The following is a 63123-nucleotide window of genomic DNA, read 5'->3' as shown; positions in this document are numbered from 1 at the left end:
CAAGTCAGTTGAAGAAGCTTCTCACCTCCTAGATCTGCCCGGTCCCTGTAAGTGCCGGTTTTGTAAAAGTAGAAGCATCTAGGGTAGGAGAGCCTATCCATAACTGGTAGACCACACAAACCCATAGAGCCGGTGCTACGCCTACTGTACTTTCTATTACAATACTCCCAGTGTCAGCACAAGAACAGAAGCTTCATGGAATGAGTTTGCACGGTGCAGCCGACCTCCTCATGCCACACGTCTGCTGGCGCGGTGTAAAGCGCGTCGTCTCTGACATGGAGAATCATCCCTGTGCGGTAGTGGATAGTGAACATATCAGGGTTTGGTTGATGACTGGAGAACTCTACCTCCCAGAACGTAGCGCCTGCTGTAACATGTGGAGAGGAGAATATAATGCTCGGGCCCCTTATGTCCACTGAAGGGCAATGTCATTTTTTTTTACACAATTGTTGCTGCCGATTTATGGGAACAGTTTGGGGAAGGCGCCTTCCTGTTTCATCACAGCTGCGCCCCCTCCTCTCTGTCTATTTACTGTTTTACACTAGATGGATTTGGTTTTCTTGGGTGAATGGGTCGGAGGAGTTTTGAACATTTGCAGCAGCCGTGCAGGCCAGGAAAGGCGAGGAAGGAGTCTCCATCTCCTAATAACAAGCAGGATCTTTTTCAGGTTTTGGGCCCCGACGTTACTTAAAGATCTTCTTTTAAAACATTTTATTTTGGTAAAAAGATACATACAAAACCAAAATTCACACTGGTTATACAAAATAAGTCACCATCCAGCACATAATAATGGTTTACCTGTGAAATGAGCGGTCGCTGTGCCTCGCTAGCGCCCCCTTCCTGTCACGTGTCCATACATAGGGTATGGGAGGGCTAGACGACACTTCACTTGTTGTAAAAGAGGGAGATCATATCCTCGATCCAGGCAGCATACGGCTGTGGTGAGGAAACGTAGGCGGTATACTTTTTTTGGTGTGAGGGGGGACCAAAAAAAAAAAAAAAGGCAAAAACAAAATGCTTCCGGATGGGTGATTAACGACAACGGATGATGAATTTGCGGTGTTCTGGCTCTCACATTATTGTGCGGCCAAGCAGCGGACACGCTGGACATATCGGAAACTGTACAAGGTTACAGAGGTACAAATGTCCTATTTACACAGGGGCAGGGAGAAGTCCACTGACCTGGAAGGGTGGAAACATAGCACAATCCACTACATATATACATAAGACATATCTACAGGACACGTGGGGCTACCCAACCCACCGCTGAGGAGACCATTACCGTTTACATATCATGCATTCGCATCAGGAACTGAGGTCAAGTCATTTTCATTTGCTTCTCCTAAACTTACTGCATGCCCTATACTCCAGTTGCATCCAGAGCAGCATGCACAACTCCAGCTGCTTTTGCATGAAGACTGAGAGACTTGCCTGTCGAGCTGCATGCTCTGCAGCTACTGAACCAGCAAGAGGTGATGTCCTGCAGCTAAGATGTGAGAGCAGCTCTGGATGTGACTGGAGAATAACATGTGATATAACTTAAATAGGACCTTTCATCACTTTTTACTCACCAAAATGACTACCTCACGCAGTAGCCTAAGATTAGATGTCATTGCGTTTTTTTTTACTGATCCGCTCCTCTGTTGTGGTTCAGTTTTGGCGCCCCGTAAGCTAATCAATAGCATCGGTATAGGGAGGAGACGGCAGCTTTTCTCAGAGGTCCACTGCAACGGGACAGCTCACAGCCAGGAAAAAGGAGACGCCCCTGAGAAAAGCTGCCGTCTCCTACTCCCTGTACTGATGAGCTATAGATTAGTATACAGGGTGCAAAATGGAGGGCACAGCGCACAATGGAGGAGCGGATCAGTGAAAAGTATTTTTTTAAAAGAGCAATGACATCTCCTAATCTCGGGCTACTGCGTGAGGTAGTTATTTTAGGAAGTAAAAAACTGATGAAAGGTCCTCTTTAAGATCAGTTCAAGATGCATTATATATGCAGATTTACACTCTGCATTACTGCTTGCTGTCAGTGAACGCGAACATTCTGGTTTATATCCAAAAAGGCACCAAACCCCTTTTCCATGACTGATTTGTTGTGGATTTCCCCCATTGCAGAGGGTGAAATCCTCAGAGAAAATCAATGGCTTTTCGCCCAACAAAATAAGAATGCTCGATTTCGCAAAAAAAGATAAACCAAAACAAACATTTCCACCACGTGTGGACCCCAACTAACTCATATTACAGCAAACTATCTAGATGAGATTTGTGCTCTTGATCAGAGGACTGGGTATAATTATAATATCCAGTCTGCTGTGGTACGTGTTGTTCACTGACAGCAAGCAGGGATCTTTAAAGTGGAAAGAACCTGAGCCTTATAGTCTATTAGAAAGTTTCCTTTAACGAGGATTCATCTCTATTAATGTGTAAGTCACCAGCCATTCGGTGAGGGACGTTGCACCAAAATCTGCTGTAAAACACAGATTTTCGCTGATTTCACAGCAGTTGCTTATGTCGTCACGTTCCTTAAATCCACCACGGATTCTGATTACATCTAGGTGTACACTGCACGGCTTCTCAGTCAAGCCCATGGATTGGGTACACAGGCGGCATCCGTCTCATACACTTCTCTATGTAGCCCCTTAGAGATCGCCTGGTTCTACATGGAGGACTTGAGGTCTTCGGGACGAATAATGAATACGGAGTCGTGCTATTCCTCATACGACAACAAATAATTTAGTTTTAGAAAAATAGAACAATAAAAAGGAAGATGCTGGCCTAAGGGTCTCCGGCGCATTACTGTGGCATCAGGTGCCGAACGTTGTATTTGGAAGTGTCTTGATACTGTGTCATTGGTTTGTCCGCGATGCCGCACGTGCCGACCCCAACCTTGCCGGTGACGCTTTCCGGTGAGGCAAAAATGCTTCTCTTCACCTAGAATAAAGCAGAAAACAAAGATGACATTAAAGTCAGTCCTTAGCCAGCCTCAAGGACATTATAACCTCCGCCCTTTTGACTAAACCCCACCAATTTAGCTTAAAGAGGACCTTTCACGGGTCCGGAGCTTATAGCAGAGGAGAGCGTCACAGCCAAGGAGATTAGCTTTTGGTTTTTCCCCGGCTGTGACGCTCTCCGCTGCGAATGGCCGTCTCCTCCTCCCTTGTACTGATTGTATGGACTCACATACCAGGCGGGAAACCAATACGGGGGGAGGTCACAGTGGGCAACTAGAGCAGCGCATATAGAAAATAGTAAGCGCTGTCACCTTCCCCTCCACAATCCGCTAGTTATATGATAATGTCCGGACTCGTGAAAGGTCCTCTTCTTTATTTTTTCTTTTATATCAATGTGATTTTGATAAATATGGAAACATTTCTTGCCTTTTTTTAACCCCTTACGGACTGCCGTTAACTATATACGTCCAGGTGGTCGGGATATATCTCTGCACAAATGTTTTAAAACTAATGGTGAGCAGGGAGAATGCTGTCAGTGACAGCTGGGCTCTCCATATTGAAAACGCCTTTTTTTTACCATCCCTACCTTCCCCACCGCTCTTTATCGACACTGAACGAGCGATGTCGATAGAGTTTAGGAAGTGGTGCGCCAGCTGGGAGTCTGGGGCTACTAGTTCTTATACGAGCACAAAAGTGCAAAAATAAAAAATAAAGTATTTTTTATTTATTTTTTTTAAAGCCACCACATGCGGTGGAGGGCTTTTATCATTAATATAGAGTTGTGTTATTACCCAAAAATAAAAATTTAAAAACAGACTTTACATTTTTTTTTTTATTTAAATTAAAAATGAAAAAATAAAGCTCCATGTGTACTAAAAAACAAAATCGGGAACAAAAAACTAAACAAAACCGTGCCTGTTCAGGAACTGGTTTAATAAATATTTGGCTTATAGTTCATATAATATATATAAAAAAAAAAGGGGGGGGGGGTCTCTGCAGTTAGTACGGACTCTGCATTGTAGAGATGGGGGCCGCAGCGAACAGTGCACGGCAGAGGCACACATCGCTGCTCCAGCCTGTGCCCACTGAGCTTGGTTAAAGGTTGGCACTGCACATGGGAGCCATGTAACAATGGGCTATACCAGGGTTAGCTGAGCAGAGCGGGCTCCTGCCTGTGCCCGCTTCACTCAGCTTTTGGCTGGAATTGCACTCTTTTTCCAATTCCATTAATATTTTTTTCCAGCTTCCCAGTACACTGTATGGTGCAATTATAAAGTACAACTTGTCCCTCAAAAACAAGACCTCATTCGGCTCGGACTGCTAGGTGAACTGACAGTAAAAAAGTTATGGCTCCCGGAAGGCAGGAAGGAAAAAACAAACATGAAACCTGTTTATGGTGCTAAGAGTTGCTTATGGGTTGCTAGATGGCCTCTAGCACATCTGCAATACTTAGTCCCCATAGCTCTGTGTGCTTTTATTGTGTAAAAAAAAATAATAATAAACATTGATACATATGCAAATTAACCTGAGATGAGCCCAGCACCGCCCCGCATCCTCCGAATCTCCTCCTTGCTCTCAGACGTCAGAAAACTAGAGCGCCGTAATCTTGCCATGCACATGCTAGCGCATGCGCAGTTCGTTACCTGAGGCTGATGCCAGCACAGGGAAGGAACACTGACGACACAGCGTCCTCTTCGGAGGAGATTGAGGATGCGGGGCGGTGCTGGACTCGTCTCACGTACAGGACACATCTCAGGGTAATTTGCATATGGATCAAATCGTTTTTTTTTTTTTACAAAATAAAAGCACACAGAGCTATGGGGACTGGGTATTGCGGATGTGCTAGCAACCAATGTCCTCAGCTCTATACACAAAATCTCGGTAACAGGTTCCCTTTAAAAGCGATGGACCCTAAATGTGAAGGATACTACAAAAACTGCATCATTGTACTGTGTTCCATAGTTTCCTCAGACTTACAGCTGATATCTGGGGATAAAAAAGGAAAAAAGTCATTAAAAACGTGTGAGAATCCACCCTTCTAGCTCTGCTTACTCTTGCTGTCAGCTGCAAACAATGGAATGTAATCCATAAGCAGGGCACAAATGGCCAGTGCACACTGAGGGATTCATGCCTACACTGCCAGGACGTTCTGTACACAGCTATTACAGTACATACGGGCTGGAAAAAGAACCCGTATCATCGCTTAGGGCATGGTGTTCCAATAAAAAGTAGCTGCTCTACAAACAGATGGCTATGCCACACAGCCGATATGATAAAGGGGTGCCATATTAGTAGATGTTCTGGATTATTGAAAGTAAATAGTAATGAAAGTCTTTTATTAGCCACCACCCTACTAAAACCAAGTGCTTGGATCATGTCTGGGAAAGTTAGGTTCCGTGCGAGTTGCCACCACACTTTCCCAGGCATCTGAATGTCAATTCTCCCTTTAAAGTAGTGTTACTTAGGATAAATGCGTTTCAGATCAGTACCTTTACCTGGCCTTTCTTGTTCTTAGAATACGCCTTGTTATTGAATTGCTGCCATTTATCTTTCTGATCCTCACGTTCCTGCTCCAATTCCTTTATCCTTTGTGCTTTTTTCAAAGCCTTCTTCTTTTTATATTCTCTCTGCTGGGCGATCATTTCTTTCCTTGAGGGAGAGGAAGAAGAAAGTAGGGTCAGAGGATCGAGGGCCCCCAGGAATTCTCACACATGGAGATACAAGACAACACTGAAGGGGTCAGGGATGTGGAGAGGTATCCTAACATATAGATGTAATAGACAAGGCTGATGGGGTCAAGGGCATGGAGTCGTATCCTCACATATGGACGTACTAGACAACACTGAAGGGGGTCAGGGATGTGGAGAGGTATCCTAACATATACATGTAATAGACAAGGCTGATGGGGTCAGGGGCATGGAGTCGTATCCTCACTTATGGACGTACTAGACAACACTGAAGGGGGTCAGGGATGTGGAGAGGTATCCTAACATATACATGTAATAGACAAGGCTGATGGGGTCAGGGGCATGGAGTCGTATTCTCACATATGGACGTACTAGACAACACTGAAGGGGGTCAGGGGCATGGAGTCGTATCCTCACATATGGACGTACTAAACAACACTGAAGGGGGTCAGGGATGTGGAGAGGTATCCTAACATATAGATGTAATGGACAAGGCTGATGGGGTCAGGGGCATGGAGTCGTATCCTCACATATGGAGGGGTCAGAGATGTGGACAGGTACCCACTTGGACATAGGGAGGCTGCCGCTGTCTTCCTTCGCTTTCCTGCCCTCCTCCAATTGTTTCAGGTTTAGCAGAGAGGTCACTTCTGCATTTCCATAACCAAGGAAAGTAATGGCCGCTGTGCCGTTCTCTTCGTCTATCTCCTCAATCTCGGCCTCGTACCACCTGTAAAGAGATCATGGCTGTAAGCTTGTGAGTAATGGTTTGGATCACAGAGTGATGCTAACATCATACAGTGCAATCAGTCTGCTGGTGCATTAGGCCAACATACTACTAGCACATCAGTCTTAGAAATTACAATCTGCAGAGGAACACGGCTGCTAACATCGGTACAAATCCGCAGCATAGCTTCTGTTCCCAATCTGTTTCAGATTTCACGCGTTTTAATATACAAACCCAAGTGGATTTGATCATCTTTTCTACATGAACACATGACCTTGTGCCCCCCCCCCCCCCCCAGAAGGCTCTGTTCACATCACATCCAGGGGCTACATAAAGCAAATTGGAAAGGAAACACTTAAAGGGGTATTCCCATCTTCGATAATGGGGGCATATCCTAGCGATATGCCCCCATTGTCTGATAGGTGCAGGTCCCACCACTGGGACCCGCACCTATATCGAGAACGGAGCGGGGAGCGCTGTGGCTGGAGGACCTCAGATTTCCCGGGGTCCGTCCACCACCAAGCGCTATTCCCCACCTCTCCCCATAGAAGTGAAGGAGAGAGCACTGCGCATGCGTGGCTCATGCTCCCATTCATTTCTATGGGGCAGACAGCAATAGCCGAGCAAGTGCTCGGCTATTTTTGGCGGCCCCACAGAAATGATTGGAGGGCGGCTGCGCATGCTCACAGCGCTCTCCTTCGCTTTCGGGGCTCCGTTCTCAATATAGTTGCGGGTCCCAACACTGCATCCCCATCCATCAGCTAATTGAAGAGGCCACTGTGCTCACTGGATCTCTTGTGAGCGCTGCGTTCTCTTCACAGCACCGTACAACATATAGCGCCTGTGCTTGGTATGCACCTCAGCCCCATTCACCTAAATGGCACCTAGGTCACGTGACCGATGTACAGTGACATCACTGGCCGAGAACGAAGCTCAAGTGCTCTTCGAGCAGCTGATCAGCAGGGGGTCCCAGGAGTCAGACTTCCTGCCGATCTGATAATGATGACCTATCCTGATGATAGTAAGTATATAAGCATATATACTGGGTAGTATACAGGAAGAACTTTCCCATATAGAAAAATGGCATATAAATGTAGAATTTACAGGCAGAAGCCAAAAAGACACGCACAGCATCTGTTTGGTTTATAGACATCTCAGTGCATGCATACATTGAGCGCGCACACGGTGCGAACAGAGCCTAAAGGTATATAACATTATTAAAATAATAAACAACCAGAATGGGAAGACCTCCCCTTATACGCGTTTCTGGTCTGAATACACCTTGCAGCAGCAGAGCAGCCATCTTTGTGGAGGACGAACAGCGACACCTGCTCTGGGATAATACTGAAAACCTTGCACATGTCACACAGTCCCTGGCTCCGTCCCTTCTTACCAGCTCACTGAATAGCCTCATAGTAAACGTAAACAATGTCTTGTTTACCACTTACTGTCCGTCCTCGGTCCATACAGACATACATCTGTCCCCAACCTTCCACGAAAGGCTGCCACTGGTTGATGTGAGATCGTCCGCATTTTCCGGGGCTTCGGATGGTTGGGATGAAAGGAGATCTTTAGTCAATTCGATGACTTCCTAAAAATGAAGAACAAAGGCGATGTGTGCACGTCCGCAGATTCACATAGAAATGCACACAACAAGAGAACCTACAAGATTACAGCATAACGCCTGGACCACGGTACAATGCAGGTGAGGAGACCACCACAAAGGAGAGGGCTTGGCTGCAAAATGCACTTACACATGAGACTCTGGCCGTTCATCAGCATCCTTCGTGCAATGTTTAAGGTGCAGTCAGTTTACAGTTTGGATACCTGTGTGGTGGACATACGCAGCACCTAAACCATTTACAGCATATACTCCTAACCTGTGTCCTGCCTATAAGGCTCAATGGACGACGCTGCTGGCTGCAGTCCCATCAAAACCCAGAAATCTCTAGTTTGCTATAGCCTTATTCACAACCCACATTCCCAGAAACAGTGGTTCTGACCATTCTAATCCCCAGCAGTTAACGTCAGGGGAAGCTCTGTGGACTCTGTCTAACTGCTGAAGGGGAACAGTAGTACAAAGAAAAAATATGGGAGATTCAGCCCGCACAACCCCTAGCAGGTGCAGATTGCTATGGCGAAATACAGATACAAACGTAAAAATACAAAATGCAATCGCACACTGCAACCAGCACTCTGCCCTGCCTTTATGCTGGATGTTGAATAAGGCATTGGTGTACATTTTGGCCAAAGCGTAATAAGCCACTCACCACGTCAAGGTCGCCTTAATGAGTGGTCCCTAACACTAGTTCCTACATTTTATTACGTGGTGCCTTGAGTCCACACGTGCTGCTCTTTGTGGACTTTGTGCTCTGGAGGAGTCATGAGTGGGAAACATTTTATTACATATGGAAGTAGTCATACAAAACACAGGATGTCCAGATGGAGCAACCCATAATGTGTATGGGGAGATCTCTACACTCCCCAGACGGATCATGTTGGGGTAGACAAAAGGTCAGACATGTTGAATTTCAGAGCCTGATCCTTTTGTTCTGCTGGGAGATAAAAGCTTCCTCCTTCTGAAAACACCGACACGATCTGCTGAACCAAGTGTATCAACAGATGTTGAAGGTGTATAAGAACCTCAAGACTGCACTGCCGCTCCTCGGGGAACCTCAAGACTGCACTGCAGCTCCTCGGGGAACCTCAAGACTGCACTGCAGCTCCTCGGGGAACCTCAAGACTGTACTGCAGCTCCTCAAAGCCATGGCCCTTGGGGTCCATTCACACGTCCGTTTTTTCTTTCCTGATCTGTTCCGTTTTTTGCGGAACAGATCAGGACCAGATCTGGACCCATTCATTTTCAATGGGTCCTGGAAAAAAAAAAAAAATCGGACAGCACAATGTGTGCTGTCCGTTTCCGTTGTTCCGTTCCGCATGTCCGTTTAAATATAAAACATGTCCTATTCTTTTCCGCAAAATTCGGATCCTGGTACAATACAAAGTCAATGGATCCGCAAAAAACGGAAGACATTCGGATGTCATTCCGTATGTCATCCGTTTTATGCGGAATCCGTTCCTGGAAACACATAACAAATGTTGTTGTTTTTTGGGGGGTTTTTTTTCAAAGAAATCCAAACAACTTTATTTGATTATTGAAATTTATACATGTTTCCGTTTTTTGCGGATCCGCAAAAAACGGATGACATACGGAAACATTTTCAGGAACAACGGATCCGCCAAAAACGGACCGAAAATCGGGATATAGGAAAATACTGACGTGTGAATGTAGCCTTGGGCTGTAAATCCCTGATCTTCAACACACCCATGGTTCATGATGGACTTGTCAGTACAGAAGTAAGTCCCACTATATGTACACAACCCCTTTCTTCCAGTTTGCTTTGATTGAGCATCTCACCTGTAAATCCTTTTTCAGCTTCAGTAAATCCTCATTTTCTCCATTGGCAGATAATGCCGTCTCCACCTGCAGCAATTGGGCTTTGTAGCCTGCAAGCTGCTTTGCCAGTTCTTCTGCCATCTGCAAAAAAATAAAAATAAATCAGGAGTCAGACACGAGGATCGGGCAGTGTAATGCAGAACTCCCCACCCAGTGGCTCTCCAGGTGTTGGGAAGCCACCACACCCTGCCTGCCCAGACAGCCGAAGCCTTTTTCTTTCTTTTAATATTTCTGACATGTACAGTACAGACCAAAAGTTTGGACACACCTTCTCATTCAAAGAGTTGTCTTTATTTCCATGACTATGAAAATTGTAGATTCACACTGAATGAATCAAAATTATGAATTAACACATGTGGAATTATATACATAACAAAAAAGTGTGAAACAACTGAAAATGTGTCATATTCTAGGTTCTTCAAAGTAGCCACCTTTTGCTTTGATTGCTGCTTTGCACACTCTTGGCATTCTCTTGATGAGCTTCAAGAGGAAGTCACCTGAAATGGTCTTCCAACAGTCTTGAAGGAGTTCCCAGAGATGCTTAGCACTTGTTGGCCCTTTTGCCCTGACTCTGCGGTCCAGCTCACCCCAAACCATCTCGATTGGGTTCAGTCCGGTGACTGTGGAGGCCAGGTCATCTGGCGCAGCACCCCATCACTCTCCTTCATGGTCAAATAGCCCTTACACAGCCTGGAGGTGTGTTTGGGGTCATTGTCCTGTCATGGTCCAACTAAACGCAAACCGGATGCAGTAGCATGCCGCTGCAAGATGCTGTGGTAGCCATGCTGGTTCAGTATGCCTTCAATTTTGAATAAATCCCCAACAGTGTCACCAGCAAAGCACCCCCACACCATCACACCTCCTCCTCCATGCTTCACGGTGGGAACCAGGCATGTAGAGTCCATCCGTTCACCTTTTCTGCGTCGCACAAAGACACGGTGGATGGAACCAAAGATCTCAAATTTGTACTCATCAGACCAAAGCACAGATTTCCACTGGTCTAATGTCCATTCCTTGTGTTCTTTAGCCCAAACAAGTCTCTTCTGCTTGTTGCCTGTCCTTAGCAGAGGTTTCCTAGCAGATATTCTACCATGAAGGCCTGATTCACACAGTCTCCTCTTAGCAGTTGTTCTAGAGATGTGTCTGCTGCTAGAACTCTGTGTGGCATTGACCTGGTCTCTAATCTGAGCTGCTGGTAACCTGCGATTTCTGAGGCTGGTGACTCGGATGAACTTATCCTCCGCAGCAGAGGTGACTCTTGGTCTTCCTTTCCTGGGGCGGTCCGCATGTGAGCCAGTTTCTTTGTAGCGCTTGATGGTTTTTGTGACTGTACTTGGGGACACTTTCAAAGTTTTCCCAATTTTTCGGACTGACTGACCTTCATTTCTTAAAGTAATGATGGCCACTCGTTTTTCTTTACTTAGCTGCTTTTTTCTTGCCATAATACAAATTCTAACAGTCTATTCAGTAGGACTATCAGCTGTGTATCCACCTGACTTCTCCACAACGCAACTGATGGTCCCAACCCCATTTATAAGGCAAGAAATCCCACTTATTACACCTGACAGGGCACACCTGTGAAGTGAAGACCATTTCAGGTGACTACCTCTTGAAGCTCATCAAGAGAATGCCAAGAGTGTGCAAAGCAGTAATCAAAGCAAAAGGTGGCTACTTTGAAGAACCTAGAATATGACATATTTTCAGTTGTTTCACACTTTTTTGTTATGTATATAATTCCACATGTGTTAATTCATAGTTTTGATGCCTTCAGTGCGAATCTACAATTTCTATAGTCATGAAAATAAAGAAAACTCTTTGAATGAGAAGGTGTTTCCAAACTTTTGGTCTGTACTGTATATCTGACACGAGGAAAAATGAGACTTGGACCGAGTCTAGATGCGCGACACTTCAAGATGCGTAACGTCACTTTAAGGCCTTTCACACAAGCGATGCAGAACAAAAACCTGACTAATACTGAGGGGTAGATATTGGGGGGGGGGGGGGGGGAGCAGAGACTAATACTGAGGGGTAGATATGGGGGGGGAGCAGAGACTAATACTGAGGGGTAGATATGGGGGGGGGGGAGCAGAGACTAATACTGAGGGGTATATATGGGGGGGGGCAGAGACTAATACTGAGGGGTAGATATGGGGGGGCAGAGACTAATACTGAGGGGTAGATATGGGGGGGGCAGAGACTAATACTGAGGGGTAGATAGGGGGGGGCAGAGACTAATACTGAGGGGTAGGTATGGGGGGCAGAGACTAATACTGAGGGGTAGATATGGGGGGGGGGCAGAGACTAATACTGAGGGGTAGATATGGGGGGGCAGAGACTAATACTGAGGGGTAGATATAGGGGGGGGGCAGAGACTAATACTGAGGGGTAGATATAGGGGGGGGCAGAGACTAATACTGAGGGGTAGATATGGGGGGGCAGAGACTAATACTGAGGGGTAGATATGGGGGGGGGCAGAGACTAATACTGAGGGGTAGATATGGGGGGGGGGCAGAGACTAATACTGAGGGGTAGATATGGGGGAGGGCAGAGACTAATACTGAGGGGTAGATATGGGGGAGGGGAGCAGAGACTAATACTGAGGGGTAGATATGGGGGGGCAGAGACTAATACTGAGGGGTAAATATGGGGGAGGGGAGCAGAGACTAATACTGAGGGGGTAGATACGGGGGAGGGGAGCAGAGACTAAGGGTCCATTCACACGTCCGTTTTTTCTTTCCTGATCTGTTCCGTTTTTTGCGGAACAGATCAGGACCAGTTCTGGACCCATTCATTTTCAATGGGTCCTGGAAAAAAAATCGGACAGCACAAAGGAACAAAGTATCCGCAAAAAACGGACCGAAATTCGGATTATAGAAAAATACTGACGTGTGAATGTAGCCTAATACTGAGGGGTAGATATGGGGGAGGGGGTAGAGACTAATACTGAGGGGGAGAGACTAATACTGAGGGGGAGAGACTAATACTGAGGGGGAGAGACTAATACTGAGGGGGAGAGACTAATACTGAGGGGGAGAGACTAATACTGAGGGGGAGAGACTAAGGCTACTTTCACACTTGCGCTTGATCGGATCCGTCTGCATTAATAACTTAGAAAAATTTTCAGCTGTCCGCCTGTCCGTGCGGAGGCGAGCGGAGCGGAGGCTGAACGCCGCCAGACTGATGCAGTCTGAGCGGATCCGCGTCCATTCAGACTGCATCAGGGCTGGACGGAGGCGTTTGGGTCCGCTCGTGAGCTCCTTCAAACGGAGCTCACGAACGGACCCATGAACGCTAGTGTGAAAGTAGCCTAATACTGAGGGGGAGAGACTAATACTGAGGGGGAGAGACTAATACTGAGGGGGAGAGACTAATACTGAGGGGGAGAGACTAATACTGAGGGGTAGATATATGGGGGGGGGCAGAGACTAATACTGAGGGGTAGATATGGGGGAGGGGGCATAGACTAATACTGAGGGTAGATATGGGGGGGGGGAGCAGAGACTAATACTGAGGGGTAGATATGGGGGGGGCAGAGACTAATACTGAGGGGTAGATATGGGGGAGGGGAGCAGAGACTAATACTGAGGGGTAGATATGGGGGAGGGGAGCAGAGACTAATACTGGGGGGTAGATATGGGGGAGGGGAGCAGAGACTAATACTGAGGGGTAGATATGGGGGAGGGGGCAGAGACTAATACTGAGGGTAGATATGGGGGGGGAGCAGAGACTAATACTGAGGGGTAGATATGGGGGGGGGCAGAGACTAATACTGAGGGTAGATATGGGGGAGGGGAGCAGAGACTAATACTGAGGGGTAGATATGGGAGAGGGGCAGAGACTAATACTGAGGGGTAAATATGGGGGGGAGCAGAGACTAATACTGAGGGTAGATATGGGGGGGGGAGCAGAGACTAATACTGAGGGGTAGATATGGGGGGGCAGAGACTAATACTGAGGGGTAGATATGGGGGGGGGGCAGAGACTGATACAGAGAGGGGTAGATATGGGGGGGGCAGAGACTAATACTGAGGGGTAGATATGGGGGGGCTGTGGCCATAATGGGGTGATATTATACATATTCCGGGGCCGTCGGTCAGTAGCGAGTCTGTATTCGCTGCTTCTACTGGAGGATTATAATGGCGGCCCTCAGGCCTACACCGAGCGCGCCGGACGGAAGCAGGACAGGGCAGCCTCCTCGGCGTCCGGTAGACCCAGGGCCGCTGCTCCCAGCCCGGCACCTCTGCCTGTGGCCCTCACTCTTCCCTTTAGCGGCTCCCAATGAAAAATCCCCGAGATATCTAGGCCCGCGCCTCACTCACCGTCTCCGCTCCTTTCACCGCAGCTTCTTCTCGCGAGACTATGTGATCTCGCGAGAACCCGGGACGTGAAGTCCCGGCTTGTGAGTCACGTGGTGTGGTTGATGCTCGTTGTCATGGTGATGGGATGAGGCCTCAGCAGGTGGCGCGGCTCTTTCTGTGGTAGAGGCCGGGGCCGTACACCGAGCCTTGTGCCGCCGCCCACAGTCACCGGCGGAGGGTTATCTGTTTCTCTCTTGACCTCCGTCATATGCTGGAATGAAGAGTGTTATAAATGTCAGGGTATGAGGCAGGTTTATCCCCAATTCTCCATGAAAAGTGCCTCCTCTGTAACTGTAGGCATTTCTGGTACCTCCCAGGCACCGCCCCCACTGTGCTGCCCCTGCCCCCAATGTGCTGACTCCGCCCCAGCGGTTCCTGGGAGTGAGAAGGACGGCAAGCGGAGCAGATCTACCTCTATCCTGGGGTCTGTAGGAATGGAGGCTCCGGTCTGGGGACTGTATTTAGGGGAAGTCTGGCCTAGGGTCTTTATTAACTCTTAGAGGACCTTGCAATTTTACATTTTTGCGTCTTTCACTCCGCACTATTCTAGTGCCATAACTTTTTTATATTTCCATTCATATTGCTGTATGAGGGCTTATTTTTAGCGGCAAAACTTGTACTTTCTAATGCCACCAATAATTATGACATACAATGTAGTGGGAATCAGTAAAAAAAATTCCAAAGGGGGTGGAATTGGGGAAAAAACGCAATTACTCGACCGTTTTACGAGTCTTGTTCCCACGGCGTTTTTTTTTGCTGCAAAACTGACCCATGCCCTTTATTCTCTGGGTCAGTACGATTACAAGGATACAAAACCTACACATATGGGGTATGTCTAAATTGTGTAAAAATAAATTTAAACTGGTAAAAAAACATAATTTAGTCTTACCGGTAAATACCTTTCCAGGAGTCCGACATGACAGCTCCCATGGAGGATGTCCGTTATACTTCTAAAGGGACAGGTTAAAAGCCCCTCCGTCCCCTCCAATGCCAGTGTCCTAAATCATCACACCGGTCAAGTAACAGAATACATGTAAGAAACCGATACTCAAGTAAACAATATATACAAATCTACAATAAGGCCTCTTTCAGACGGGCGTTGCGGGAAAAGGTGCGTTGCAGGAACATGCGCGATTTTTCTGTGCGAGTGCAAATCATTGTAATGCGTTTTGCACGCGCGTGAGAAAAATCGCGCATGTTTGGTACCCAAACCCGAACTTCTTCACAGAAGTTCAGGTTTGGGTTAGTTGTAGTGTAGACTGTATTATTTCCCCTTATAACATGGTTATAAGGGAAAATAATAGCATTCTGAATACAGAATGCATAGTACAATAGGGCTGAAGGGGTTAAAAAATAAAATAATTAAACTCACCTTAATCCACTTGATCGCGCAGCCGGCATCTCTTCTGTCTTCTTTTTTGCTGTGTGCAGGAAAAGGACCTGTGGTGACGTCACTCCGGTCATCACATGATCCATCTCCATGGTTAAAGATCATGTGACGGACCATGTGATGACTGGAGTGACGTCACCACAGGTCCTTTTCCTGCACACAGCAAAAAAGAAGACAGAAGAGATGCCGGCTGCGCGATCAAGTGGATTAAGGTGAGTTTAATTATTTTATTTTTTTAACCCCTCCAGCGCTATTGTACTATGCATTCTGTATTCAGAATGCTATTATTTTCCCTTATAACCATGTTATAAGGGAAAATAATAATGATCGAGTCCCCATCCCGATCGTCTCCTAGCAACCGTGCGTGAAAATCGCACCGCAACTGCACTTGCTTGCGGATGCTTGCGATTTTCACGCAACCCCATTCACTTCTATGGGGCCTGCGTTGCGTGAAAATATAGAACATGCTGCGATTTTCACGCAACGCACAAGTGATGCGTGAAAATCACAGCTCGTGTGCACAGCCCCATAGAAATGAATGGGTCGGGATTCAGTGCGGGTGCAATGCGTTCAACTCACGCATCGCATCCGCGCGGAATACTCGCCCGTCTGAAAGGGGCCTAAGGGGGGGGGGGGGGATAAGGGTGCTGTCATGTCAGACTCCTGGAAAGGTATTTACAGGTAAGACTAAATTATGTTTTCCAGGACGTCCTCCATGACAGCACACATGGAGCAATACCAGATAACTATTTTAGGGAGGGACTACTGCCTGTAAGACTTTACGTCCACAGGGAAGGTCTGTATTAGAAGAGAGGTCTAATCTATAATGCCTACAGAAGGTTTGAACACTAGACCAGGTAGCTGCCCTGCAAATCTGTTCCACCGAAGCGTTCGCTCTTTCTGCCCAAGAAGCCAACACTGATCGGGTAGAATGGGCTGTGACCCTGAATGGGCAAGATCTGTTCTGGGAAGTCTATGCTGATGAATTGTTGATTTAATCCACCTTGCAATAGTGGACTTTGAAGCTTGTTTCCCTTTGTTCTTCTCCGCAAATTGTACAAATAGGGCTGAATCCTCCCTGAAGGGGCGAGTGGCTTCTAGATATCGTATTACCTCCCGACGAAGGTCCAGAGTATGAAAAAGCCGTTCTTTCACATTCCTTGGGTCAGTACAAAAAGAGGGTAGAACAATTTCCTGGTGATGGTGAAAGGTAGAGACGACCTTTGGCATAAAAGCCGGGTCCAACTTTAAGATAATTCTGTCGTCCAGGATTCTCATATGTGGTTCCCTTGAAGAAAAGGCTTGAGTTTCGCCCACTCTTCTTGCTGTTGTTATGGCCACAAGAAATACAGTTTTAAAAGAGAGCATTTTAATGTGACAGCTGTCTAATGGTTCAAATGGAGATTTACATAGTTCTTCTAAGACAAGCGACAAGTCCCAAAGAGGGACTGACTTTATAACCGGAGGCCGGATCCTTGAGATAGCACGAGTAAAGGTTTTTATCCAATTGTGCTCTGCAAGAGGAAAGTCAAGAAACCAACTTAAGGCCGATATTTGAACTTTTATCGTACAGTACTGGGTTGAAGACCCATATCAAAACCTTCTTTCAGAAACTCTAGAATGTCCTGTATGGAAGGTGAGTCCGAAGCCTTCTGCAAGCAGATACCAGGAATGAAATTTTTTCCATATCTTCCCATAGATGGCTGAAGTGACTCTTTTGTGGCTCTGAAGCATAGTAGATATCACTTTTTCCGACAAGCCTCTGGATCTCAGCATCTGCTTTTCAGAATCCAGGCTTTCGGTTTCTAGTTGTGCACTTGTGGATGGTATAGAGGCCCTTGAGACAATAGGTCTTCTTCTGGGGAAAATAAAAACGGTACCTCCAATGCTAAGTTTTCTAGAACTGGAAACCAGAGCAGTTTTTTCTGATCTCAGTTTTTTTTAAGGCCAACCCAATCAGAGTAAACGGGGAAAGGGCATAAGCCAGATCCATGTCCCATTTTTGAGACAAGGCATCCACTGGCCAGTGGTCTGTCCCACGGGTTTAGTGAGAAGAAACAGGGAAGATGGGAATTCTTCCGTGTTGCAAAAAGATCCACTTGCGGCTTCCCCCATCTTCTGCAAAGTAGGTGAAAAGTTTCCTTCTTGAGACACCACTCCCCTGGTTGTTTGGAGTGTCTGCTTAAAAAGTCTGCGGTAACATTTTGTTCCCCTTTCAGGTGGACTGCTGATATTGACAGAACATTTGTCTCTGCCCAGCTGATGTCCGAGAGAACTCAAACATGATAACCGTGTAGTAGATCTTCTGATTTTAGGCTAGTTTAACACTAGCGGCAGGGGAGTCCGGCAGGCTGTTCCCGCGTGTGAACAGCCTGTCGGATCCGTCCTGCCGCTAATCCACGTGTGCCCCCGGACTGCCTCTCCATCTCCATTGACTATAATGGGGGCGACGGTGGAGTTCCGGTGGCAGCGCACGGCGAGAGGCAGCCGGACTAAAAGTACTGCATGTCGGAGTTTCAGTCCGGCTGCCTCTCGCCGTGCGCTACCTCCGGAACTCCGCCCCCATTATAGTCAATGGGGATGGAGCGGCCTACAAAAGGTGTATTCCAAGATGACAATGCCAGGATTCATCGGGCTCAAATTGTGAAAGAGTGGTTCAGGGAGCATGAGACATCATTGTCACACATGGATTGGCCACCACAGAGTCCAGACCTTAACCCCATTGAGAATCTTTGTGCTGGAGAAGGCTTTGCGCAGCAGTCAGACTCTACCATCATCAATGCAAGATGGAAATAAATCTTGTGACATTGCAGAAGCTTATCGGAACAATGCCACAGCGAAAGCATGCCGTAATCAAAGCAAAAGGCTTTTTTTTTTGGTGGCAACTTTTTTTTTTGTGACAGGCAGTGTATATATAAATAACTTACATGCCCCTGGGCAGAGGATTCTGAACTCGGCAAGGACCAACCAGACACAGGACCTTCCATGGAGAGAGATACACAACACTGATCTCCCGATTTTATAGTCCTGCCTCCTGCCACCGTTAATCTGTGCCTTCCTAGCGTGCCCCCGGCAATCCCGGGATGGATCCATTGCTTGCTTACCCAGGCCTGTCCATCCTGTCACCGAATCTCGCGAGAGGACTTCACCGGCGCGCTCCTACGCTGGAATGCAAGCCGGGGCCCACCTCCAACATGGCAACGCACATACACATAGAGCAACGAAAGGAAGAAGGGAGGAAGCGCTGCGCGAAGCTGAAAGCCTCCAATGTAGGAGGAAGCGGACATTGTAACTAGACCCGGCGCCCTTCATGGGTACTGGTAAGGCCAGGGGACCCCACCTTGAGGGGTGCTAGCCGGCCCAAGGATAGAAAGGAAGGAGAGGCAGGACCCCCTGATCCAATCTGGGCCTTTAAAAAAGATATAACTTTTTCTCATATAACAGAGAACCTCTCTGTTACCCCCAACCTAAGGGGACAGGAAGAACACTGGCATTGGAGGGGGAGGGGTGTTTAACCTCTCTGTGCTTCCTGTCCCTTTAAAGGTATAAAGGACATCCTCCTGTGCTGTCATGGAGGGCTTCCTGGAAAAAATGTTTTTTACATCACCATATTCTGACCCCCATAACTTTTTATACTTATGTCTACTGAGCTGTTTAGGGGCTCATTTTTTGCGGGACAATCTGTAGTTTTTATTGATAACATTTTGGAGTGTTTGTGACTTTTTAATCATCTTTTATTACATTTTAAGAGCATTTTTTTTAAAATATTTTAATAGTACGGGCGTTTTCGGTCGTGGTGATACCCATGATGTTTTCTATTTATTGTTATTTAGGTATTTATTTTTGTATTATACGGAAAGGGGGGGGGGGGATTTAAACTTTTATATATTTTTTATCATTTTCTTTACATTTTTTGTAATGATCTTGAAGCTCATATATGAGCCTATAAATTCAGATTTTTTATTTTGTACAATCAGGGATTTTTTAAATGAGTTTATGATTGTCAATTGCTCATTTCTTATGTTGTCTATCTGGTGGCCAATATAAGAAGGGCAGCTTGAATACTATCAGCCTCGTCAGCCTAGTCTGCTCTGGGGTCTGTATACAAGGATAGTCTGGTCTGGGGCCACCCAATTATTACCGGACAGAAATAAATCACGAAAAAATAGACTCACAAATGGAGCCACAAATATCACCAAAAAATTGAACCACAATCTTCACAAAGTGAAAATAAAAAAACTTTATTGACAATGTATAATAAATACATACATAATAATAAAAGGCAGCACAAAAAGGTGGAACACAAGGATGAGGAACAGGACCCGAGAGGGGGCCGAGAGGTCAGCACACCAAAAAATAGGTTACTGGTGAAACGGCGTTGGGTCAGGAGGCGGCTGAGAGATCGACACACCATCCAGGGTATGCTTATTCTTTTCCAATCACCAAGTTTTTTTGCCCTCATATTTGCCTCTATTGCAGCATTGTCTGGGGCTTATTGTCTAGAGGTGTCTTGGTGTTTTTTCATCTTGTATTCTTTTCCCTGTTTTTTGGTGTGCTGACCTCTCGGCCCCCTCTCGGGTCCTGTTCCTCATCCTTGTGTTCCACCTTTTTGTGCTGCCTTTTATTAATATGTATGTATTTATTATACATTATCAATAAAGTTTTTTGATTTTCACTTTGTGAAGATTGTGGTTCAATTTTTTTGGTGATATAGTCTGGTCTGGGGTCTATATATTAGTATAGTCTAGTCTGGCGTCTGTATATAATAATAGTCTGGTCTGGGGTCTGTATATAAGGATAGTCTGGTCTGTGGTCTATATATTAGGATAGTCAAGTCTGGGGTCTGTATGTAATAATAGTCTGGTCTGGGGTCTGTATATAAGGATAGACTGGTCTGGGGTCTATATATAAGGATAGTCTGGTCTGGGATCTGTATGTAAGGATAGTCTGGTCTGAGGTCTGTATATAAGGATAGTCTTGTCTCGGGTCTGTATGTAAGGATAGTCTGGTCTGGGGTCAGTATATAAGGATAGTTTGGTCTGGGGTCTCTATATAAGGATAGTCGGGTCTGAGGTCTGTATATAAGAATAGTCTGTTCTGGGGTCTGTATATAAGGATAGTATGGTCTGGGGTCTGTATATAAGAATAGTCTGGTCTGAGGTCTGTATATAAGGATAGTTTGGTCTGGGGTATGTATGTAAGGATAGTCTGGGGTCTGTATATAAGGATAGTCTGGTCTGGGGTCTTTATGTAAGGATAGCCTGGTCTGTGTTCTGTATGTAAGGATAGTCTGGTCTGGGGTCTGTATGTAAGGATAGTCTAGTCTGGGGTCTGTATATAAGGATAGTTTTGTCTGGGGTCTGTATATAAGGATAGTCTGGTCTGGGGTCTATATATAAGGATAGTCTGGTCTGGGGTCTGTATATAAGGATAGTTTGGTCTGGGGTCTGTATATAAGGATAGTTTGGTCTGGGGTCTGTATATAAGGATAGTCTGGTCTGGGGTCTGTATATAAAAATAGTTTGGTCTGGGGTCTGTATATAAGGATAGTCTGGTCTGGGATCTGTATATAAGGATAGTTTGGTCTGGTATCTGTATATAAGAATAGTCTGGTCTGGTATCTGTATATAAGAATAGTCTGGTCTGGGATCTGTATATAAGGATAGTTTGGTCTGGTATCTGTATATAAGAATAGTCTGGTCTGGTATCTGTATATAAGAATAGTCTGGTCTGGGGTCTGTATATAAGGATAGTTTGGTCTGGGGTCTGTATATAAGGATAGTCTGGTCTGGGGTCTGTATATAAGGATAGTTTGGTCTGGGGTCTGTATATAAGGATAGTTTGGTCTGGGGTCTGTATATAAGGATAGTTTGGTCTGGGGTCTGTATATAAGGATAGTCTGGTCTGGGGTCTGTATATAAAAATAGTTTGGTCTGGGGTCTGTATATAAGGATAGTCTGGTCTGGGATCTGTATATAAGGATAGTTTGGTCTGGTATCTGTATATAAGAATAGTCTGGTCTGGTATCTGTATATAAGAATAGTCTGGTCTGGGGTCTGTATATAAGGATAGTCTGGTCTGGGGTCTGTATATAAGGATAGTCTGGTCTGGGGTCTGTATATAAGGATAGTCTGGTCTGGGGTCTGTATATAAGGATAGTCTGGTGTGGGGTCTGTATATAAGGATAGTCTGGTCTGGGGTCTGTATATAAGGATAGTTTGGTCTGGGGTCTGTATATAAGGATAGTCTGGTGTGGGGTCTGTATATAAGGATAGTCTGGTCTGGGGTCTGTATATAAGGATAGTTTGGTCTGGGGTCTGTATATAAGGATAGTCTGGTGTGGGGTCTGTATATAAGGATAGTCTGGTCTGGGGTCTGTATATAAGGATAGTTTGGTCTGGGGTCTGTATATAAGGATAGTTTGGTCTGGGGTCTGTATATAAGGATAGTCTGGTCTGGGGTCTGTATATAAGGATAGTCTGGTCTGGGGTCTGTATATAAGGATGGTCGGGTCTGTATATAAGGATAGTATGGTCTGGGGTCTGTATATAAGGATAGTCTGGTCTGAGGTCTGTATATAAGGATAGTTTGGTCTGGGGTCTGTATGTAAGGATAGTCTGGGGTCTGTATATAAGGATAGTCTGGTCTGGGGTCTGTATATAAGGATAGTTTGGTCTGGGGTCTGTATGTAAGGATAGTCTGGGGTCTGTATATAAGGATAGTTTGGTCTGGGGTCTGTATGTAAGGATAGTCTGGGGTCTGTATATAAGGACAGTTTGGTCTGGTATCTGTATATAAGGATAGTCTGGTCTGGGGTCTGTATATAAGGATAGTTTGGTCTGGTATCTGTATATAAGGATAGTCTGGTCTGGGGTCTGTATATAAGGATAGTCTGGTCTGGTATCTGTATATAAGGATAGTCTGGTGTGGGGTCTGTATATAAGGATGGTCGGGTCTGTATATAAGGATAGTATGGTCTGGGGTCTGTATATAAGGATGGTCGGGTCTGTATATAATGATAGTTTGGTCTGGGGTCTGTATGTAAGGATAGTCTGGGGTCTGTATATAAGGACAGTCTGGTCTGGGGTCTGTATATAAGGACAGTCTGGTCTGGTATCTGTATATAAGGATAGTCTGGTCTGGGGTCTGTATATAAGGATAGTCTGGTGTGGGGTCTGTATTTAGGGATAATTTGCTCTGTATTTCGTCTTGTCCAGTCGCCTCTCCTCCCCAGTAGCGGTCCCAGTGTCCAGCGGTGGCAGTCCCGATCACAGTAAGCAGAGAAGGACTCCTTAGTGGTAATTAATCTTCAATGCTTTTCTTGTATAACATTCATCCTGTGGAGCATTTCAGATTGGTCTGAGCCACATCTCAGGGCTGAGGCTCCTTACATCTACTTTACCAATCCCCCTGACACCCCCTCTCCCCATACTGGGCAGCTATGCTTTATCTGCCCCATGGACGGATGTATAGAAAAAGAGGCTGGGGCTTCAGAGCTGTGCTGAGTGTGACACATTTATCAGAATGTGACCAATAGTGATCACTGAGACATTGCTTCCCATAGAGTCTGTATGGAGCAGCGGGTTGCATGTCTGGCGCTCTATTCAATAATAATTATAACTTTATATAGCGCCAACATGTTCCGCAGCGCTTTACAGTCAAACCCATCCTTGAGGCAACCCTGCCCCTCATGAAATCAGGGTCTCCCATAGTGGTCAGTGATTGTGTCCACGGTCAGACCCCCGCTTATTTCACATTTATCAGATATCCAGTGGATCGTTATGTCTTTGTAGCTTTAGGCCCCTTTCACACGGGCGACTATTCCGTGCGGGTGCGATGCGTGCTGCGAACGTATAGCACCCGCACTGAATCCTGACCCATTAATTTCTATGGGGCTGTGCACATGAGCGTTGATTTTCACGCATCACTTGTGCGTTGAGTGAAAATCGCAGCATGCTCTATATTGTCCGATTTTCACGTGGCGCAGGCCCCTTAGAAGTGAATGGGAAGCGTGAAAATCGCATAGCATCCGCAAGCAAGTACGGATGCGGTGCGATTTTCACGCACGGTTGCTAGGAGACGATCGGGATGGAGACCCGATCATTATTATTTTCCCTTATAACATGGTTATAAGGGAAAATAATAACATTCTGAATACAGAATGCATAGTAAAACAGCGCTAGAGGGGTTAAAAAAAAATAATAATAATTTAACTCACCTTAGTCCACTTGATCGCGAAGCCGGCATCTCCTTGTGTCTGCTCTGCTGAACAGGACCTGGGGTGAGCTGCTGCATTAAATACCGGTTAAGGACCTTGGATGACGTCACTCCGGTCATCACATGGTCTTTTACCATGGTGAATCACCATGGTAAAAGATCATGTGACGTACCATGTGATGACCGGAGTGACGTCATCAAAGGTCCTTAACCGGTATTTAATGCAGCAGCTCACCCCAGGTCCTGTTCAGCGCAGAGCAGACACAAGGAGATGCCGGCTTCGCGATCAAGTGGACTAAGGTGAGTTAAATTATTTTTTACTTTGTTTTTAACCCCTCCAGCGCTATTGTACTATGCATTCTGTATTCAGAATGCTATTATTTTCCCTTATAACCATGTTATAAAGGAAAATAATACAATCTTTAGAACATCAATCCCAAGCCCAAACTTCTGTGAAGAAGTTCGGGTTTGGGTACCAAACATGCGCGATTTTTCTCACGCGAGTGCAACGCATGACAATGTTTTGCACTCGCGCGGAAAAATCGCGCATTTTCCCGCAACGCACCCGGCTCTTATCCGGGCAAAAAAACTGACGCCCGTGTGAAAGAGGCCTAATTGTCCCATTGATTAATCTTTATCACAATGCATGAGATGACAGGTCTGTAAAGTGTTAATGTGCTGCTACTCTTATTTAGAAATCTCTTACTTATGTTTCAAGGTCCATAAAACCTGAAAATTAGTCTTGACCTATTGCATCCTGTATTATACTCCAGAGCTGCACTCACTATTCTGATGGTGCAGTCACTGTGTACATACATTACTTATCCTGTACTGATCCTGAGTTACATCCTGTATTATACTCCAGAGCTGCACTCACTATTCTGCTGGTGCAGTCACTGTGTACATACATTACTTATCCTGTACTGATCCTGAGTTACATCCTGTATTATACTCCAGAGCTGCACTCACTATTCTGCTGGTGCAGTCACTGTGTACATACATTACTTATCCTGTACTGATCCTGAGTTACATCCTGTATTATACTCCAGAGCTGCACTCACTATTCTGCTGGTGCAGTCACTGTGTACATACATTACTTATCCTGTACTGATCCTGAGTTACATCCTGTATTATACTCCAGAGCTGCACTCACTATTCTGCTGGTGCAGTCACTGTGTACATACATTACTTATCCTGTACTGATCCTGAGTTACATCCTGTATTATACTCCAGAGCTGCACTCACTCTTCTTCTGGTGGAGTCTGGCTTTTAATAATTTTTAGTTTTTTGTAGGCTAACATCTTGCTTTAGATGCAGAGACTGCAGAGGATAACAGGAAAATGTATCCGGACACCCAAATCTGTTATCTTATAGTTGCATTTGTTGACTTTGGCCACTTGATGGCGCTAAATGAAACTCAATCTCAAGACTCAGAACTAAAACCTTTACATCCCTATCACTGGGTGTGAATATGGAGTAAACATAAAGGATGCCTTTTCCTCATTTCTCACAGTTTTCAGTTTACTGATGTGGCCGAACATGGGGCAGATTTATAAAGGGGTCGCAACATTTCCCACTGCAAAGAAGATGTCAGCTCAGTCATTGTCAAAGCACCAACATTGTAAATTTGGCGCACATCATGAACAGATTCTAGCTCCATCCACAGGGGAGAGCAAGTGGTGGCTTATGCTCTAGTACGGTATATCATGATAAATGTCCTGCCCAATTAGTGCAGATGGACGTCATAAAGGGGTCTCCCCATGAGGAAGAACAGACAGAGGCTCCTGTTATAGCGATATAACAAAACAATAGCAAAGACAGGTGCACTCTGCAGTCTTACTAAACCCTCAAACTGATTTTAAAATTGAGAGATTAGTCAACATGTCCTACGGTGTAGAACATGTCTGAGCCCGGGCACCACGTCAAGGTTTCTCAAGTAGCCCGGGACCTAACACTCTCCTACCTGCGCCGTATGGGCAATTCCAGGAGCCAGTGGGCAAATTACAGGAGCATGAGGCCGACTCACAAACAGCTCACCAGTTACCTCCAGCATGTATCCATGCTTACAATGGGAGGAGGGAGGAGTCTGTGAGTCCCACTCAAGACTGACTGATATGGCCCAGGCCTCACAGGTGCACCTAAATGTGGCCTGTAGATGGAAAACAGGCACATTTAAATTGGAGTTTATACACCTCCAGAAATCTATATATACAAACCAAAAAGACCAGGTGGCATTAGCAGGAGGTGCTCAAACCCACATGCAGTCGTGCATATATACAGGGGAGCAAATCCTGCACTTGTGGCCCGTTGCTAATGGCGATCCCCAGCAAAATGCATACGGTGGAGGATGCCAGCGGCATCCTCCGGCCTCATGCTCCTGTAATTTGCCCACTGGCTCCTGGAATTGCCCATACGGCGCAGGTAGGAGAGTGTTAGGTCCCGGGCTACTTGAGAAACCTTGACGTGGTGCCCGGGCTCAGACATGTTCTACACCGTATGACATGTTGACTAATCTCTCAATTTTAAAATCAGTTTGAGGGTTTAGTGAGACTGCAGAGTGCACCTGTATTTGTTATTGTTTTGTTATATTGATTATAACATCCGCACTTGTTACCTTGTGTGAGATGTCTATTGTGGTACTTTTGGTTCGCCGCGGGCATCCTCTACCGTATGCATTTTGCTGGGGATCGCCATTAGCAACGGGCCACAAGTGCAGGATTTGCTCCCCTGTATATATGCACGACTGCATGTGGGTTATACTCCAGAGCTGCACTCACTATTCTTCTGGTGGAGTCTGGCTTTTAATAATTTTTTGTTTTTTGTAGGCTAACATCTTGCTTTAGATGCAGAGACTGCAGATGATAACAGGAAAATGTATCCGGACACCCAAATCTGATATCTTATAGTTGCATTTGTTGACTTTGGCCACTTGATGGCGCTAAATGAAAATCAATCCCAAGACTCAGAACTAAAACCTTTACATCCCTATCACTGGGTGTGAATATGGAGTAAACATAAAGGATGCCTTTTCCTCATTTCTCACAGTTTTCAGTTTACTGATGTGGCCGAACATGGGGCAGATTTATTAAGGGGTCGCAACATTTCCCACTGCAAAGAAGATGTCAGCTCAGTCATTGTCAAAGCACCAACATTGTAAATTTGGCGCACATCATGAACAGATTCCAGCCCCGTCCACAGGGGAGAGCCAGTGGTGGCTTATGCTCTAGTACGGTATATCATGATAAATGTCCTGCCCAATTACTGCAGATGGACGTCATAAGGGGGTCTCCCCATGAGGAAGAACAGACAGAGGCTCCTGTTATAGCGACCCTAAGCCGTACTGCCGAGGATGCCAGTCAAACCCCCGCTGCCCCATAGACGCTATATGTAAAGAGACAGCAGCCTTCATTGCTTCCAAGATGGCGGCAATCGCATGATTTACCCAGATGATTCCATTGGTGGCAGTATCCTCTACTGCTCAAGAGCTGCAAGCGTTCAGAGCGTTCCCAGATACAGGACGTTCCGCTGCCTGTGATTGATTTGTATGCAGAACTCGTTACAATGTATCAGATTGGCTGAATGTTTCGGGGTACAGTGATAACGTTTTATTTGCCCGAACCGCTCCTGTACGGTACGACACAGTAAGGTGCGCGCAGCGGCGGTTTGATCACATGGTGACAGATTTCGGGAGCCTCTCGCCCCAGATTTTCTCTTGCACATCGATGAATGCGATTTTATGTTAAGAACATCATTAATATGTGGAACGGAATCTGAGAAGAGGCCAAAAGCGCGGCTGCGACATTCGCTGGAATCACTCCTCTGCATGTAATGTCAGGCTTCAGAGTGACAGGGGGAAGATGTGCAGCCGAGCCTGTGTGGCCCCTCGGGGCATCCGGTACGACACAAAGACCACCCCCTGTCCCCTGTGTGGGTGGCGTCTAATAATACTGCAGATTGACTGCAGCCCCCGGACGCAGCACACTTCCGTTTTCTCTGGAATAAACTGACTTCCCAGCTTCCTGACACCCGGATTACCCGATGTGAGCGGCAGGAAGCTGTTACATAAGCAGTTTATAATGTCAGCCACAACCGGAGGAAAAAGCTCTCCCATGCTCCTATCATTTTGCTTTCATTTTCTTCGTACAGAAGATTGTTTATTTCAAGTTTCTGCTTTTATATTTAAAGGTTTTTTGGCACTTTAAAAGTTCAACATTCCCAATATATCTTTTTAGCGATCTGATCGACAGGTTTTTGTCATACAGAGCTCCAAATCCTCTGCCCAATCTTTGTCTTCCTGCAGCCACCACTAGGGGGAGCTTAATGTGTACTGTGTTATTATAGAAGCTTGCAGTTACCACTAGGAGGAGCTCAGGAGCTTACTGTATGTACACAGTGACTGCACCAGCAGAACAGTGAGTGCAGCTCTGGAGTATAATACAGGATGTAACTCTGGATCAGGATGTTAGTCTAATTGGTAATTGGACATTGATGGTTTCACCTTTTATAGACATTGTTTCCCCTTAACACCTGTTATATGTTTCCTTCAAGGTAAAGAACAGTTGGGGCTCCTCTGGTGTAGACTTTGGAAGGATGTTCCTGCCACAACTAAGGAGCTTTTCTTCCCACCTTGTAGTTTTCTTCACATTCTCAGGTGAAATGACCATGGGCAGGTTGCGGTATTCTTCATATCCTGCTGTGACTAAGCCGGGGAGAGATGAGTCACTGGATCTCGTTATCATTCTACAGCCTCAGGTGACAACTAACCACAACTGCGCACAACAACATGAAAGGACATTTAGCGCTGCCTCCATTAACCCTGGAATTAGCTCAGCGGGCGCACTCTACTACTTACCCTAATGAAGAGAGTCCTGTTGTTGTTGATGTGTATTTAATGGTTGTCTTTGATCGAGCTCCTATGGGCTGCACACCTGAGGCGGCAAGCAGGTGAAAGCCAGCCAGGTTTTATGACCACTAATGGACGGGTGGCTCTCATGGCGGTGTGCATGGCGGTGTAATCCATACTGGTCCTCTCCTGCCCGGAAGACCAACAGTTTCTTCTAAGGACTTGCTGTGTTGATCCAGAGCAAGTCACCTTTTATTATGGCTGCGACAAACGTTGTGTGGCCAAAGAGCGCGGCACAATGAACGTGAACGGGTTCGGGATCCATACGTTGCTGTGACCCTACATTCACAAGAGACCTGTCAGTCGCATGCAACGACACTACTCCTAAAGTCACAGATATTGCAGCCTTCTCATTGGCCCACAAGTTAGAAGCAGTGATGCATCATGGGTACTGATATAAAAAAATCTAGAATATTCGCGATTACGAAGATTTAGCACTATATTCTAGATATTCGCGAATTCTCAAAGTGCCAATGTTCGCGATAAAAATTTGCGATTAGAATATTCGCGATCAACACTATTTAACACCTCCATAGCGTCAGGACACACATTCATGGCCACCATTGTTGCTCATCTATTCACGGGGAGGACCACGCTGCCCATCTGCTGACAGCTCTGGAGGTGCTGACTGTAATAATTCTGCTCAGTGAGGAAGATGGAAACGCTACCTCAAAGCAACGCGCTGCCAGTAATGCACGGTCTCTCGCGGCAAAGCAAGCAGCCAGGATCAGATCGTGTAGTAACAGCTGTTAACCCTTTTGTGCGTAGTATCAGTTTGCATCACTTAGTGGATTGACCAATGGATTACTGGCCTTAAAGGGGTTGTCTGGTTTAGAAGAGCTATTTCCTAAATCCCTATGAATGATTTTCTTTGCATCTTGGTGGGGGGGGGGGGCAGTGATGCGCCATAACTAGCAGCGGAGCATCACTGCTGGAGCGGCGGAGGAGAGGTGAACACCGTGGATTATATATTTTTTACTCTTTGACCCTTAATATGCACGCTGTTACCAGACACTACTACAACTTTTCTTATTTTATAGGTTATTAAAGGGAATTTTGCATCTTTTTTTAATGGCAAATTGGGCTTCTTTGGGAAACACTGATCTTTCATTGTGCGGTAACTACCGGGAGCTTTTTTAATTATGTCAAAAAATTTAAAAAATGTTTCCACTGTATGAGAGTACTTTTGATATATGGCATGTCCTGACGGGGGCTGGGCGTTTCATGTGACTTGTAGGCATTTGTTTACTGTTTTTTATGTTCGACAGCACCTTTTGCGGATTTTATTTGCGGATTTTATCGCTTTATTTAAAAAAAAAAAAATATTTATTTTGAGGGGGTCATTTATTAAGACCGGTGTTTTAGACGCTGGTCTTAATAACCCCGTGCGCTGGATGCTCAGAAGTTATGAAGAGACGCCGGCCTCTACATACTTTGGCGCATCCACCGCCAGCTTTCTTGCTGGCTTAAATTTAGACTATTTTCTGTGCCTAAAACGCATAGAAAATGATTAATGAGACGGGCGTGCCGGCCTGTCACATTCCTGCCACGACCCCTTTTTAGATATAGGTAAAGACCACGGCACTCGTATTAAAGTGATCAGAGAAAGTTCATTGTATTGTCCATCCCAAGATTAAATGTTATAACACTGGCCAACGTTTCGGTCCACCAGGACCTTGTTCACGGCCTTAGTGGTGTAGATTTGAAGTCCACCCGACGCCTCCAAATCTACACCACTAAGGCCGTGAACAAGGTCCTGGTGGACCGAAACGTTGGCCAGTGTTATAACATTTAATCTTGGGATGGACAATACAATGAACTTTTTCTGATCACTTTAATACGAGTGCCGTGGTCTTTACCTATATCTACATTGATTATTACCACTGAGCACCGGAACCTATACGAAATTGGAGTGCCATCCACTATATATTACGACCCCTTTTTAGACCTGGCTTGAGCAGGGAAAAGGTTGCAGCCTGAGGCGCAAATAACCTTTCCGCTACAATCTGCACCAGAAATGCACCAAAAATGGGCAAGTTTCTGTTAAATGACCCCCATTATTTTTATACTTCTAATTGAAGCCTCCACTCACTGTGCTGGATCTAGTGAGGACCAGCATCCCGATCATGTGACCTCTCACCTGACAATCACCTGATCTCATCCAATGAAGGCAGCGGCAGGTAAGTATTGATAGGTAAGTATAGTTTTACAACTAATATATTATTCCAGTGTATGCAAATATTTGTATATAAAAATTATTAAAAATCTCCTAATGTTGCATAAAACTCCTATGCAGACATTTGTGTCTCCATGGTTACAGACTACAAAGAAACCCAGTGTAGTCTGATGCAGAAACTGTGTATTATTTTCTCTCCACTTTTCTGCTGCAGTTTAGCCAGATGAAGAGCTGCAGAAGTAACTAAAGATCTCGCTTTACATGCAAAATGGAGCTTTATTAAAAGGGTCATTTTCTGGAAGTAGATATAAATAGGGACCCCCAAGAAGTGCTGGAACAGGAGCGACAGGGGATCATTAATCTGATTATTTTTGGAAAATCATTTTCATTCTTTAAAAATAAATAAAGGTGTCATGATCGTTACACGCCCATCTATAAACACTATAGACAATAGAGGCTCTTACCTATAGAAAGTAATGAGTAACAGGTGAACTGCTTTCAATATATGCAAATGTATTGACAAATCCTATCTTGTTACGATTACACAGAACCGCAAAACTCACTGACTCTGACACATTGCATACATATCGGCATAACTGTGACATGAGGCAGCGGCATTGTGAAGGTGAGCGGGAACTGCGTGTTCAAATGACTCTATACCTTCATGTCTAAAGTATGTGTAACCACCCCGGAGCAAACATTCCTGGATTCATGCTGATCTCACCTGCTAAAATAAAATACAATGCAACCAGAAACTAACCAGAAAATTACCCTACAAAATACTGTTGGGCAGTAATATAGTAGTTATATTATTGTACATAGGAGCAGTATTATAGTAGTTATATTCTTGTACATAGGAGCAGTATTATAGTAGTTATATTCTTGTACATAAGAGCAGTATTATAGTAGTTATATTCTTATACATAGGAGCAGTATTATAGTAGCTATATTCTTGTACATAGGAGCAGTATTATAGTAGTTATATTCTTGTACATAGGAGCAGTATTATAGTAGTTATATTCTTGTACATAGGAGCAGTATTATAGTAGTTATATTCTTGTACATAGGAGCAGTATTATAGTAGTTGTATTCTTGTATGTACATAGGAGGCAGTATTATAGTAGTTATATTCTTGTAAATAGGAGCAGTATTATAGTAGTTATATTCTTGTACATAGGAGCAGTATTATAGTAGTTATATTCTTGTACATAGGAGCAGTATTATAGTAGTTATATTCTTGTACATAGGAGCAGTATTATAGTAGTTATATTCTTGTACATAGGAGCAGTATTATAGTAGTTGTATTCTTGTATGTACATAGGAGGCAGTATTATAGTAGTTATATTCTTGTACATAGGAGCAGTATTATAGTAGTTATATTCTTGTACATAGGAGCAGTATTATAGCAGTTATATTCTTGTACATAGGAGCAGTATTATAGTAGTTATATTCCTGTACATAGGAGCAGTATTATAGTAGTTATATTCTTGTACATAGGAGCAGTATTATAGTAGTTATATTTCTGTACATAGGAGCAGTATTATAGTAGTTATATTCTTGTACATAGGAGCAGTATTATAGTAGTTATATTCTTATACATAGGAGCAGTATTATAGTAGTTATATTCCTGTACATAGGAGCAGTATTATAGTAGTTATATTCTTATACATAGGAGCAGTATTATAGTAGTTATATTATTGTACATAGGAGCAGTATTATAGTAGTTATATTCTTGTACATAGGATGCAGTATTATAGTAGTTATATTATTGTACATAGGAGCAGTATTATAGTAGTTATATTCTTGTACATAGGAGCAGTATTATAGTAGTTATATTCTTGTACATAAGAGCAGTATTATAGTAGTTATATTCTTGTACATAGGAGCAGTATTATAGTAGTTATATTCTTGTACATAGGAGCAGTATTATAGTAGTTATATTCTTGTACATAGGAGCAGTATTATAGTAGTTGTATTCTTGTATGTACATAGGAGGCAGTATTATAGTAGTTATATTCTTGTAAATAGGAGCAGTATTATAGTAGTTATATTCTTGTACATAGGAGCAGTATTATAGTAGTTATATTCTTGTACATAGGAGCAGTATTATAGTAGTTATATTCTTGTACATAGGAGCAGTATTATAGCAGTTATATTCTTGTACATAGGAGCAGTATTATAGTAGTTATATTCCTGTACATAGGAGCAGTATTATAGTAGTTATATTCTTTGAAAATTTTCTTTTTATTGAGAAAATAGCAGAAATGACGTATTGCTACGTCCTGCCGTATCATATAAAATGACAATCAAAATGACAATCAAAAGACAATCAAAAGCGCACATCGCTTAAAACATACATATCTGGTCCCTGACACAGGCCTGAACATAGTTCCATGCATAAATAACAGTACATTAAAGATGCTCAACGCACAGGTACCGACAGTATAATCACATCACATTATGGTAATACGATATGGCAAATACTTGATAGCCCTTAAAATGTACACTAGTCTTGCAGCATGTCTATTGAATCAAATAACACAAGAATGTAGGGACAGGAGGGAGGGTAAGGAAGGAGGGGGGGGGGGAAGAAGGGGAAAGGGAGGAGAAATTAAGGGGGAAAAACTAAGAAACAACAATCCATCCATGACACTTGTACATACGTAGCTCGTCAATCAAAGGAAGTACATGACGCAGATTTAGGCATATAAGCAGGTACTAAATATCTTCAGCACAGACACACTCCAGGCTATCTGGCAACAACGCGCAAGTATTACTCCGCCTAACGTTCTTCTTGGTTAAGTGCATCTAGGAGGCACAGACGAATCGTCCCTAAATAGAAACCATGGTGACCACAGCTTGACATACTTATTGTGGTTCCTGTCCTCCCAACTCGCAAGCTCCTCCATACGACATATATGGTCTACTTTTTTCAGCCATGCCTCCACTGAGGGGGGTTCCGTACTCAACCAGTGCTGTGGGATAAGTACTCTCGCGGCCTGGAGTAATTGGGTGGTCAAGCATCTCTTTGAGGGAGAGAAAGAGGGAGTTGGGAGCCACAGGAGCACAAGGGTAGGAGGCACCACAATATTGACTTTTGTTATCTTCTGAATAGAGGATAAAACCCCCTCCCAATATGGCCGTATTTTAGGACAGAACCAGAAGATGTGAGACAGAGTCCCCACCTCCTCCAGACATCGCCAACACTTGTCGTCCTGTCTCATGCCCCTAATGAACATTTGCTTTGGAGTTAAATACCACTGGGTAAGAACTTTATATGTGTGCTCTTGCACTCTGGTGCACCTTGAAAAGCCGTGAGAGTGTGCGTGTATTCTCATAATGTCAGTTTCACTCAGCTCTAATCCAAGTTCAGCAGCCCAGTGTCTCAGATATTGCGGCATTCCAGGGGACCGGGGATTAACCAAGGCCAAATAGCATAGGGAGATCAGCTTGCGCGGAAAGGACTCACATGTCAATATTTTCTCAAACCATGACTGAGTAGGCTTGTGTCTGCTACTTGCAATAAGTGGCTTGGAGACTGAATTGAGCTCTATTAGTTCCAAGAAATTGCCTGAGTTAATAAGGGTGTGCAATGGATGAGGAGCTTGTATGTCACCTGAGGACGCCCCTAAAAACTCCCCAGTTGTGAACCTACGCAGTCTTTGCCATGTCGCAGCTATTTGTTTAGAATTTGGCCTTACAGCAAAAGGAAGGAGGTCAGCTGGCATAGAGGGAGAAGGGTTGTTTAAGAGGTTAAGTTTGCCAGATACCTGTTGAATTACAGAGGCAGTGCCTCTAAGCAAAATTTGTGACCTGAGATTGGAGGAAGTGAGACCCCATAGACCCGCTCTCTGGACAGGGGAGAGTTGAGCCATCTCCAGTTCACGACCCCAAGTATGGAGTTTAGTAGCATGTAATTGAATCCATCTTTTCAGGTGTATCGCCTGATAATATAAATGTGCGTCCGGTAACCCAAAACCCCCCGTACCCTTACATTGTATCAGTCTGCTATGTGCCAATCTTGCTGACTTTCCCCCCCATAGAAAAGTTCTAAATAATCTCCTGACCTGGCAGAAAAAAGACATAGGTAGAAAAATGGGTAACATCTGCATTGCATAGAGGAGCTTGGGCATAATGAAGGCCTTTAAAAGATTCTTCCTACCCATCCAAGACACATACGGGATTTTAAGTGAGTGGAGCTGTTTTTGTATCTCGCTCAAGAGGGGCTGGTAGTTTAAGCTAAAGGTTTGGTCTAGATCTGCTGGTAATTTAATACCTAAGTAGGAAAGATGAGAACCCTGCCAAATAAACGGGGTTGTGCCCTTCAGAGAGGAAACCACTTTGCTTGGTGCCGAAACGTTCAGCGCCTCTGACTTTGTATAGTTAACTTTGAAATTAGAGATCCTCCCATACAGTTCAAAAAGGGATAGAAGATGCGGAAAGGCCTCGACAGGGTTCGTGAGCATAACCAAAAGGTCGTCCGCATAAGCGGCATTTATATATTCAGCAGAACTACCTCCGACCCTTAGGCCTTTTATACCAGGGTGTTCTCTTATAGCTTGCAGCAGTGTCTCCATTACCATAACATATAATGTAGGTGACAGAGGACAACCTTGACGGGTCCCATTCGTAATCGGAAATGGTTGAGAGAGCGTACCATTCACCCTTATGCGGGCACTAGGCTCATGGTATAAAGACATGACCGCGTTTTGGAATTGCTCCGGGATACCAAATTTATGTAAGGTTTTCCTCATATAGTCCCAGCTCACCCTGTCAAAGGCCTTTTCCGCATCCACACCCAGAAGGACTAGTGAGGCCTTTTCCTTTTTTGCTAACTGCATTGCTGACAGAACCCTACACGAGTTCTGGTTCCCCTCTCTTCCAGGCACAAACCCGGCCTGGTCCGGATGAATCAACTTAGTCAGAAGGGGAGCGAGGCGTAAAGCCAGCAACTTCGCCCAAATTTTCACGTCAACATTAAGAAGTGAAATCGGCCTGTAGCTGCCGCACTGGTTCGGGTCTTTACCCGCCTTTGGTAGGATTGTGACTGTCGCCTCTAGCGATTGCTTATGGAGGGTGGAGCCATCCAAAAGGGAATTGCACCAAGTGACTAAGCGCGGGGACAGAACTGCTGAAAATTTTTTATAATACCCCACAGAATACCCATCGGGTCCCGGGCATTTCCCCATTGGCATGGAGCTCAGGATTTTCCCTACCTCCTCCAATGAGACTGGGGCAGTGAGTTGCTCCTTATCTTTACTCTCTAATTTGGGCAAATTAAGACCCTTCAAAAATGCATCAGCCGTCTCTGCAATAGTGGCTTCCGTGTCCCCTTCCGGGCACTTGAGGCCATAAAGCATACTATAGAAGTTATGGAATTCTGCAGCAATTTCTGAGGTTTTGTGCAGCAGCTTGCCATTTTTATCCTTAATACCCGCTATATAGGAAGCATCTTTTCTCTGCTTAAGGAGCGCCGCCATAAGCTTCGTCCCCTTGTCCCCATGGGCATAAAAACGGAACTGGGCATACTGGTAAGACTTTGCCTGATGATAGTTGAGGTGGTCTTTTAATTTTTTCCTAGCTAATGCCAGCTCTTGCTGGGCCTCAATAGTTTTAGTTTTCTTATGCAGAGATTCTAAGGTTGTTATCTGCTCTAACAGTGTGTGAAAAATCTTTTGTCTTTCTTTCTTTTTCCTGCTGCCTAAAGCAATCAGCTCCCCTCTTATGACTGCCTTATGCGTCTCCCATACCGTAGCGACAGAGACGTCATCCGTGGTGTTCTCCTTAAAGAATTGTTGTATCTTTGCTTCTATGTCTCTCACCACTTCCGCATCATCCAGCAAGGTTTCATTCAGTCTCCATTGCCTGGCAGGCTGAGGAAGTTCAGAGAACACCACTGATGTCGTCACAGGAGCGTGATCAGACACCGTCATGGGCTCAATGGTGGAGCTACTCACCAATCCAGCGTGGATATCAGAAATAAAGATATAATCTAGCCTGGAATAAGCCTTGTGTGGGGCTGAAAAGAATGTGTAATCCAAATCTGTAGGGTGGGTCAGACGCCAGGTGTCCAATAAGTGAGCCCCTGCTAAGTGCTTGTTAATCCTGCCAATGGCTGCTTGAGTCAACTGAGAGGAGCGATCAGAAGCATCCATTAGTGGGTTCAAAGCCACATTGAGGTCTCCCCCCACCAGACAGATACCCTCTGCAAAAGCCGTCAATTTAGACAGTGTAGGCCTCAGCCATAACCCTTGGCCCCGATTAGGGCTATACAGACTTGCTAGTGTTACCAGAGTAGTCCCTATCCTACCCTTAATGAATATATAGCGTCCCTCCGGATCAGACATAGAGGAAATAAGGGAGAAGGGAACTTTTTTGGAGATGGCAATGCCCGCGCCCCTGGAAGCTTTAACATGAGAGCTGATGAACCACTGACTGAAGTAAGCCTGGGAGAGTTTGGGAACATGTCCTAGCTTCAGATGCAATTCTTGAAAGAAACAGATATCTGTGTGCCTTTTCTTTAGCAATCTGATTACCTGCGAGCGCTTTTGGGGGGTGTTAAACCCCCTCACATTGAATGAGGTGCAGTTAACTGCAGCCATACTTGTAATGAGATATGCACACAGCTGCGTACACTGTAATATGCGTACATGGATAGGAAAACAGGGGGAAACAAACAAAATAACGCCTTGCCATAAGCAAGATCCTTTGTACCCTTGAGCAAGAGGGTTGTGAGCAATGACAACATGAGGACTTCTTCAAGCCCAAGGTAAACAAAGGAGATGATGAAACTCCATGTAGGAGCTAGGGAACCGCCGGTGACAAAGTGGTAGCAGGCTGACATGCTCAGTGTCAGGCAGTACTGCTCCAGGTCACAAATCGGCTTTTCCGCCCCACAAAGTGTGCCAAACAGATATCACATTTGTGTGGACATAGCCACTATTCTGACTACTAAGGTGAATCTAGTTGTTTAAACCAGGTGGCACAAAGTATTATCTTATATGACTTATGCACCCTCTGAGTGCCAGCTTAAAAGAAAGCACTGCAAACCGAACTTCTATGGGGATCACCCATATTTATAGTAGTTATATTCTTGTACATAGGAGCAGTATTATAGTAGTTATATTTCTGTACATAGGAGCAGTATTATAGTAGTTATATTCTTGTACATAGGAGCAGTATTATAGTAGTTATATTCTTATACATAGGAGCAGTATTATAGTAGTTATATTCCTGTACATAGGAGCAGTATTATAGTAGTTATATTCCTGTACATAGGAGCAGTATTATAGTAGTTATATTCTTATACATAGGAGCAGTATTATAGTAGTTATATTCTTGTACATAGGAGCAGTATTATAGTAGTTATATTCTTGTACATAGGAGCAGTATTATAGTAGTTATATTCTTGTACATAGGAGCAGTATTATAGTAGTTGTATTCTTGTATGTACATAGGAGGCAGTATTATAGTAGTTATATTCTTGTACATAGGAGCAGTATTATAGTAGTTATATTCTTGTACATAGGAGCAGTATTATAGCAGTTATATTCTTGTACATAGGAGCAGTATTATAGTAGTTATATTCCTGTACATAGGAGCAGTATTATAGTAGTTATATTCTTGTACATAGGAGCAGTATTATAGTAGTTATATTCCTGTACATAGGAGCAGTATTATAGTAGTTGTATTCTTGTATGTACATAGGAGGCAGTATTATAGTAGTTATATTCTTGTACATAGGAGCAGTATTATAGTAGTTATATTCTTGTACATAGGAGCAGTATTATAGTAGTTATATTCTTGTACATAGGAGCAGTATTATAGCAGTTATATTCTTGTACATAGGAGCAGTATTATAGTAGTTATATTCCTGTACATAGGAGCAGTATTATAGTAGTTATATTCTTGTACATAGGAGCAGTATTATAGTAGTTATATTTCTGTACATAGGAGCAGTATTATAGTAGTTATATTCTTGTACATAGGAGCAGTATTATAGTAGTTATATTCTTGTACATAGGAGCAGTATTATAGTAGTTATATTCTTGTGCATAGGAGGCAGTATTATAGTAGTTATGATCTTGTGCATAGGGGCGGTATTATAGTAGTTATATTCTTGTACATAGGAGGCAGTATTATAGTAGTTATATTCTTGTACATAGGAGGCAGTATTATAGTAGTTATATTCTTGTGCATAGGGGCGGTATTATAGTAGTTATATTCTTGTGCATAGGGGGCAGTAATATAGTAGTTATATTATTGTACATAGGAGCAGTATTATAGTAGTTATATTCTTGTACATAGGAGGCAGTATTATAGTAGGTATATTCTTGTACATAGGAGCAGTATTATAGTAGTTATATTATTGTACATAGGAGCAGTATTATAGTAGTTATATTCTTGTACATAGGAGGCAGTATTATAGTAGGTATATTCTTGTACATAGGAGGCAGTATTATAGTAGTTATATTCTTGTACATAAGAGCAGTATTATAGTAGTTATATTCTTGTACATAGGAGCAGTATTATAGTAGTTATATTCTTGTACATAGGACCAGTTTTAGGGTATGGCTGTACTGTGAGACTGGTCGCACAACATGTGTCGTTACCAGGATAGTAGAGTAGCCGTGATCCCATAGAAATGAATTGGATCGGTGCAGGAGTCTGAAAAAACCCAGCAGTTCTGGATTCTTCAAAGTGAGAAGCTCTGCCGGTGACCCATACAAGGGGACTGGACACTGGCGTCCATACGGTTCAACAGCATAGAGGACAAATGGTCTAGGGTTGCCTTGATAAGGTCTTGTGCACACTTCCTTCCTATTGGAATACATTCTTAAACCTCTGACAGAAGACCCCAATTTGTGCTACTTTATAGGTACCGGGGTATCACTCATTGGCTGTCATTGCAAAAAATGTTTATTGTGCAATATATATATACATATAAAGACGATACCAGCAGCACTGAAGGTAATAAAGTGCACAACTGGTGCTTGCAATCCAGACCACGATCTACAGGTCACAGAAATAAACTCAAGAAGAGATCACAGCACTCCAACGAGTCCAACCGCAATACTGGAAAACTGTGGATATATTCTCAAGTGTCCATAAATTTGCGACATTTCAGCTCTCAACTTGGAAAATGCTCCAGTTGAGAGCTGAAATGTCGCATGTTTATGGACACTTGAGAATATATCCACGGTTTTCCAGTATTGCGGTTGGACTCGTTGGAGTGCTGTGATCTCTTCTTGAGTCTACAGTTCAGTTCTGCGAATAAATTACTGTTTCAAAATCCAAAGCCGAACTGAGGCACAAACCCGAGTACGGCTTCAGATTATGTAACATCACAGGCACGAGACTAAACCAGTCCCACGTTACTTGTGGTGAGAAGAACAAGGCCTCAGCGGAGCCAATACTTTTTATTGCGGTACGGAGAGCATATTCTAAACAACTTTTTAAACGAATCGGTTAGAGCAATGCGAATCCGATTCACTCAAGCCTAAACATTACCATAACTAAAATGTTCATTTTTAATACTTTGTAGAGAATCCTTTGCAAGCAGTGACTGCCTGAAGTCTGGAGCCCTCTGTGTGCACCGAGCAGCCGATGAGGAGCACACACAGCTATATGTACCACCTCAAGGTCGCCTATTAGCATTTTTGTGCGCTTTTGCCCCGCCTATCTCACAGGCGACCTGGATTAAGGCGGTACATATAGCTGCGTGTGCTCCTCATTGGTTGCTGATGCACACAGAGGTAACTAGGAGCGGCTCACGATATGTGCAGGGTCTGCGCTCCTGAATATAGATGGGTGGGTTTGGAGCAGGACCTGCCTGACTGAGACCACCGTGGCGCGGGTAGGCGGGCACAGATGTGTTTTGATCAAAATATATTGGCTAAGAGTCTCAGATTTTATGATTAGAGTGAGGGCTTAGGCCTCTTTCACACTTGCGTTGTTAGGATCCGGCGTGCACTTCCATTGCCGGAAGTGCCCGCCGGATCCGTAACACCGCAAGTGAACTGAAAGCATTTGAAGACGGATCCGTCTTCAAAATGCGTTCAGTGTTACTATGGCAGCCAGGACGCTATTAAAGTCCTGGTTGCCATAGTAGTAGTGGGGAGCAGGGGGGCAGTATACTTACCGCCCGTGCGGCTCCCGGGGCGCTCCAGAATGACGTCAGAGCGCCCCATGCGCATGGATCACGTCATCCATGCGCGTGGGGCACCCTGACTTCACTCTGGAGCACCCCGGGAGCCGCACGGACGGTAAGTATACTGCTCCCCCGCTCCCCGCTACACTTTACCATGGCGGCCAGGACTTTAGCGTCCCGGCAGCCATGGTAACCATTCAGAAAAAGCTAAACGTCGGATCCGGCAATGCGCCGAAACGACGTTTAGCTTAAGGCCGGATCCGCATTAATGCCTTTCAATGGGCATTAATTCCGGATCCGGCCTTGCGGCAAGTGTTCAGGATTTTTGGCCGGAGCAAAAAGCGCAGCATGCTGCGGTATTTTCTCCGGCCAAAAAACGTTCCGGTCCTGAACTGAAGACATCCTGATGCATCCTGAACGGATTTCACTCCATTCAGAATGCATTAGGATAAAACTGCTCAGGATTCTTCCGGCATAGAGCCCCGACGACGGAACTCTATGCCGGAAGACAACAACGCAAGTGTGAAAGAGCCCTAAGTCCATATATTGTGTTTTGCATCTATTGTTTTAGTGCATTATTTTCCGTGATTCTACAGGTTGAGCTCAGTTTCATCTGTCCAAAAAATGCTGTTCCAGAACTGGGCCGGCTTCTTTAGATGTTTTATTTGGCAAAGCCTAATCTGGCCTTTCTGTTTTTGAGGCTGATGAATAGTTGGCACCTTGTGGTGAACGCTCTTGATTTGCTCCCATGAAGTCTTCTCTTTATGGTAGACTTAGATACTGATACAGATACTTCTTGTGTTCTTCACTTGGGTGGATGTGGTGAAGGAGTTTTTTTTTTTACCATGGAAAGGAATCTGCGATCCTCCACCACCACTGTTGTCTTCCGTGGATGTCCAGTCCTTTTTGAGTTCCTGAGCTCAAAACTGTTGATTTGGCCGCTCCTAACATTCCTTGCCTACTTCCTCCTTAGATGACAGCCCGCCAGCGTTACTGATCGGTAATACTGCTGCAATATCATCCAAAAAAGGCCAGATTGCGGAATGCATACTACAGGCGTTTCTCGGTACACTCATATGCGAGTGGGCTTAGTTCTGTGTCATGGAGGTGGTGAGGTTCCTGGCAAATCTTCCCAATTATTTACACAGCGTGTGACAACATCCTGCATTGTTTGAAGAACCCAAATAATTGGGAGACTGAGAGATGGAAGGACAAGGAGGCGTTATCTCCACTTCCTGCACCTCCACTCCTGACTTTCAACACTTCTTCTAGTCACAGGTGCTGGGTTTCCTTGTGGGCCTCAGTATAATAAGGTTAACATGATAACAAAATTGCTTTCAAGGGGTTGGCAAGGCTTAAGGGTCTATTAGACACCTCGACGCCGCTGATAAATGTCCCTCCCGGCAATCGTCAGATAGTGGAGGACACCTCCGTGGTCGCAGGGCAGCCCTATTACAAAGCGCGATCTGCCACTGGCACCATTGTAATTTGTAAGCAAACCACAATTGCTCGATGAACGAACGTCTGCCCGTTTATCGGGCACGCTAACAAGCGTTCATAGCAGCGTTCGTTAGCGATCATCTGCCCAAAAATCTGCCCGTCTTACACACCCGTTAGAAAAAAATGATTGCTTTATTCAAAAACAACACCGCTCCGGTCCACAGGTCATGTCTAGTATTGCAGCTCCAGGAGGATCAATGGATGAGCTGCAGTACCACATACAACCTGTAGACAGGTGTGGATCATGGACCCATTGAAGTCAATCGGGTACATTTACTAAGGGACTTGCAACTATCTTAGGTGTAAAATAGCCGTGAGACAATATTTAGTTTTGCCCGCCATTTCCGTGTGACAAGGGCAGGGGTCGTGCCGGCAAATTTGCTAACATTTACGACTGGATTTGACAAAGCTAATGGCAGCAGTCGGGGGAAACGAAGACCGGTCTTAGTAAATGTGCTCCAATGGGTCCGCAACAATAATGCGGAAGGCACACGGGCCAGATCCGCAATTTGTAAAGCGCAAAATAGATACGTTGCGTGCATGAGTCCTTAGGGCTGTTTCACACGAGCGAGTCCATTGTGGGAATCCGAGCGTACGGCATTATACTGACTTATAATGCTGCGTGTCTCTGCATGGCACAGAATCATAGTGACATAAAGCTGTCAGTATGATTCTGTAGAGATAAGGCCATGCAGAGACACACAGCATTATAAATCATGATAACGCCGTGCGCTCCTGCAAGTCCAGAGCGGAGGATCACACTCATTCCTGCAATGGACTCGCTCGAGTGAAACATCCCTTACACTGCGTGAGGCCGTATGCTGAGGCTGTCCTAGCAATCAGCTGCTCGCCCCAGGTCTGGGTTTCCGAGATCTCTGCGATCAGCATTATCACCTGGGAAGCTTCAGGCAGCCATAAATGAATGCATGACATGGAGGAGCCGGGTACGTCGGAGGGGAGCTGCTGAGTTTTAGAGTTTGGGAGCCCTCCACGATACCCTAATAGGATACAAGGGCAGGGATTGTCATGACGGGACAACCCCAATACCGGACCAAGTGTCTCATACTGATTGCATCCTCAGGATAGGTCACCACTGTGATCAGTAGGGATAAGACTTCCTGAACCATCACCGATCAGCGGTTTGAAGAGACCTCTTTGTGTAGATCTAGATGCAAACTCTGCTTTACTGCATATTGGGGCACATTTACTAAAAAGTGTTTGTGCCTGTTTTTAGCATAAAAAATGCTGTTTTAGACAGTCCTATTTTTATTTGTCTTATCGTCCGAGATCGGAAGATCGGGGAAAAATAGACTTAACACGACTTGCATAAAGAGTTTACTAAATGATGCAAAGTAAAGTGACAGTCACCAAGTCATGAGACAGATGGGCCCTGATGATGTCTGCAATGGAGCCCAGCTCTCTGTTCCAAAACGAAGGGCGCCTTCACACGTGGCAGAAAATCAGTTCCATTCACCTTAACTCGGCTTACAGAAATCCATGTGCTCGCTGCCTCATTCAAATGAATGGAACAGATTTTCTGCCGAGTGTGAAGGTGACCTTAAGCCTGTATTAGACAGGCAGATCAGCAAGGGATTGTCGGGAGGGAAGCGCTAGCGAGCGGAGGACACCGCGGATATTACATGCAGCGATCTCCTCCACAACATGGGGGGGGGAGCGATCTCTATGTCATCGCTCGTCCCTATACTGTCTAGGGCAGGAATGGCCAACCTGCGGCTCTCCAGCTGTTGCAAAACTACAACTCCCAGCATGCCTAGACTGCTTACAGCTATCAGCCTACAGCAGGACATGGTGGTCTAGGGGTTTGCTGGCGGCAGATCGCTATTAGCACAATCTGCTGCAGGCAAGCGCTGATGTTTAAGCAATTGCCCGATGAACAAGCATTTGCTCGCTCATCAGGCAACCGGCGGCAGCGTTACACTGCAAGATGATCGCTAATGAGCGTTTATGCAAGCGCTCATTAGTTATAATCGGACGAAATATAAGCCAGTGTAATATAGCCTTAAGTGTTCCTACTCTCCTGACCCCTCACCTAAAGGTCAGTACGCACGTACACTTACCTCATACTGCAGACATGTCGCCAGGTGTAGACATCACTGAATTTGGTAAGCTCATGAAGTTAAAGGGGAAGAATCAATTAAAAACCTTGCTTTACATTGTCGCATTTACCACTGGAATTGCACCTATTTTGGAGGCTTTTGCACCTAACATTGTAACATAATTTATAAGGCTGAAAAAAAGACATCTGTAAATCCCGTTTCAGCCGTTATCGTTCAACTATTTTGATTTTGTAGACTAATTCAGTTTTCTTAGGCTACTTTCACACTCGTGTTTTGGGCGGATCCGTCACGGATCTGCAAAAACTGATCCGTTACAGTAATACAACTGCATGCATCCGTCATGAACGGATCCGTCATGAACTCCATTGAAAGTCAATGGGAGACGGATCCGTTTTCTATTGTGCCAGATTGTGTCAGAGAAAACGGATCCGTCCCCATTGACTTACATTTTGTGCCAGGACGGATCCGTTTGGCTCAGATTCGTGTCCATCTCCAGAGCGGAATGGAGACGGATCGGAGGCAAACTGACGCAGTCTGAGCGGATCCCTTTCTATTCAGAATGCATTAGGGCAAAACTGATCAGTTTTGGACCGCTGAGCCCTGAACGGATCTCACAAACGGAAAGCCAAAACGCGGGTGTAAAAGTAGCCTAACTTTTGCAACTTTTTCCCCCCACCTATTTATTTAGGTGTGCCTTTTTTGCGCCTGAATTTGTCGCAAAAAACAGTCTTAGTTCTACTCCACCCCAGGGCGAGCGTACTTTTCTTCATCTGCTTTGAGTTTTGAAGTGCAACTTTGTTTTGCATTAAAAGTCGCCCTTTCCTGGGAAATGCAACTTTTCTCTGCAAAGATGCGACTTTTTTCTGATTGGTTGCTATGGGCACCTGCCCCAGTTCTACTTTACAACAGTTTCGATAAATCTCCCCCCCCCCCCCTTCCCCCATATATGTGCCCTATTGTGTTGATGCAGCAAAAATGAATGAAGTACAAGTGCGGGTTCACACGTGGAGTAATTTTACACTGCAGATGTGGATGCGGCTTTGCTGCAGATTTCACTATTTACACCCATTTTGTGCAGGTCGGTGCGGACCTATTCACTTCAATAGGCCGCAAAAGATGCGGACAGTACACGGTGTGCTGTATGTCCGTTCCGCACACGGCTGCTAAGATACAGTCGTCTGAATGAGCCCCAAGGCCTCAGTAGCTGCGATTACATCGGGGTGGCTTTATGGGTGTCAGGCATTCTACAACCCGATCTCCAGCCTGTGAACCCCAACACAGACCCAAATTAATGCAATCGCACCAGTTCAAGCAATTTTGATGATTGAAACAGTTGCAACATTTTTTTGCGACAAATCTGCCCTTTGTGAATACGCCTTTAGAGTTATATACTGGTGCCTCGCTGGTGCCTCACTGGACCTGGTAACTCTGTCCATGGTTTACCATTGCAGATTATAGACCAGACCTACACGGACAAGGAGACCCTGGACGACTCCCATGTCGCTCCCTGAGGTCAGCTGCCTCACATGGATCATGTTATAGACGCAGGACTGAGCCGGGGGTTGATATCTTCATATATCTAAATGTTATTACAGAGTATATTGTATAATCGCGCAGGAAGATGCTGAGCCTTGACAGCAATCCACCGCCTCCTCCTTCTGTGTGACTGGGGAAGGAGGGGGATTATCTGATATTTACTGGGAATTCTGGAGAACACTGTTCTGTGGAAATCGCAGTAGAGTAACACCCCCATCATCCCCCCCCCCCCCAGTAATAACATGGTTCTCATTCAGAGGCTTCCTCTAGTAGTAGATTCACACATTATTTGTGATTCCCAGGCTCTCAAGAATAAAATATTCATATATTCATGGTTGTAAAACATCATCTCTATTCATGGAATAGAAGAATGGTAATATAGCAATGTGTAACAATAGTAACGTGTAGTACTGGTAAGGGCGATATTTATAGCAGTGATAGAGGAATAAGTAAGGGGATATGGTCCTGTTATAGTGATGTGTAGTAATATAGCACTGTATAGCAGTTGTATTATAAGTAATGATTAGGAGAATAGTGATGCAATATCTGGTCCTATAATAATAGTCTAATAATGTGCAGTGGTTGTATAGTAATAAACAGTGGTAAAGTAATGATATAATGAGGACAATCTACGACATGGCAATTTCCAACCCCAATACAAAAGTCTGAGAATCTGAGCTTCAGATTTCTGTCGGAGATTCCGTGGAAATGCATGTCTAATTTTTCTGATGTAGGTTTTGGTGGTGTGAAGATAAGCTAATGAGTAGTAGTATAGTAACAATATAGCAATATACTGTAGTTATAATCCTGGGTGGTACTAGTGTAATAACAATAGTATTAGATATAATTAGTATTACTAGTATATACAGTGGATATAAAAAGTCTACACGCCCCTGTTAAAATGTCAGGTTTCTGTGATGTAAAAAAATGAGACAAAGATAAATCATTTCAGAACTTTCTCCACCTTTAATGTGACCTATAAACTGTACAACTCAAATGAAAAACAAACTGAAATCTTTTAGGTGGAGGAAAGAAAACAAAAAAAACTAAAATAATGTGGTTGCATAAGTCTGAACACCCTCTTATAACTGGGGATGTAGCTGTGTTCAGAATTAAGCAATCACATTCACAATCCTGTTAGATAGGAGTCTGCATACACCGGCCGTCATGTAAAGTGCCTCTGGTTAACCCCAGATAAAGTGCAGCCGCTCTAGTTGGTCTTTCCCGAAATGTTCTTAGTCGCATCTCACAGCAGAAGCCACGGTCCACAGAGAGCTTCCAAAGCATCAGAGGGATCTCACTGTTAGAAGGTATCAGTCAGGAGAAGGGGACAAAAGAATGTCCAAGGCATTAGATCTACCATGGAACACAGTGGAGACCGTCATCATCAAGTGGAGAAAATATGGCACAACAGTGACATTACCAAGAACTGGACGTCCCTCCAAAATTGATGAAAAGACGAGAAGAAAACTGGTCTGGGAGGCGACCAAGAGGCCGACAGCAACATTAAAGGAGCTGCAGGAATATCTGGCAAGTCCTGGCTGTGTGGTCCATGTGACAACAATCTCCCGTATTCTTCATATATCTGGGCTATGGGGTATAGGGGCAAAACGAAAGCCTTTTCTTACCAAGAAAAACATCCAAGTCAGGCTACATTGTGCAAAAACACATCTGAAGTCTCCCAAAAGCATGTGGGAAAAGGTGTTATGGTCTGATGAAACCAAGGTTGAACTTTTTGGCCATGAGTGCAAAAGATATGTTTGACCCAAAAACAACACTGCCCATCACCAAAAGAGCCCCATCCCCACAGTGAAGCCTGGCGGTGGCAGCATCATGCCAAGGGGCTGTTCTTCTTCAGCTGGAACTGGGGCCTTAGTTAAGCTAGAGGGAATTATGAACAGTTCCAAATACCAGTCAATATTGGCACAAAACCTTCAGGCTTCTGCTAGAAAGCTGAACATGAAGAGGAACTTCATCTTTCAGCATGACAACGACCCAAAGCATACATCCAAATCAACCAAGGAATGGCTTCACCAGAAGAAGATTAAAGTTTTGGAATGGCCCAGCCAGAGCCCAGACCTGAATCCGATTGAAAATCTGTGGTGTGATCTGAAGAGGGCTGTGCCCAGGAGATGCCCTCGCAATCTGTGGGGTGATCTGAAGAGGGCCGTGCCCAGGAGATGCCCTCGCAATCTGTGGGGTGATCTGAAGAGGGCTGTGCCCAGGAGATTCCCTTTGCAATCTGACAGATTTGGAGTGTTTTTGCGAATAAGAGTAGGCAAATCTTGCCAAGTCAAAATGTGCCATGCTGATAGACTCATACCCCAAAAGACTGAGTGCTGGAATAAAATCAAAAGGTGCTTCAACAAAGTATTAGTTTAAGGGTGTGCATACTTATGCAACCATATTATTTTATTTTTCCCGCTACCTAAAAGATTTCAGTTTGTTTTTCAATTGAGTTGTACAGTTTATAGGTCACATTAAAGGTGGAAAAAGTTCTGAAATGATTTATCTTTGTCTCATTTTTTTTACATCACAGAAACCTGACATTTTAACAGGGGTGTGTTGACTTTTTATATCCGCTGTATATTAGTATACTAGTATAGTATTATATAGTGTATAACAATAGTATTAGAAATGAGTAGTAATATAGTTACAACACTATGTGTTTAGACTCTTTCACTTTCCTCACATTTTGTTATGTCGCTCCTTGTGCTATTAGTTTTCCCCATCATTCTGCACTCAATACCCCATAATGAGAAAGCGAAAACAGAATTTTAGAAATGTTTGCAAATTTATTAAAAAAGAAAAAAACTAAAATTTCACCTCAATATAAATATTCAGACCCTTTGCTATGATCCTTGACATGTCGCTCTGGGGCCTCCTATTTCTCTGTATTATCTTTGAGATGTTCTACACCCTGATTGGAGTCACCTGTGGTAAATTCAGGTGATTAGACATGAGTTGGAAAGACTCAGCCCTGTCTATATAAGATCTCACAGCTTACAATGCATCAGAGCAAAAACTAAGCCATGAGGAGGAAAGAACTGCCTGTAGAGCTCAGAGACAGGGTTGTGTGGCGGCACAGATCTGGAGAAGGGGACAAAACATTTCTGCTGCATCGAAAGTTCCCAAGAGCACAGTGACCTCCACAATTTGTAAATTCAGGAAGTTTAGAACAACCAGGACTCTTCCTAGAGGTGACTGCCCCACCAAACTAAGTAAGCCGAGGAGAAGGGCCTTTGGTAAGAGAGGTGACCATGGACCAATGGTCACTCAAGCTGAGCTCCAAAGATCCCGTGTACACATGGGAGAAACTTCCAGAAGGTCAGCCATCACTTTAGAATCCACCAATATGGGCTTTATGGCAGAGTGGGGGACTCTATGGTCAGGGAGGAGGAAAAACTTAATAGAGCAAAGAACCTGGAACCTGATCTAAAGCGCTCTGGACCTCACACTGGGCCAAAGGTTCACCTTCCAACAAGACAATGACCGTAATCACATGGCCAAGACAACATAGGAGCGGCGTAGGGACAACTCTGTGAATGTCCTCGAGTGGCCCAGCCAGAGCCCTGAACCCAGTGGAACATCTCTGGAGAGACCTGAAAAAGGCTGTCCACGGCGGCCACCATCCAACCTGACTGAGGATCTGCAGAGAAAAACGGATGAAAATCCGTAAAAGGGGCTGAAGACTTATGTCCTGAGTAAAGGGGCTGAAGACTTATGTCCTGAGTAAAGGGGCTGAAGACTTATGTCAATGATTTTAGTTTTTTCTTTTCAATAAATTAGTAAAGATTTCTAACATTCAGTTTTTACTTTCTCATTATGGGGTAATGAGGGCAGAATGACGGGGGAACTGATACCACAAGGAGAAAGATAAGAACATGTGAGGAAAGGGAAAGGGGCTGAAGACTTTCCGAATGCATAGAAGTCATAATCTTGCGTGATACTTGTATATAAATGTATGCAATGTCTCAGCATGTCATTAAAGTGACATCATGTAGAGAAAGTTAAAGGGGTTATCCAAGACTATTAAATGTCCCCCATATGACCGGGTCCCTCACAATGAATATACTTACCCTGCTTCCTGCGCCGATTCTGGTGCCTGCCCCACTGCTGCTGCTTCTCCCCGTGCGCAGATGAAAACATCCGGTGTCAGGCGGGAGCAGCCAATCGCAGGCTCCCTAGCGTCACCCGCGTGAATCTTGCTCAAAATTTCATATCTTAATGCCACTTACAATAGGGATCGCCCACCCCCAAGAACATGGACATAGGTACAGTATCATCCTCCTCACCACAATGCTGCACAGCTATGTGTACAGAGTCCAGACACAGGTACATTAGCAATAAAGTGGTTTAAAAGTTGACTTGTAACCAGCGCTTCCTCTTGTAACAGTAAAATTTTATTAAATAAATAAAAAGAAATAGCATAAAACCCAAGAGGACCATAACGCCTTTCGGGGCTCTGAGAGGCCTCTCCATCCATGCTGGCACCAGCAAATAAGCCTATATAGTAGCTAGTTTAGTGCTCTCATCAAGGCCTCTTGCACGTGAATGCATTTTCTTTCTGTGCCCGTTCTGTTTTCTTTTGCAAAGCGTATACGGAACCATCAATTTCATCGGGTCCGCAAAAAAAAAACATTTCCATATTTCCGTTCCGCACAAAAATAGAACATGTCCTATTATTGTCCGCATTATGGACAAGGATAGGGCTGTTCTATTAGGGGCCAGCTGTTCCGTTCCGCAAAATATGGAATGCACACGGACGTCATCCGTATTTTTTGCAGATCCGCAAAATACATACGGTCGTGTGCAAGAGGCCTAAGAGAAACACAATAAGAGTATTGCAGGTTTGATACCTTTTAATGGCTAACAAAAATAGAAGTAATGATGTTACACAGCGAGCTTTCGAGACATCACCAGTCCCTTCATCAGGCGTCCTACAAGAATATACAAAGAAACTGCAATATATATACAATAAGAACAGAGACATGGGGGGGGGGGGGGGGGGAATGAATGGACATTTGAAAAATAACAGAACAACATATCAAAGATCTTGAGAAGGAGTCCTTAATTATCTTACAGATAAGGAGTGTGAATTTTTTATGGTCTCTAAATTGATGTTATCTCAGAAACCTGGTGCCCGGACTATGTCTATAGAAGACTCCTTAGATCTTGTAGGGTGTCATAAATCCCAGGGACAAATTCGGTCCAGTATTCAAAGTGTCAAGCAGTGTTATGAATTTGTATTCCCAAATTCTTCTAGCTCTTTGGGATTTGAAGTTACCTTTTAATATGAGAACTTTCATGTGTTATTCATTGTGTCCTGGGCTACAGAAATGCTTAGCCACAGGAAAGTGTAGCTTGTGTGGTGGTGGGACCTCATCCTTGCATTGAGTTTCTGTCCTGTTTCTCCAACGTAGAGGCCTCCAGCAGGACATTTAGTGCAGAGAATCAGATAAACAACATTAGATGTAGGACATGTGAATGTCCCAGGGATCCTATAGTCCTGCTGTGTGTTGGGGATCCGGATCTTATCTGTTGTCATTATATGGGAACAGGTTTTGCATCTTCTTATATTACAGGGATGGGTTCCTTTTTCTCTGGAACTTGATCTGATCAGAATACTCCTTAGATTTGGAGGTTGTCGGTAAGCTAGTAAGGGGGGATCTGGGAAGATTGTTTTTAGTTGATCATCCTTACGTAGGACATGATGTAATTTTTTGGCAGTTTTCCTCAGTACCTCTAGTTGTGGGTTGTAGGTCACAACCAGAGGTACGCGCTGGTTCTGTTTCTTTTCATTGTATTGGAGAAGGTATATAGTAGTTGTGACAAATCACAACTCTCTGAGGTGAGCACAAGTTTCTGACCCCGCTCTTTTGCCTGTCAGGTTTCACCCCATGATCTTGCTCTCTGCATCTTTTTTCTTGCGGTATCGACTACATCATCACTCACTGAAACCTAAGGAAACCTGAAATGTCGACACCCTAGGAATCCATCTCCCTGAGCTGTTCAGTAAACACTGGGGTTTTCTTACTGTTGAGATCAGGCGCAGTACAAGAAGCGTGGACTTCCCCCTATCCGTGGCTGATAACCTCATCTCACAACAGAAATATGAAAAATAATCCATGTCAAATGCGGGAGTGAAAGTTATTACACCAGCATGACTAATCACAGCGACTGCAACACAAACCGAGGCCAAAATTATCAGCAAAACCTCAGTGTCTGTCCTCATCAAAATTCCCAGAAGTGGTGTGGGAAGAACGGACCTGGTGGGTTTCTTCCTGTTGTTACCATGTGGTTTATGGTAACCTATGAGTTATTATGACAGGTCAGTTTTAGGTAACGGTCCAAACAAGTCTAAACTCTTTCCATAGCAGTAACTTTCCTTCCTAAGCTCTTCTGTGTGCCATACAACTCTTTCTAACTCTTCTGTTTGTCAGACCACTCCTCCCAGGTATTCTTGTGTGCCAAACTACTCCTCCCAAGCTCTCTCCCGTGTCTAAGACCCCTGCTCTCAGGTTCTCATATGTACCAGACCACTCCTTTCTTCCTCCTGTGTCCAAGACCAGTCCTCCCCACACCACTCCTCCTGTGTATCACATCACTCCTTCCAGGTTCTCCTGTGTATCACACCACCCCTTCCAGGTTCTCCTGTGTATCACACCACCCCTTCCAGGTTCTCCTGTGTATCACACCACTCCTTCCAGGTTCTCCTGTGTATCACACCACCCCTTCCAGGTTCTCCTGTGTATCACACCACCCCTTCCAGGTTCTCCTGTGTATCACACCACTCCTTCCAGGTTCTCCTGTGTATTAGACCATTCCTCCCAAGCTCTTCTATGTCTTAGACCACTCCTCCCAGATTCTCCTGTGTACAATAACACTCCTCTAAAGCTCTTCTTTATCTGAGACCACTCATCCCAATCTCTCATGTGTCCCACTCCGCTCCTTCCACGTTGTCCCATGTCCCACACCACTCCTCCCAGATTCTCCTGTGTATTAGACCACTCCTCCCCGGTTTTCCTGTATATCTGACCACTCTTCCCAGGTTCTCCTGTGTATCAGATCACTCTTCCCAGATTCTCCCATGTATCAGACCACTCTTCCCAGGTTCTCCTGTATATCTGACCACTCCTCCCAGGTTTTCTTGTGTATCAGACCACTCCTCCTAGGTTCTCCTGTGTATTAGACCACTCCTCCCACTTACCTCCTAGGTTCTCCTGTGTATTAATTAGACAACTCCTCCCAGGTTCTCCTGTGTATCAAATTCTATACAATAAATACTATTATTTCATTCACTTTAATTCGAGTGCCGTGAATTATTCTATGATATTATCGGAGGCATTCTCCATCATTGAGCACCGAAGATACCATTTAGTGGAGTGCCAGCCATCACTTATATTTATCTCCTATGTATCAGACCCCTCCTCCCAGGTTCTCCTGCGTATCAGACCCCTCCTCCCAGGTTCTCCCATGTATCAGACCACTCTTCCCAGGTTCTCCTGTGTATCAGACCACTCCTCCCAGGTTCTCCTGTATATCAGACCACTCCTTCCAAGCTCTCTTTTGTCTAAGACCACTCCACCCAGGTTCTCCTGTGTACAAAAACACTTGTCTGAAGCACTACTTTATCTAAGACCACTCCTCTCAGGTTCTTCTTTGTGTCAGACGACTCTTCCCAAGCTCTCCTGTGTATCAGACCACTGTTCCCATGATCTTCTGTGTACCAGACCACTCCTCCCAAGCACTCCTGTATGCGAGACCACTCCTGGGGAATCTTTATTATTAAAATTAGTCAGGATAAAACTAGAGAAAAACAGGAAGAAACCGCCCCTAAAGTATCATAATGGTGCACGCTGTATAAATCTTGTTAGACACTTTTCCTTGCGCCACCTCCTGGTTTACACAAATATTTTGTGCCCAAATAATGTTGCACACATTAATAGATGTGGCTTATTTTACAACTCCTTGCGCACTTTTTTTTTTAACACATTTGAAATCTGTCTAATAAGTTGTAAATAGTCTCTAAAACTCGCGGGCACATACAGAAGGTTTTCTCTACAATTTGTGCCGCAATTCTGATGTGTTTTTACTTCTTGATGCAACATATAAGCAGTTTATTCATTTTTTTCGTCCTTCGGCCAGGGCAGTATCTTGCAGTACATGAAAGAATACTTTCCTATGTCTGCTTATAGACTTACTTGGCTCAAGGCACCACTTCTGCCCGTGGCGCCCCACAGCAATGGCTAAGCTTCTATATCTGTGGTCACTGCCCTGGGCAGGCATTGTGTACGTGAGGCTGGCCGGCCAACATCCGGAAAACACAAAGTCACATTGAAATTATTCTTACATTCGACCCAGGGCACAGAACAAAGAGGCTTTTCTACAGGCTGCTGTTTCTCCTCAATTGGTTCCTGGCGTAACTCTTATGTAACGTATTTTGCTGTATGAGTTAGATAACAGACTGCGCCATCGGATGGCGGGCGACAGCAGCGTCTCTGACATATTAAAAACATTTTATATAAGAGGTGGAGGCACACAGCAGTTTAATTGGTCACTAAATTGCAGTAATTATATTTCTTCATTTTATTTCTTTGACGCAGTTCTTTATTTTTCAACATTTTCTTCGGGTGCGTTTTTTTTCATCAAAATGGTCAAATTGGCCGTATATTAGTGAATCAGTAAGGAAGAGCAGCAGCCAGTTTGGTAATTTTGTGACCTTTACTTGCAGAGATATTGGTAATTTTCAGTTTTTGTTGCAGTGGACATTTTTGTAGAAGGGAGAACGGGAAGTGCGGCAATATTTATTGTGTATTTTCCTTTATCAGCTCAGAAACTGATAACCAGTTGTGGGTTTCTGAGCAGCAATTTCTTGTGAATAACAATGACTATTTCTTGAGAACCTCATTCAGGGCTGCGCTCCGTTTTCCCTTTGACAATGAAGGAATGGCTACCATAACAATAGAAAATTGTCAATACCTCTATAAATGATGGAAACATAATTACCAAATTTTAGCTGCACTTTTGATATATTAATATATGGACACTTTTATATTTTGGGTTATAATCCCCTTAAAAGAGTTTCCACTAAAAATTGAGGTGACCTGCCTATAACAGTCAGAGTTCTCATCATCGCTGGTCAGTCACAGGAGGTCATTCTGAGAGAAGGCAGAGGTGGTAATAAATGATTTTTTTCCCACCAGGATCTGCATTAGTTGTACATCCTATCTAGATCACACACTAGTGGTAAATCCAATTTAGATCCTGCACTAGTAGTAGATCCTATGCTGATCCTGCACTAGTAGTAGATCCTATGCTGATCCTGCACTAGTGGTAGATCTTCTGTGGATCCCTACTAGTGGTACATCCTACCTGCACTGGTGGTACATCCTATCTGGATCACACACTAGTGGTACCTCCTATCTGGATCCTGCACTGGTGGTAGATCTTCTGTGGGTCCCACACTAGTGATACATCCGATCTGGATCTCACACTAGTCAGGCACACCCTATATAGATCCCATACTTGTGGCACACCCTATATAGATCCCATACTAGTGGTACATCCTATATAGATCCCACACTAGTGGTACCTCTTATCTTGATCCTGCAATGGTGGTACTCCCTATCTAGATCCTATACTAGTAGTGGTACATCCTATGGAGATCCCGTACTAGTGGTACATCCTATCTGAATCCTGGTGATCACATGTAATGTGATTACCAGGATCCCTTTATGAAAAGAGATTGGATCTATGTAGACACCATTGAAAGGATATAACTGAGGCTCACATTTTCGGGGCGGGGGGGGGGGGGTGTGACCTGTGCTGAACTGGTCAGCACCTGTCTCCTCCGAGGTGAGGCAGGGGACACCAGTGTTTGGCGTCCCCTGCCAGCGCTGCGATTGACTGGAACAACGCTCCAGCCGATGACTGCATGAAGAGGGGTTCTGTGCTTTTCTGTGCTGCTTGTTGGCTTGCTGGGACTTGTGGTGCACTACCAATGTGATTTCAACTTTTCCTGCTGAAAGAAGAAAAGAAGAAGAACATCTGGAATTGCTGCACTGATTTCTTTTTCATTTGCAGCTGTTCCAGATCCCTAAACCACCCTCCGTCCCTTCTCGCCCACCCCCCCCCTCCACCGCAGCCTACAAAGCAACAATGGGACAGAGTTTCTTAAAGAAATGGTGTTGGTGGTACCCAGGTGTAGGAATTCCAGAGTGGTGTAGGGTGGCCTACAATGTCAATGTCCCTTTAAGTTTACTTGTGCACGTGTCACAGTGCTCCTACCTGGTTATGCTTGGCCCCAGGTGTTGCCTTCCGAAAGCAGAAAAAAGGGGTGGTAGTAGTAGGGGATGAAGAAATGATTGAGTCCAGACCTTGTGATGAAGTTCAATAACAGCTTTACTTTGGTAAACTTTCGTCAGAAACAATGTTCAAGCTTTGTCTTGGTTCCCAGCAGGCTTTAGCATTAACTCTGGCAGGCTGACTGAATAACTGTGCTTTAGGCTACTTTCACACCTGCGTTAGGTGCGGATCCGTCTGGTATCTGCGCAGACGGATCCGCACCTATAATGCAAACGCTTAGATCCGTTCAGAACGGATCCGTTTGCATTATTCTTAAAAAAAAGTCTAAGTCAAAACTGATCCGTCCTGACTTGCATTGAAAGTCAATGGGGGACGGATCTATTTTCAACTGCAACATATTGTGTCAGTGAAAACGGATCCGTCCCCATTAACTTACATTGTAAGTCAGGACGGATCTGTTTGGCTCCGCATCGCCAGTGTGAAAGTAGCCTTAGCTGTATGCTGCAACTTCTCTCTGTAGTCTGACTCCAGAGAAAACTCCTCCTGGCTTCAGAGGCTCCAAGCTGTGGCCTCCACATCCAGAAGAGCTGAAGGTGCTCAGGCTGGCTTAAGCAAGGGACGTCCAGCAGAGACGTACACCTGCTGCACACCTTCCCTTGGCAGGGGGTAAACTGCAACTGACTCCAACTAACTAGTCCTCTCACCTCCTTAAAGGGAGAATTAGAATGGAAAGAAGGGTTCCATCCTCTGTAAATGTAGCTCTGCCATGCTTGCTGCCATCTTCTGGTGAACCAGGTAAATTACATGAACAAGAACAGTTACAAGAAATAAATATGCACAGTGTTTAGGACCTGACATAAATGCATAGATGACATTGTATTAGCCCATAGGAGACAGTAACGGGGTGCAGAAGTGGTAATGCCTCTCTGGGGCGTTACATGCTCAGCTGAAGAGGATACCAGTTTCCTCTACTCCTCTACCCCCTCATCATCATCATTATCCGCTGATGAGGGACCCGCTAGAAGGCGCCCCAGGGTAGCAGCGGAGGCAGCCCCCCAGAGTGAGACCACATGGACCCCACCCCCTGACGATTATCAGCCCCAAATTCCGTATTTTGAGGGCAGCTCCGGAACACAGATAGACTGTGCGGGCTTCACTGAACTAGATTTTTTTCTAAATCTTTTTCTCTGAAGATTTTGTAAATCTAATGGTGGCCCAAACCAATTTATTGATCAGAACCCTACATCGCCATTCGCTAGACCGCTAGGTTGGACCCCAGTAAGTGCAGCAGATATGATGAAGTTGTGGGGACTCGTGCTGCATATGGGCGTAATAAAAAAAACGTTAGGCAATATTGGAGTTCAGACATTTTCTACCAAACTCCAGTTTACATTAAGACCATGACCCGGAAACGATTTGAGTCAATTCGGAAATTCCTACACTACAACGACAATGCACAGCGCCCACCCCAAAACGACCCGTCTGTTCAAGGTTAGGCCTGTCATTGACCAATTTAACACCAGGTTTGCTGAGGTGTAGAACCCCGATAAAAATGTCTGTGTAGATGAGACCCTATTACTCTTCAAAGGGAGGATTAGATTCCGCCAGTACCTGCCTAGAAAACGGGCAAGATATGGCATAAAGATATACAAACTTTGTGAGAGTAGCTGCGGGGACACCCACAAGTTCCGCATTTACGAATTGAAAGATTCACAGATACAACCCCCTGAATGCCCCCCCCCCCACCCGTCCTAGGAGTTAGGCCCCTTTCACACGTGCGAGATTTCCGCGCGGGTTCGATGCGGGAGGTGAACGCATTGATTGCACCCGCACTGAATCCGGACCCATTCATTTCTATGGGGCTGTGCACATGAGCGGTGATTTTTACGCATCACTTGTGCGTTGCGTGAAAATCGCAGCATGTTCTATATTGTGCGTTTTTCATAGAAATGAATGGGGTTGCGTGAAAATCGCAAGCAAGTGCGGATGCGGTGCGATATTCACGCACGGTTGCTAGGTGACGATCGGGATGGGGACCCGATCATTATTATTTTCCCTTATAACATGGTTATAAGGGAAAATAATAGCAAAATAGGGCTGGAGGTGTTAAAATTTTTTAAAAAATAACTTAACTTGCCTTAATCCACTTGTTCGAGCAGCCGGCATCTCTTCTGTCTTCATCTGTGAGGAAAAGGACCTTTGATGACATCACTGCGCTCATCACATGGTCCGTCACCATGGTGATGGATCATGTGAATGACCATGTGATGAGCGTAGTGACGTCATACATTTAAAAAAAAATATATATTTTATTAGGGAAACCTTGAACCCAAACCTGAACTTCTGTGAAGAAGTTCGGGTCTGGGTACCACAGTCAGTTTTTATCACGCGTGTGCAAAACGCATTGCACCCGTGCGATAAAAACTGTACAACGGAACGCAATCGCAGTCAAAACTGACTGAAATTGCGTACCTACTCGCATGGGTTTGCCGCAATGCACCGGGACGCATCCGGACCTAATCCGGACACGCTCGTGTGAAAGAGGCCTAAGTGGGAAGATCGTGTGGGACTTACTGCACCCACTGCTGGATAAGGGTTACCACCTCTATGTGAATAACCATAATACCAGCATACCCCAATTCAGAGGTACTGTGGCTTGCGGCACAGTGCGCAAAAATCAGAGAGGCCTCCCTAGATCCCTGGTAGGGCAACCACTGAGAATGGTTGAACGTCGGGCTCTCCTCCATGATAACATGCTGGTGGTTAAGTACAAGGACAAGAGGGACATCATTGTACTGACCACCATTCCCACTAACGCCAGCGCCCCTGTACATGGTACCACAACCACTACCCCCAAACCAGTTTGTATCCTTGATTACAACAGGCACATGGGACGGGTGGATCTTTCAGATCAACTTCTGAAGCCCTACAGTGCCACACGAAAAACAAAAGTGTGGTACAAAAAGCTGGCCGTACACATTGCACAGATGGCAACGTGCAATGCGTACGTGCGATTTCAGTCTGCAGGCCACACAGGAACTTTCCTTCAGTTCCAAGAGGTGGTCATCAAAGCCCTAATTTTTCAAAGCCAGGCCGGGGAGGGCCCCAGTACTTCTGGAAGTCACGGTGCCCATGTTGTCCAAGGGCAACATTTTCCAGGTCAAGTCCCCCAGACAGCAAGGAAGGGAAGGACCCAAAAAAGATGCAGGGTGTGCAAAACCTGGCCTGTGCATGCAGGAGTGTTTCAGAATCTACCACTCATCCATGATGGACCCCTTAGTTTTACCTCCTTATATCTCTGATTTAGTCCGCACTTTTCCCCAACCACTACATACCGTATTTTTCGCCGTATAAGACGCACTTTTTCCCCCCCAAAAGTGGGGGGAAAATAGCAGTGCGTCTTATACGGCGAATGTAGCTGATTTTGCCCAGTTTTCAATGATACACCCGCCGCGATGCCGCGCGGCGGGTGTATCAGCTGTGAGGGAGGAGGGGCTGGGGGCGGCATCTGCATTAATAATGACAGCGGGGCCCGTGCAGTGACTATTCTACTACACGGGCCCCGCTCACTGTATAATCATATCTCTCTAATAGTTAATTGTTGTATGCATGTAATCGCATAATGAGCGCTAATGAGCGCTGTGTATTACCGTACTTAAAACTAGCAGCGCTCGCCGTTCGGAGCAGAGAGGAGGCAGGAGGCAGGCCGGGAGGACGGGCACTTGCAACGTGAGTCATACGTCACGCGCCTGCACCGCCCACTTATGAATGAAGCAGGCGGCGCAGGCGCGTGACGTATGACTCACGTTGCAAGCGCCCGGCCTGCCTCCTGCCTCCTCTCTGCTCCGAACGGCGAGCGCTGCTAGTTTTAAGTACGGTAATACACAGCGCTCATTAGCGCTCATTATGCGATTACATGCATACAACAATTAACTATTAGAGAGATATGATTATACAGTGAGCGGGGCCCGTGTAGTAGAATAGTCACTGCACGGGCCCCGCTGTCATTATTAAAGCAGATGCGACCCCCACCCCCTGTATTGAGGGTCATTCACTACAGGGACACTTATGGAGGGGATCTGTGGATGACAGCATAAGATGCTATATATGTGTCATCCACAGATCCCCCCCATAACTGTCATTCACAGATCCTCATCCTCATAACAGTGCCATCCAGAGAGGATCCCCCATAAGTGTCACCCACAGATCCCCCATAAGTGTCACCCACAGATCCCCCATAAGTGTCACCCACAGATCCCCCATAAGTGTCACCCACAGATCCCCCATAAGTGTCACCCACAGATCCCCCATAAGTGTCACCCACAGATCCCCCATAACAGTGCGTCACCCACAGACCACAATTAGTTCAAAACCCACCAAAAGTGCACCTTTTGGTTCAAAATATTTTTTTTCTTATTTTCCTCCTCAAAAACCTAGGTGCGTCTTATACGGCGAAAAATACGGTAATCATTTCTGTGAAACACCTGTTGGGTCAAAAGTACCCTTTCCACCACTTAAAATGTTCGTACGGGGGCGCTCTTTCCAAAATGGGGCCACTTCTTGGGGTTTTTAATTTCTGGGGACCTCAGGAATCTTTCAAATGCGACATGGCAGCTAAAATCCATGTCTGCCAATTCAGGCCTGCCAGCAAAATCTATATTTTGCTGTTTGCCTGCTGTGCACCCATACAGCAGGCTACAAGCATATATGGGGTGTTTCCTGAATGGGTAGAAAATGGGGAACACATACTGGGGTGCACTTTATCCTTTAACCCTTTTGAAAGTGAAAAATTGGGGTCTGCTAGTAATTTTTAATTTTCACAAATGTGTGCTTTGAAACCCTTTAACAAGTGTTTCTGCCTTCTGCGAGACACCTGTTTGCTAAAAAGTACCCTTTCCACCAATTAAAATGTTTGTACAGGGGTGCTATTTCCAAAATGTGGGGTGCATTATGTCCTGTTACCCTTTGGAAAAGTGAAAAATGTGGGTATAAAGCAACGTTATTGTGAAAAAAATGCAATTTCTCATTTTCACCGCCAAGTGTTTCCTAATTCTATGAAACACCTTTGAGGTCAAATTGCTCACTACACACCGTGAAAGATTCCTTGAGGGGTGTAGTTTCCAAAATGGGGTCACTTTTTGGGGATTTTCACTGTAGGTCCACCTCAGGGTGTCTTCATATGCGACATAGCTCCCAATTACCATTCCAGCTAAATCCGCTCTCCTAAAGCCATATGGTGCTCCTTCCACTCTGAAGCCTGCTGTGCGCCCATACATCAGTTTTTGTGCACATATGGGGTGTTCCGGTAAACTGCAGACTCAGGGTATTAGATTTTGAGTTTTGTTTGGCTGTTAACCCTTGATGTGTTGCAGAGAAAAATAGATTACAATAAAAAATCAGCATTTTTTTTTGAAATTTAGAGATTTCATTCCCATCTTCCTTTAATTCTCGTGGGACATCTGAAGGGTTAACAAAGTAAAATCAGTTTTGAAATAGCTTGAGGGTTTAGTTTCTAAAATGGGGTGATTTATAGGTGGTTTGTTATATGTAAGCCCCACAAAGTGACTTCATAACTGAACTGGTCCTTAAAAAATTGGGTTTTGGAAATTTTCTTAAAAATTAAGATTTGCTTCTAAACTTCTAAGCGTTCCAACGTCGTCGTCCCAAAAAATGTCATTTTCAAAATGATCCAAACATGAACTAGACATATGGGAAATGTAAAGTAATAACAAATTTTGGAGGTATAACTATCTATTTAAAAAATACAGAAATTACAATTTGGAAATTAGAAATCTTTTCCAAATTTTTGTAAATTTGGTATTTTTTTTATGAATAAAAATGAAATATTTTGATTCAACTTTACCACTGTCATTAAGTACAATATGTGACGAGAAAACAATCTTAGAATGGCCTGGATAAGTAGAAGCGTTTTAAAGTTATCACCACATAAAGTGACACTGGTCAGATTTGCTAAAAATGGCCTGGTCCTTAAGGTGAAAAATGGCAGGGTCCTGAAGGTGTTAAGGGCAGATACAACTTCTCTACTTTTTTTTCATTCCACTCCTGGTTTTGGCTTCAAAAACTGCATAAAAAAACCTGAACGTCTGTCAGCAACCTTAGGCCCCTTTCACACGAGTGAGTGAACGCATTGCACGCGCACTGAATCCGGACCCATTCATTTCGATGGCTCTGTGTACATGAGTTCTGCGTTGCGTGAAAATCACAGCATGTTCTATGTTTTCACACAGCCCTGGTCCCATAGAAGTGAATGGGGCTGTGAAAAATGCATTGCATCTGGAAGCAGGTGCGGATGCGATGCGTTTTTTACTGATGGTTGCTAGGAGATGTTGTTTGTAAACCTTCGGTTTTTTTATCACGCGCATGAAAAACGCGCATTGCACCCGGGTGGAAAAAACGAAACAACTGAACGCAATCGCAGACAAAACTGACTGAACTTGCTTGCAAAATGGTGCGAGTTTTACTGAACGCACCCTGAACGCATCCAGACCTAATCCGTCACGCTCGTCTGAAAGACGCCTTAGGCTAGATTCACACAGAATTTTTTTAATGAGGATTTGACGCAGTGGATTTGAAAGGAATTGGAAATATAAAGGAAGGCTGTATACTTCTCCTTCCTGCTGGATCCACTTCTGGCTTTGGCTGGAAATCCTGCAGGCAGATCTGCTTC

General features: G+C 44.7%; 1 protein-coding gene across 4 annotated transcripts; it reads right to left on the bottom strand.

Annotated features, from left to right (window-relative positions):
• Positions 1 to 2563: 2563 nt before the first annotated feature.
• Positions 2564 to 14267, bottom strand: LOC122923920 (survival of motor neuron-related-splicing factor 30). Of its 4 annotated transcripts, none has more exons than XM_044274784.1 (7): positions 14139 to 14267; positions 9781 to 9900; positions 7811 to 7953; positions 6204 to 6365; positions 5441 to 5600; positions 4929 to 4937; positions 2564 to 2931 (listed from the first exon to the last, which is right to left on the bottom strand). In XM_044274784.1, the coding sequence occupies exons 2-7, from the start codon at positions 9898 to 9900 to the stop codon at positions 2794 to 2796; spliced, it is 732 nt and encodes a 243-aa protein (XP_044130719.1). In that variant the 5' UTR covers positions 14139 to 14267; the 3' UTR covers positions 2564 to 2793. The 4 variants fall into 4 exon arrangements, with proteins under 4 accessions (XP_044130719.1, XP_044130720.1, XP_044130722.1 ...); XM_044274785.1 differs by having other exon boundaries at positions 5447 to 5600; XM_044274787.1 differs by lacking the exon at positions 4929 to 4937.
• Positions 14268 to 63123: the final 48856 nt, after the last annotated feature.

Source organism: Bufo gargarizans, unplaced genomic scaffold (genome assembly GCF_014858855.1).
Source record: "Bufo gargarizans isolate SCDJY-AF-19 unplaced genomic scaffold, ASM1485885v1 original_scaffold_2057_pilon, whole genome shotgun sequence".
Taxonomy (NCBI): domain Eukaryota; kingdom Metazoa; phylum Chordata; class Amphibia; order Anura; family Bufonidae; genus Bufo; species Bufo gargarizans.
This window is presented reverse-complemented; position numbering and strand designations above follow the sequence as displayed.

Coding starts and splice junctions, on each gene's coding strand:
- LOC122923920 (XM_044274784.1), bottom strand. CDS start 9,900: ATGGCAGAAGAACTGGCAAAGCAGCTTGCAGGCTACAAAGCCCAATTG. Junction 7,954..9,780: donor AGCTGAAAAAGGATTTACAG/GTGAGATGCTCA, acceptor CTTCATTTTTAG/GAAGTCATCGAATTGACTAA. Junction 5,601..6,203: donor GGCAGCCTCCCTATGTCCAA/GTGGGTACCTGT, acceptor CTCTCCCTCAAG/GAAAGAAATGATCGCCCAGC.